General features: G+C 48.0%; 1 protein-coding gene across 1 annotated transcript; it reads right to left on the bottom strand.

The window, feature by feature from the left end:
* Nucleotides 1-7714: 7714 nt before the first annotated feature.
* Nucleotides 7715-33416, bottom strand: NAT8L (N-acetyltransferase 8 like). Its single transcript, XM_057432292.1, has 3 exons — nucleotides 32794-33416; nucleotides 31381-31545; nucleotides 7715-8192 (listed from the first exon to the last, which is right to left on the bottom strand). The coding sequence occupies exons 1-3, from the start codon at nucleotides 33125-33127 to the stop codon at nucleotides 7825-7827; spliced, it is 867 nt and encodes a 288-aa protein (XP_057288275.1). The 5' UTR covers nucleotides 33128-33416; the 3' UTR covers nucleotides 7715-7824.
* Between the last annotated feature and the right edge of the window lie 32874 nt (nucleotides 33417-66290).

The raw sequence follows: 66290 nt of genomic DNA, 5'->3' as shown, positions 1-66290 counted from the left end.
TCCATCCCCAAACTGGGACTAACGCTTCCCTGCCTCACAGGGATGCTGAAAAGTTGGTCAGAAACAGCCTCTTTGTGCAGGTTTAATGCACAAAGAGTGGGAACAACCCATCTGTGCTGGTTTTAACTAAAGGAAATGCACAGAGAAGAGACAAGGGGTTGTGTGGCTTGGGAACACCAGAAACCATGCATGCTAGCATCTCCACCATGAAAGCATCCTCAGCAATAAAGCCTGCTCTATTGCTTCATGTCCTTGGCAGCAGAAGGAAAGACACTGTGTGGTTTTATTTTGTCCTCTCTGCTCCAACGGGACATTTTCCTGGGGCTACCTCTGAGCTCAGGTGGGATTTTGGGTGGAAATGTTCAACTGGCAAATGGGAGGCAAGCGGTTAGGTTAGGCAGAGTCCCCTCACAGGGCAGAACCAGCACTGCAGCTCCAAGAACATCCACACCTCTGAACGTGTTAGCATTAGTCAGTGTGGAAATGTAGTCTAAGGACATACATGACCCACACACACATCCCCATTCATCAACGGATATAGGAATGAGCGGTGCTTGCCCATGCTGGAGCTGGAAAAGATGCAAACAGCACCTGCACCGTGGTGCCAGTAACTTGACAGCAATACAGTTTAGGAAAGAACTGACATAAGTTTTAGATTTTATTCATTCATACATTATTTACAGCAGTTGCTCTCATATTACAATTCTCTTTCATCTTTTCAGTTTTCACTTATAAAAAATTAACCAAATAAACCTTATATAACCAAATTTATCACAGCAGGTCTGGTTAATTTTCACAGTTACAGCGGCCATCAGGAACAGAACTTAAGTACCTACAAGTCATCCATCCGGAGCACCTCGCCTGGCCCGCCCAAGGACACCCTCTGTCCCTCAGGAGCTGGCTGGCTCCCGGGGCTCTGCCAATGGAAGATGGAGAGACCACGCTGCATCGGGATAACGCTTTGTAGGCTGGAACTCAAGTGCCTAAAGCACACCAAGGGCTAACTCGCTACAGGAACTGGGTTGTATCAATACGTATGCAAACAGCTTTGCACCAGAGCTGACTCTCCTTCCCTCTCTAAGCAAAGTGGATTCATTTATTCTATTTCCCGCTGTTGTGGAGCCCCACCAGTGCAGTAGCACAGCACACCGGGGCACGAGACTGCGGCAATGGGCATCCGCCTTCCTCTGTGCGACTCTGACAGCTCTTCCCTGTGTCTGTCTCTCCCACCAGGAACACAATTGCAATCACTCACGCTTTAGAGCTGTGGTGAAACACCTTCGCTGGGTAAGGCCCTACAGCACCAAGGAGCGATTCAGGTGGAGGGATCCTACATGGGCACGCTCTCTACCAAGGTGAAGTCAAAGACTGATGGCCTTTCCTAGTACTTAACCCTGCTCCCCAGGTGCAATAGCAGCACTGATGCCAGTGTGCTCCTAACAGTATCACCTTCCTAGGCTGTCTCCCTGTGCTCTTCCCCACGTGCTTGTTTGCTTTACAGTGGTAATTATTGCTGTTTTAAATATGTTATTTTATCTTTGAGGACTTGTAGCCACTTCCCGTTACAAAGTACAGTACATACTATGCCGAACATAGAAAACACAAGACTAATTTCACATCGGTCTTGTACAACGGTGAGGAGATGCAGAGTAAGAGGCTGCTCGGGGGAAATCCGAGTTCCTATTCAGGCATGAGTTTAGCCTGTAACACACGATCTAAACAGCCACTGCCTTGAACATGAGCAGTTCTGGTTAGCAATTTAGCTCCAGTTTGGGTTTTATTTCAGCTGACATTGGACATGTCCCACATTCACACCACACATCTCCTGACCACCACCAAAAAACAGCTTCCTTTTTCCTTTACCGCATTTGTCTCAATAAGACTTTTGCTTTAATCAAATAACACAAGCACACAAATTGCTTAAAGCTAAGGGCCCAGCACAATCATAAGTACAATTCACAAAGCAACGGGTGCCCTGTGAAACCTAATTACATGTTTATAAAAGCAAATATACAGATTACAGGTCAGAAGGACTAAGCTCTGGAGGAAAAGAAATGGAAAACAACGTTAGCTGTATGCTCATTATGCTTACATAGCAGTAGCTGCTTCTGCATTCAAACGCGTTATTCGTATATAAGTTTAACAGTTGCATTAGGTATTTGTATGCTCTTGGTCTCAGTAAGTCCACCTGCTACTATTTAGATGTTAAAAGTATATTCTCTCCCGCAGCTGACCATAGTGTGATCCAAAGACAGCACTGAACAGTTATTTAAACAGTGATCAACCCCCAAACGCTGACTTAGAGCTCACTGTTCTAAATGTCACTGTGCTGTAACTAAACTCTGTTGTTCAAATTATTCTCTTCTTGGATTTCCAAGGAAAGGTGCTCCAAAGGACCACTCAGGCAGCAGAGTTTTGGTGGGAGATAAACATAATCTCTGTGCATAGTCTCTATCACTGAGGGATGTAAGAGCACACCTCTTTTACTTGTGTGTTTGCTGTGTGGATCTATTTTGAGGGAGAAAAAGAAAATATAAAACAATCCTTTTGCATTTTAAAGCTTATTTAACAGTTTGCATCCCTTAGTTTAAGTTTTCTTTATGCGGTGTGGTATATTCCACCCCAATACTCCAGTTAGCACGGAATTAAAATGCCTTTATTAAGCTTTAAATAGAGTGCATACCGACAGCACCACACCAGTGCTAACGAAAGAGGCTCCCAGCACTCTGAAAATGAGATTGTTAATTCAGAGGTAACCGGACCCAGTTCCTGCCTTTGTGCGTTTGGCAGTTCGGAAATCCCTGCAGTCAGTCCCTATCCATTTGCACCTCAGCCAGCAAATCTGGCAAATTAAAAGGCAGCAGACCAGCTGTTCAGTGAGCAACAGGCAGCAAGGATCACGATGAGCCTCTGCAAAACCCCGGTTCCCTTGGGAATTCTGACCACAGGACTTTGTTCTCGCAGCTGACTGTAGCAAGAAAGGGTCCTGATCCCCACCAGGCACCCAGCACTTTCTGTTCCCGCAGCACTGGGACCCCAAGAGGCACATCCAAACCTCAACAGCCACTTGCTGACCTGCTGCTCCTACACAGGGATTACTGAATTCAGACTTCATGACCTCAAGTATTACCCTCATTTTCCATGGGTCGAATGCAGGGGGAAACGACAGTCCAGGTCCCAGCCCTGGGGACAGACGTCCCCAGTGTCATTTACTCCTGCTTTCATCGATGGGTGATGCCGAAACAGTCAAGATGCAGAGCTGGCCCTTTGCGTTGTAAGAATTCAGCTGCATTTTGCACGTAGCACAATGACTTGTGCCCTGTGAGCTGTGACACTGGGTTTGGGGTCCAACTACCTCTGCAGCATCAGGTCCTGCTTCTGTGCCCCACACCATCCCCCTGCACACTGCCAACCAGCTCAACCCTGCCAGACCCAGAGGGAACCAAGCATCCTTGCAGCCTCTTTATAACACAGCTGACTGTGCTGCCAGCTATCTCCTTCCACGATGGCCAGCTTGGAAAGCCCCACAGCCATCGCCATGCATCTCTCTCTTCGGCTTCCCTGGCTGCTCCTTGAGCTGTATGTGCTGCAGATGGGAGCAGATGGACCATGCAGGGGAGAGCCCAGCTCCTGATGCTCGGTCCTGTGCTGGTACAGCCTGCAGCACACTCAGAGAGGTAAAGGCTTGCTCGGAAATAGTCCCACAGAGAGCACAGGAACGGCAAGGTGAGGGCAAGGAACGGCTTTTGGCTGACGGCAATGCCCCAAACTCTTCTGCATCTCCCAGCAGAGATGATTTACAACCTCAATTTCTAAGCATCTTGCAAGTGCTGTCTGCTTCACGGAGGGAAAACATGGTCTGAATTTACAACAAACACCAGTTCAAGGTTTTCAAGTAAGATTGGAAATTACTTTCTCTGTTGGTTTGATTGCTCAGCATCATTGGCCTGGATCTGTTCAGGGGCCCAGCTTCCCACAGAGCTTATTGCTGAATATTGTATGTGCTTGAGATGCCAGTTTGCTCAGGATCTGATAACCCGTGAGCACAGCAAGGTGAAAACAGGCACCAGGCACAGCTGGGGGAGCTCCTTCACATCTCCAACACATCCCCTGCTTAAGTCTGAAGCAGTCTCACTATCCACCATATACCAACCAAGGTTAAAGCACAAGACATGCTCCGCTCTTCCCCGTGCTCCAGCAAGAAGTATCCTTGGAAGAAGAAACAGACAAAACAAATCCCACCTCACACTGATGTGAGTCTCTGTTGGAATTAAGACTCAACAACTGGCAACAGGATCTCAAAGAGTTTCTGGCAGTAGGCCCAGATCACAAGCTCAGGACCCACAACCATCTTGTGCTGCTCTGCACCAAACCGCTTGCTGAACTGGGATGGGAAGAATCAGGAGGTGATGCTCACGCCTGCAGGAAGTGCAATGGGACATCCTAAAAGAGGCAGAGCAGATGGATCTGCCAAAGGCAGTTCAACCTCAACCCATCACCTTGTGACCTGCACCATGGTCCAGGCAGCAGGGCAAGGCAGGCTGGACCCTGGCTGGCAGCAGGTGAGCCTGGCAAGGTCCAGAGCCCAGAGGCCATGCAGAGCATTGGCATCCTTTCTCCAGAGCGGAGCTCAAGCTATCGCATTTAGGGAAGCTTCCCAAGAATTCAAATTAAACAACAGTATTACTTGATGCATTTAAGCCCAACCTTGTCTAATTCTATTCAGAGCATTCTATTCTATAGAAAAGCAGCAACACCACCAGAGGTCCTGTACCCACCTTCCACTGCTGCACCACTGGCAGCTGCATGGGCTTCTCAATAAAACCCAGGGCTGGATCAATGGTGTTTCACCTGCCTGGGCTGGTGAAACATCTTCCAAGGCGAGCAAAGGCCATCTGATTTGGCAGCGATCCCTTTCCTGCAGGAACGAGCTGTCCCTGCTGGAGAGCTGGGAGCAACCAGCTGGGTGTTTTCCAAGCAGCCTGGTCACAAAGCAACCGGCAGAAGATTTAAGGGAATAAATTTGCTCGGGAGCTACTGGCCAAGTGGCAACGACTCAATCCTCATCGGTGCATCTCCGGCACCCGGCGTGCCCAGGGAGGAATGCAGACAGCATCCCAAAAGCTGCACCCTTCCAAAGCACCTCCTGCCCAGGCAACTCAACAGGGCATTACGATCAGGTACTGCAATATCAGTTAAGGTTTACAAGCATTAAAAAGGAAATACTGGTAACCTGATGGTAGTTCTGCATCTGTGGGATCTGGTGGGATTTATTCCAGGTTTGGCTTTTCTGACAGGATGTGGAGAGTTATTACAAAGGCACAGGTATCAAATAAAACCAGCAACATTCTTTTTAATTAAATACCCCAATAAAAAAACCAACACTCGATTTCGGCTTCACATATTCCTCCCTTAATAAGAGACATGGTTTTGTTTTTTTTTCCCCTCTGGAAAGGTTTTAGTGCAGTGATTCTATAGCAACAGAAAAATAAACTAAAAAAAGGCACAAACTGTTTTGTGGTTTGGTTTTTTTTTTGTCTTTTTTGTTGTTTTTTTTTTTTCTTTCAACTTTAACACTTTATATTTGTCTATTTGAACCTCGGGTAATAAATCACTGAACGCAGCAAGAAAATAGTCTGCCCATTTCTGTACACTATACAAAATCCCTACCAACAGTACATTATTTCAGCTTCAGGAGAAATGTACAGCATAGAAAGACTCTTAAAAATATAGTGCCCCATACAGAAATTTTGTTAATTAGTTAAACTCATGGTCTCTTGCTACAGTGCCCTTCACCATCCTCATTTCCCCCTTTATTGCTGGGACACACACTAGGACTCTGCCCCCCGGCTCCCTACAGGCTGGACCCAGTCAGAACCCAGCACTGAGCGTGCTACCGGGGTTGCCCCATCCCTGCTGCTCCCATTCAGCATCACCGGCCACGTCTCAGTGCTGGGAGAGCTTTTGGCTGGAGAGGAAGGGACGACTCTTGGGAGTGGGACACAGGCAGCATCCCACACGTGGGTCCATGCTGTCTGCCCCCCATTCACCCCACAGCTCCTCTCCTCTCACCCCTCACCGCCTCCCTTCTCTGGGGCTCTCCCACTGATGCTTCCATTGTGTTTGCAAGTGCAAGCGTGGTTAACACATGCTCTACCCTTTCGTCAAGTTTGTCATGATAGGTGGTGGGGTTCCCCCACCCCCCCCATAATACTTCATAAAATAGTAACTTTTTTTTTTCCCAGGAATTAAATTAAAGGGGTTTTCCCTTTAAATGTATTAACAGAGCTGAACCCCTCCACCCACCCCAAATTAAGTGCAGCCAGAAATGGTTTTCTGTATACTTCTGATACCACGCTTTAAAAGTTAAAACCTACCAACCTTCTTTTTCCCCAAGATGTAATTCATGCAAAGTTGCTATTTGTTTAAGTAAGTTATAAAAGTTGATATCTCAGGCTAGAAGAAGCTGTAGTCTTGGTTATTCTTTAGTTGGCAGGCACTGTACATACATACCGGGTACAGACACATGCCGAATCTGCTTTGCATTGCTTTTTGCATTGTACAATTCACAAATCTGACATCATTAAAGCAGTTAATTACCTCTGATGGAAGGCTGCAGTGAGGCCATCTACATTTATCAAACAAGCAGCTGGTTAAGATAGTAAGTATGCCCCCCCCCAACCCCCTAGCATCCCCCAAAATGCTATTATCTGTCACACGTTGCTTCTCTGAAGTGGTTAGATTTGGTGTGCACATTAATGTGCAAATGTGTTGCCATAGGAACTGCAGCCTCCATTACGCCTCAATGACACCATTCAGCAAAAGCCAAAACTAAAAATAACAACAACAATAACAAAAAAAAACACAAGGGAAAAAAGACCCCAACAACCCTTAAAAAGGAAACAGAAACAAACAAAAAACAACCCCCAAAAGGCAGCAAAGTCAAAGTCCAACGCACATGCGGAGCCTGGCCCAGGACTGCAGGTTACGCGTGGCTACGGAACAGCGCGGGAGATACTTAGGTTTGATCTTAACTTCACGCTATGGTACAATGGGGCTCAGAGTGAGTTCAGCCGGTCCCAGTCCGTGCTGGCTTAGGAAGGAGAAGGGGAGCGGGGGAATGGAGCGGAGTCGTGGTTACCGGATGCACCCAGGGTCTCTCGGGAATTTGGCAGAATGAGGCACATCCCAATAAAAGTGCAACACCAGTGCCGTGGTGGCAGTGCGATGGGTGAGTGCGTGCACGCGCTTTCCTCTTCATGCATTGGAGCAAGCGGGTTAGGGTAGAGGGGGGAAATCTGTCGTTTCCCCCCCCACACACACTTGTCTCTGAAATCTATTGACCAGTAACTAATGGTAAGACAAATGCATATTCTACTGACTGGTGCCCGAAATACTGAAAACTGCATTCAAGTAATATTTTCTGCACTACCATGAACGCGTGGCTATGTTATCTTACATTGGGAGGAGGAGACTATGTACACCAGAGCAGTGGTAACTGGCTCGCAGTTGAGTTTCTGTGCTTTCCGGAGGTACCTGGGGAGGAGAGGCCGCCGCTCCGCTCCACTCTGCCCCGCCGCGTCGCAGGACTCCCAGCACCACCACCTGCAGCATGCGAGGAAGGAGCGCTGCTCGGCCGGGCCATCGAGCTGCACGGAGCAAACCAAGAGATGACATGAGGGAAAACAAAGACTCAACCCAACAACCGGCAGAATCGGGTGGCGAGGAGGAGGAGGAGGAGGGTGGTTTATTATTTTGTGAAGGGGGAGAAGGAAGGAAAAAGAAAACGCATATTTTGTTGGTTTCGTTTGGTTGGGTGGGTTTCTATTCTTCCCGCAGCTGCAGGCGGTAGCGGTGGTAGCGGAGCTGGAAGAACATTCTCTCCAGTAAGGAGCGCGTCATGCCTGGCAGGGCGTAATGTTCAACAACACCCACATGCTTGAACCCCAAGGACTCGTAGAGCCTGTGGGCTGCCATCTTCACGGCCGTGGTTCCCAGCACAACGGAGGAGTAGTTGTTGAGCATGGCAAACTCCAGCACTTTGCGGCCCAGGGCCTTGGCGATCCCTTTGCCGCGGTAGTTGGAGTCGACGGACATACGGCGCAGCTCCACTGTGTTGTCCTCCTCGTTGCCCCGTGCTGCCACGATCCCCACCACGTTGCCGTCCAGAACGGCGACCCAGAAGCAGGAGCCTGCGGGAGATAAAGCAGCACATGTAGCCACTGGCTATCCAGGATGGGGAAGGCAGGTAAAGCACCCGTTGACAATCACAGTGATGGGAGGTGGGCTTGGGGTCAGAAATCACCCCTCTGCCACATGTGGGGACTAATGACCTCTCTATAGAAGAGCCAAACTTTCTTTTCCCTTGATGCTGTGAAGGGAATGTTGTTTTCCCAAAGAAAATGCACAGGGAAGTCACTACAAACCAAAACAAGGTTCCTAGGGACCAAGCTTTATGAAGTACAGATGGGCAGTGATCCTCAGCTTACAGTGGCACATGATGGGTAACTGATGATGAAAGGGCAGAGCACTAACAAGGGAAAACACCACGTACACACCCAGAAAGAGCACCTCCTGTGCAAGATCAGGCTCACCCACCCCATCTTCCCCCCACAGGTTGGGATGCTTGTGGTCAGGTCACCCTTGCTTTGCAGCTGCTACGCTTCTGCTGCAGACCAGGCAAGAGCATCTCAAGAGCTGGAAACATGGTGTTCAAGCAACTCAGACCAAAACCATGTAGGGTTTAACCAGCGAGCAAAACCAGCCTGCCCTTAATTGTGCCCCAGTACTGGTCAGCAGACACAATGCTCCAGGAACGTGGCTTAACCAAGAGGCTGCACTTTCTGTGTACAGGGTGGTCAGCACTGACACTCTGCCATGGGGCTGAAGGCTTGGTATAGAGCAAATGATGCATTCAAGCAGCCAAAGCAAAACCCAACCTAATCAAAGCCCAGCAACTTGAAGGGCATCCAGCTAGGCTCAAGGCAAGTACCCCAGGGTGCCAAGCACTCCAACCACAGCCCCAGTTATGAAGCTCAAATAAAACTGGACCTCACTGGAGAGAAGCACTGATGCCATTCTATCCCACTGCTTGTATTAGGCAAATGTTAAAGCCAATGCCACTGGAAACTGCTGTAACTGTGGAGTACTGCAGTAGCACTTGGCCCCACCAGCAAGTGAACTTAAATGAAATTCAAGTAGCGAACTACTCAGGTCTTAACTAAAGATCTTTACAGGAAGTCCTGTGAAGGAAAAGTGTCACCAATTGAACTGAAAAGACCAACGTCAGCATAGGGCAACTGCAACCTTAGCTTGGATATTGCTTAATTAACACCCAAGAAAGGCACTGTTCAATTACTGCAGCTAACAAGGGGCATGGACAGGTCTGTCACTGGGAAGGAAAGTGCTGACTGTCAGTGCTCAGGAGAAACATGGCTTCATCCAGAGGAAGAGGACCCCACCACAGGGAAAACCCTGGTACACCATGACCTTCCACAGGCATTGACCTTCTGTCCAGTGCTAAGGAGAAGGAAACCTGACTTGGGCTCTATCTTTAGCATCAACCCTGTCAACCTCCCCATGCATGGCATGGCACATGTCCATAAGGACTGGCACTGAACAGCCCAGGTGTGTGCTCAGGGGTGCACAGCACCGCTCGCCCTGCAAAATGAGGGGCAAGGGCATGAATAAGGCACCTCAGAGTCCTTTGTTACCGGAGGAGTGCAAAGCACAGGGTGGCAGGAGGTGCCTCCCCAGCTGCTGCCTGCAGGACAAACACCCCTCGCAGCTCAGTGAAGCCATCAGAAAGAGATGGCCGAGGTCTCCCACCCTTCCCCATGGCACAGCCCAGCTGCCGAGGAAAAGCCTGGCACAAAGGAAGCGCAGGGAACCAGCCCAGGTTCAACTCAGCCCACCAGGCTCGTCCCCACCTTCAGAGCAATGCGCAGCTCCAGCGACGCTCACTTCTGTTCCCACTGCAAGTCATCCCGCTGTCGCTATCTAGGTCAACAGCTAATTTTTGAAACCCCGGGACCCATCTTGACCCATTTATCAGGAGCAGTTGTCTCCTCCGCTGCCACAGTGACAGTGCAGCTTGTTCCCTGCAGTCACCTGCATCTCAAGACATCATTTATTCACACACAACCCCAGACGAAGACCTCAAAGAGCTGAAACCCAGCAGTCGCCTTCCCTGCGAATACAAATCACAGGGCTGAGAGCTCGCCTCTCGCTGCTCCAGAGCTGCTTTAAACTGCTCAATGTGTGGTGACCTCAGAGCAGCACTGCAGTGTCTGACGGGGCTATAAGGATGCTGGAGAGGGACTCTTCATCAGGGACTGTAGTGATAGGACAAGGGGTGATGGATTAAAACTTAAACAGGGGACATTTAGATTGGATATAAGGAAGAAGTTCTTTACTGGGCGAGTGGTGAGGCACTGGAATGGGTTGCCCAAAGAAGCACTAAATGCTCCATCCCTGGCAGTGTTCAAGGCTGGGCTGGACAGAGCCTTGGACAACATTATCTAGTGCAAGGCATCCCTGCCTACGGCAGGGGGTTGGAACTGGATGATCTTAAGGTCCTTTCCAACCTATCCCATTCTATGATTCTATGTGGGGGGATCTGCCCAACACAACCCCAGCCCATCCCCCTGGCTGCATGGCAAACACACTACAAAATAAGGGCCACAATGACCCTCACCCCTACATGCACAGCCACCAATTTCAGCTCCTGTGGGGTAGTACAAAAGGGGGTTCACATGTACCCCCGTGTTTGGGGATCAGAGGTGGGATGCTCCCCTGGGACACAGAATGCTGTGTCCATCACCCACCCAGTCAAGAGGCAGCTCCCAGAAGTGCCACAACATAGTCATCAACCGGTGTCACTGCCACCACATCCCTGTCACCCAGCCCTGTGCATGTCAGTGACTCCTGGAGCCGCTTCTCAGCAAGCCTGCCTTTGTGTTCCCCGAACCAGAGATGCCAACCCCGTCTCCTCTCAGCCTGAGGTTATGGAATTGCTTCTCTGAATGCTTCCTGTTTCTATTCCTGATTATTTCTTTCTTAGCAAGCGCCTCTCCTCTGTGCCTACCAAGCCCAAGAGGCTGCTAACACTCTCTCGGCAACGCTTCCCACAGTTGCAAAATGGCACGTTTCTAGTATTTTTGGGTCTTCTGCCTATGTAAAACCCAAACCAGGACGTGCCCACCATGGCAGAGCCCACAAGGTCCTTCTCATCCTTCCGACCACCCTCCAGGACACAGCCTGTGCCCTCACACCCATCCATCTCAGTGGGTACCAGCCTGGTTGCAAGCAGCATGACGGTAAACCCATACTCCTTGTTAGCTTTTACTTACAACTTTAAGGCTTAATTATAATGATTTTGAGTTCAATGTGAAAAGAAACTGTATCTGGCACATCTCCCAGTGTGTTGTGCACGAAAATGCTTATAATTAGCGGCAGACAGGACACATCTGCTCAAACAATGTGAGCTGTGCTTGGCTCTTGATTACACCAGCACCATCAATCCCCAAGACTTTCACTCTGCTGCCCACCTTGTGTTCGATCTGAGCATCACCAGCAGCCACATCCTTCAGCCTAATGAAGGCACCTCAAATTTCACAAGGTGACAAATAAGCCCAGGAGAAGCTTTCACCCATGGAATTGTCAATTCCCTCCTCTGGGGAGCTGCATCCCATCCGGATGGGGATTTGCTACCGAAAGCTGTTTTGGGCTCCTATCATGTGCTGCTTTGGGCTAAGACCCTCCTTCCTCTGGGAAAACCTTCCTGTTTCAGAGCAAGAACCCTGAAGGTCTTCAGCTTGCTTTTAACCAACATGTTTCAGCAATCCCAGCAGCTCCCCTCCATACCCAGCACTGCTTACTATGGAGAGGGGTGGAAGCATCCCGGGAAAGCTATGCCACACTGCCCCTCCTCAGGGGGGGGCATCTTCTTGACCGAGTGCACTGACTCAGGGCCTGTCTTGTTTGTGCACTCTCATACCTAAATTAACTTCATCTCACCTGTCAGCAGCAGCAGGAGCCTTGTTTGCAGCGCTATTAATAGCAGGGGCTGACGTTTTACTCTCTCACACCACTATCTGAAAATAATCACTGCAGCAAAGATAAACACAAACCCCAGCGGCCACAACTCTCCCTGCCCTTCACATGCTCATCTCGTGGCAGCGTCTCTGCCTTCACTTCCATCCACCTCCATCTTCTGGGGTCCCCTGTGAACTCATCGCTATGGCCATCCAAAGCCCTTCCAGCTCACTCCGAGGTCTGCTCTTCATGGACATCTTGCATTTAACTACAGCTGCCCCCTCAGTGCCACCCTGGAGTGCTGGAGGTACCCGCTGGAGGCATTAGCTGTTTCCAGCCAAACACCAAGCCTCTCTGCAGCACTGTCCCTTGCCTCTTGATCTAACCCTCCAGGCTGCCAAAAGGCAAAGGCAGAGGAGAAGCAGCCATGGGAAGCCCACTGCTGCCTTGCTTAGCCATCTCCACTCCCCCAGCCCACAGCCTCACCATGCAGAGCTTCAACTGCAGGAACTCAAGAGGTGAAAGACATAATAAAGGAAGAAATACTCTGCAATGAGGGAGTGAGAGACTGGCACAGGTTTCCCAAAGAGGCTGCGGGTGCCTCATCTCTGTCAGCGTTCAAGATCAGGTTGGATGGATGGGGTTTTGAGCAACCTGGTCTATTGAAAGATGTCTGTGTTCACGGCAGGGTGGCTGGAACTGGATGAGCTTTAAAGGGTCTCTTCCAACCCAAAACATTCTATGGGAAAAGTAATTGGAATGCACACGTCTATGGAAAAGGCACAAGATGTCTGTGATGCGGGTAACAAGGAAGATGATTTGGGGTTGTTCACACTTCACAGCAAGTCACAGCTTTCTCAGCTGATGGCACCCAGGGCCTGAAAGCACGCATGACGGCCATGCCTTTCTGCTCTATATTTAAGGCTGATTCCCAGCTTTTGAGGACCAAAAGAGAGCATCTTTCTAACCCACCCACCCCTCTCCTGCAGCACAGGCTGCCCTCAGGCTCCATACACCCTGATGTCTTCCCCAGAGCACTGGCGCCACGCTGGCTGCTCATCCTGCACCCAAAGCACCCACTGCTCCTGCCCAAGGCCATGCAGTTCCCTGCCTGTGCCTGCAGCCCTCCTCTCCTGCTCTTCTCCTCTGTCATGAGCTGCACAGCTCCCCCCACGCACCCGGCGGCGATGGTGGGTGAAACCAAATTCATTTATTTTTGCTGCAAATTCTTCTACACCCTTTGGTGAATAAAAGGCCGGTGGGTGGATGGGTGGAAAGATTGGAGCCAAAAGCAATAGCAGAGAGTACTGCTAGGAGAGAGGGGGGAAAATGAGACATCCGCCTTCCTCGGCAGCATGAGTCCTACGTGATTGACTACAGCAGGTTCCCACAGCTTCCTTAAGACCCTTGCCATCCAAGGAGCACTACCCCGACAAACCAGCAGTTAACAGCTGTGTGCTGCTCTGAAAAAGCAAAGCTCCGTGTGACAGGAGCTTTTAAAACCCACTGCTTGCTGGTAAATTCTGTTATTTCCGCAGCAGCAAGCAAAGCTCTGCCACCCCAAAACATCCTGAACTCACGTCTGGCTCCATCCTCCGTGGTTCCAGCACCCATGCACCAAGACAAGCCACGTGCAGCAGCAAGCGGACACAGTCCCCAGCCTAAAGGTGGCTGTGCCACAGCCGTGTATTGCTGATGCCATTTAAATCCCTACCCTTTAATGCCATGTGGGGTTTGGGGAGAAGAACTCAGCACTTGAGGCAAGTCTCCCTCCTCCTTCCCCTCCATCCTCAGTGAAATCCAGGGCAGCCCAGCCGAGTTACATCCACATCAAGGCAGAAAGGAAGCTTGTCTGGGAGAGCAGGGCTGCTGCGATGTGAGTGCTGCCAGCGGAAAGAGTCTGGGGCATAGATGTGACACTTGGCTGCCAACTGGCCACAGACACAGCTTGGGCACAGGGACCAACCAAGGTCAGGCAACAGTGACTGACTGCAGCTGCACAGCCAGCCAGGATAGGGAGGGGTTTATCTATGTGCTTATCAGGCACATTATTACCCTATTATCTCACCCTACCTCCATCCTTCCCATGTCTTGAGTTTCTCTCCCTTCCACCTTTCTAGTTTCCCCATGGCTTCAAGCAGGGCTGCATAACAGCTCCCACAACTTCTGCTAATAACTCTACACTTGACTTCAGTTAAAAGGCACTCCTGGAGGGCTCCTGGATAATAATTGCATTTCAGTGTAGTTTATGGCCAGGGAAACCAGGTGGGATGTGAGAGGCTCTGACTCCAACACTGCTGACACCCCTGAGCATCCCTCTACAACAGGCGAGGCCCAGGCGTGGGGTAACAAAACATGTCAGGGACACACAAGAATTACTCATGCATGAAATTGGAACTGCTGTGGGACCCCTTCCTTCCCATAAATAACTCCACACAACCTACCACCGCAGGATTCATTGCCCCGTTATAAACAATTCCCTGCTGGAAGAGCACAGGGCAGCACATCGATGTGCTGAGGGTGGGTGACAACTCTTGATTCATGGGGTATCTGGCAATGAGATCACCTACACAGCATGAAGAGATCAATGATTTGGTCCTGAGCAACCAGCTCAGCTACTCCTCATCTACCTTATTCTCCATTCTTGGTACCTTTCACCTTCATTTTGTTGTCACTGAGGGCTGAAGCTACTCACAACCACCTCTTAAGCTCAGGCAAAGCCTCCAGAGCTGCAATGAGGGGATCAGTGGGATGACAGCGACATCCAGCATTTGACCTGCAACAGGGCTACAGCACAGTTCCATGCACATTCACTACCAGAAACACCATGACCACAACTCACAACAGCAATGGGCCTGAAGCCACCCCAACAGACAGGAATTCAGAAGTGGCCTCTGCAGCTGATAAACCTGAGCATAAAATGAGACACGGGGGTACATAATAGCTGGCCTAAACATCTGTGCAAACCCAAAAGGACATTTGGATTCAGACTGGTCTGTGCCTAACATGCCAGCATTGATAAACCTGGAGCAGCAGTGCAACTGCAGAGGTGATGGTCCCACCAGGAGGTTTCACTGCAGCCCAGCTTTACCTTCAGCTGGGGATGGAAAGGGTGGTGGGGCTGCAGTTTAGAGTAACAGTATGAGAACTGACTTTGATCAGTGCCTGCTCCATGCTTCCTGATGGAGCTGGTCCATCCTCAAAAGCACTCAGCTACCTTATCATTGCATTTTGGGGTGCCGAGGCCCCTGGAAAACCCCTAGGATGAGGACAGCTAGCTATAGCATCCTTTCACTTTAATATTTTGCCTGCAGAAAACCAACACATTCTGCAGTAAATGAGCTTCAGGAAGCGGCCAGGTTTGGTCCTAAACAACATCTCCTGCTGTCACTGCTGGGGATGTAACATTTCCAATGTGTCATTCCTGATCTTAAAGCCTCCGCTTTAAACCTCACCCTGCTCCTCTGAAACACCTATATGACAGCTCCTTACTCCTCTAAAGCTTCAGGAGCACCTAGCCTGGGTGTCTGGATCAGGACAGGCTGTTAGCGGCAATACCCCACGTCAGCACTTCACGGGTTGGTTTTCCAAACAGGCTTTAGCCCTGTGGGGCCCACAATGTCACCACGTGTGACAGCACCAGGGGAGCTCCGCAAAGCCCTGGGAAGCGCCCAGCACATCTCAGGAACAGGCTTTTGATGAGACAGCTAAAAATCAGGCGATGCCGCAGATGGGGAAAGACAGCCCTTCCAGCACATTTCAGAGGGTGCTATATTAAGAAGTGCAACAGCAGGACTTGCATCCGGCTCTTTCTGCCGGCCGTGGTGCACCTTGAAAAGCAAAGGCTGCAATAAAGCCAGTGTATAATAACTGATCAAGAAAAAGCTGCAGAAGCAGTTAGGGGGGATTAGAAGTACCCTGCTTATCAGGGCTTATTTAGCCCAGTCCATCGCTCTGCTCTCCACTGTTGAAAAGAAGGACACACAACAAAGACAGGAGAGACAAAACCACTGATGTAGCGATTGGAGTCTACCTGCTGGGTCATCAAGAGGAAACGCAGTTTGAGGAACCAGGCATTGTCTGTGGTTTTGGCATGTGAGCCATTGTTATCGATAAGCAAAGAATTAAACAGCTTAAAGGAGCGGATAAAGACCAGAATATGTGACTTTGGCCTGGCATTGTCCTCAGGGCTCAGGGGGTGATAAGTGCAGCACAGCGGAGCTGGCTCAGCAGAACGGGCTGGTCTGCACAAATGGACAAAACCAGGAAAAAAGAGCATTATAAGTACTTTCAGAGCAGATGTTCCCTTTGCATCCAGAATCCGCACTAAGCCCGCAAGTGCGGAGTCAGACCTTAACCACACCAACGCTTTAGAGTTTAGACTGATGTTTAGATGGGAGTTTAAAGGAAAAAAGACAAAGCCCTCCTGCCAGCTTTGCTAGCCTCTGTGCTCCCAGCAACTGCTCTGAAAGACTGATGTGACAACTAGCTGCTCACTAGTTGAATCAGCATACAAGATTAATTGTGTTGCTGGCTGTGTTTAAGCCAGCTCCTTCCAAGGACATTGTTAAGGCTCAGTCTCCATTACCTAGGCCAATCTTTCACTATATGGCTTTAGTGATTTCAGAAAGGTACTGAATTTACATTACAGCACCTTCCACTTCCAAGCACTGGAAAAAACTGGAAAACCTACCATTATTGGATGTTTTAGAGTTCATTATTTGCTGGCTGACTTCTACTTCATACGCATTAGTGTAAGAAGGCACTGAGCAATAATCATCAAATGACTCCCTTTTAGCTTAGCAGTTGGCCTAGCCATAAATCATACAGGGAAACCAGATAGAATCGATCTCATTTTCACCATCCATCACTACTTGTCTGGTCTAAATTTAGCCAAGGCTCCCTTTAGTTCAAGGGAAATGCCTGTATCTACACAGGTACTGCCCCAAATGCTTCACAGCAAAGACAGAAACTAACTTTACATTTACTTAAGGTTAAATAATAAATGCAATTCTCAACTTTACAAGGACTTCCAAGGAGATTTATGCTGCTCTAAATGAGGTCAACAACCTTTAGATGAGTCACCCTTTCGGAGAGCCCCTCTTCTGTAAGTGACCACATCAAAAGCCTACACAGCTCACTGCAAACAACTGCTTTTAGCCAGGAATAAGGTAGGAAAGATGAATCACACCCAAAATGTAGGTTCAAACTTAATGTATGGCATAACAACACATTAGGACAGAATAACTCTTATGTGTGCAATCTCTTTAAATCAGAGCCATAAAAAAGGCCGAGAAGTGCTTTCCCCTACGTTACAGCCAGGGCACCTACCTATACTGAAAAGGGAGAGACTAGAAACATTTGTATATTTAAACATGACAGACAAATAAACCCTGACAAACAACAAGAGAAGAAAACCCCACAACAAAGCACACCCCAAAACAGGACTACGTTGCTTACATTACTTTTAGGACATCAAGGACAGCAGTGCTGGGAACAGGAATGCCTGTCAGGTAACCAGCATATAACCCCAACTCATGGGATGGTGCTCCCCAGGTGCTGGTACAGATGCTGACTGCTTCTGCAAAACCACCCAAATCTATGTCTGTAAAGTAGGGAAGTGAGTGAAAAGGGCAAGGCACAACATACAATTGTAGGTCATGTAGAGGATGCATGTATTCAGCTAAAATATCCTGTACAGCATGCTTCAGTGCTTCTGAACATGGGGTCTTTCCACCCTTAGCACATTCTCTCTGCCCTCAGAAGCCTCTGAATGAGGATTGCTACCACAGCAGTCAATGAGCAACAATGATGAGCAACAATGAACAGTATTTATGGTGCAGAAACACTGACCAGGAAAGCCACAGACCCCAGGGCAGCTCCTCTGTGTTCCTTACTGGGCCATGCCAGGAACTGGGGGACAGGGACTGCATTTCACCAAACACTGCATGGCAAAGAGAAGCTACCATAGGTGTCTCCTAGCACCAATAAATACAACTCTGCTGTGCTCAAAGCCTTTCTTTCTGCAGATGACTTGGGTTTCACAAGAATCCTACCTTGTTGCTAACACAGTGAACTAACCCTCCCCAACCTCTAACCTTCCATTGTATGAATAATCTACAGCAGAGAAACAGCAGTCACAAAGAGTTACATTTTCCCTGAAATCACAGTGAAGAATTCACTATTTAATATGGAAGGAAGACAACAGAAAAGGTTCAGGCATGTATTTGGTACAAACTACAGGCTGAAGTCAAATGTACATGGCTTGATCACCTCAAGTCTATTGCAAGCCATAAAAAAATCCTATTTCTAGCACATTCAGCAACTTGAAAGGGTGCTGCACACATACCCTTCCCAGAGCTCAGGCACCCAACAAGGATGTCAGTTGTAATCAGCTGGGACCAACCCACCCCATCATATCACAGCATGTGAATAGTCACCATCTGCCACACCAAGATAAGTCCCCAAAATCCATTGTAAGAGCAAGGGTGGCACTGAAGCACAGCTCAATCACACTTCTCACTGGGACCAATCCTGTCTGACCTGTTAGTATGAGCCATCCAAGCAGAGGGCCAAACCCATTCCCCTAACCTCTGGGTGAGGAATAGATGACTAAACAGGGGATCTGAAATGATAATAAAGCTGGTAAGGAGGATCAGGCTTGGGTCAAGCAACCAAACTCACAGCCTCCTTGCCCTGCTGCCATCGAGGCAGCACAGCATTCCTGCAGACACATCCTGGCATGGAAGGTGATGGGAAAAATAAAAGCAATTTCCACCTGCAGCATGCCAAGAAACAAAGCCTTTTCCTTGGAAAGGGGGTTTCCCATGCACTTCTGACATCCGTGGCTAGAGGTAGTGACAGGACGAAGGCTTCGTTTTATAGCAAATGCAACCCCAAACCCATATAAATAAGTGAATAAATAACTAGCAAAACTCTCTGGAAGCAAGCCTTCCAAGTATTTCCTGAGTGCTTTTAACCCCTCAAATACTCCTTCAAACACTAGAGGTCTTCCTCCATCAGTAACTTTAACCCTACACAACACCAACCAGCCCATCCTCTTCTAGAAGAGCAGGGAAGGAGGCACTCATTTGATCACACAGGCCCAGACCCTGAAGAGCCTCACTGCACTGCTGTGGGGCTGAACCAGACCCACTGACAGCTGCAGGCACCTTCCCACATCTCCAACCCAACCCTCAACCAACGGATACAGTGCGTGGTGATTCCAATGGTCCAGTAGAATCAGGGGGTACCACTATGTTCCCATCCCACCGTGCTGTCCACCTCCCTATGGCCATCCCACCACAGGCTCCCACTGTAAGCTAACACCTTTCCTCTACAAAGCCTCAGTACTTACACCCAGCACACTGCAGTCCCAGCACGACGTCCTGCGCAGTGTGAGCCTCCATCACCACACATCAACCTTTAACTCTCAGCAAACCCATGGTAATGCCTCATGTAAAGCCAGAGCACCACCATGGTATAGAAAAACACACACCTGGATGCTCACTGTTGTTAAAGCCAACGTGTTTCTTTATCCCTCCTCTAGTGCAGGAAGGCCAATGTGCCTTGGGTGTGATTCTACTGAACTACACAGCTCCAGACTGAAACTAGCGCTTTAATGTGGCAGTGTAAGAAAAGTCTAGATGCACAAATGTATGTCAGGCTGGGCACAGACAATGGACCTGGTGTAGATGATGCATTAACAGAAAATGAGAATAACATCTACATAAATCTCCACATTAAATTAAAAATTAAAGAAGAAAAGATAACCCTTTGCCCTGTGTCCAGACTACCATGGCCCCGACATCCCACAAAAGCCTGATTTGTTTATTCCCACATCTCCTTTGATGACCGTCTATCACCACCTTAAGCCTCCACATCCACATGAGTGGGGCTCCTTAGAGCCCCAGCCCCAAAACCAGACACAAGAGCCAGGGATTTAGAAGAGGTCTGCAAAATAAATCAGTGAGTAGGTAAAGGGCTGTTTCTCATTCCATTGGAAGACACGTGGGAAATGAATGAGGCTTGCTCAGAGCCAGTGAAAGCAGACACTTCCATGCTTATTCACCACGCATCTGTGCAAAGGGGATCAACTTACAAACACGAACAGCACCTAGAGCAACCAGCCAGGGGAGATGCAAACCTGGGTAGAAGTGCAGTATTTTCAGGAACCATTGGATCTTCCTCACTACAAAGACAACACTAAACAACGCTAAACCCCCAAAACCGATGCTAAAACAGGGCAGAATGAGTAAACTAAAAGCAGGTTCACAGCTGCAACTCCTCCTTCTGATGCACCAGTTTTCCCTAAACCATCCTAAATTCCCCTTGCAGGAAGCTGGGAGCACACACAGCAAACGCAAGGTTTACTCCATCACTGCATGCCCTATCTATGTCACAGGTCTCCTGTAAAGGCCAAAAGAGCACTTGCACCCGTAACTGAAGGATGCCCCTGTGCTGAACTCCCAACAAAAGACAAAGGATTTAAGCCCACGATTAAGTTAAAGCAAATGCTCCAGTGAATCTTTAAGCCAAACTGTCCCAGAGTTCAGTCTGTGTCAATGCAGTGTGCGTGTGTGTGGGTGCTGTTTGGGTTTGGGGGGGGATTCTTTCGTTATTTTTTAATTTAACTTAAATCCTCTTTAGCTGCTTGAGTTATCCATGAAAAACATTCCCACTCCAAGAATCCCTGCAGACACTTTGATGCTTTTCAGACTGCTGATGGCTCGACAAAACCCCCCCCGTAAAACCTGACCATGGCTTATTCCCAAATGAAAATCTGCCCAAGAGGCACATCTTGATGCTATCCCCTAAACATCTGCAGGATCTGAAATCACACCAGACGTGTATTTTCACAGCCATTAAGTGAATCTAATTGACTTCACAGGCAGCAAAAGACTGAAAAGGTGTTTTACAAATACCCCTTTTACACAGTTTGGAGTTTTAAAGCATCTCTCATCAGCATCCCTTTCATCCAGTAACTCCCTTCCTCGCTTCCTCTCTTGAACAAATCCCACCACCAGCGACGTAATTCCAATAATGAGGACTTCACCAAGATGCTCGCTGCTGTTGAGCAGACAGCAGCCATGTATCTGCCATGCTTTTGCTGCTCTGTCTCTAGCCAACCATCATCCAAAATTGCTTACAAATGGCAGGTGCTCCAAACCAGGGTATTTGCAAAAGCTTCTCTTTGCAGTTCCACTATTTAACATTATTTTAAATTGAAAGAACTACAGATTTAGGTCTTCCCTGGATTCCCACGAGAAGTGTTACACAGTGCTTCTGATGCTGTTATCTAGTTCCAAGGAGAATGAACAGATTTGGCACCTCCAAAAAAAGAACAAAAAGCCCTGATCTCAGCAAATGAAATGTGGGGGTTTTTTGCTGTACTGACTGCAGCAATGATTTTATGTATCCTATTAAAATGGGAAGAATGGGGCTTGTAATAAAAAATCATAGCTGAAAAGATCAAATAGCTGTACATGTAGGGGCGACGTGGGTCAGATGCTCTAAGGAAGGTGTAAGAAATGCGGTTGTCTTTGGCATTTGCCTTTGGGCAGAATGTTCCTTCCCCACCACCACCGACACGTGGGTTTGTGCACTGCACTGACGCACTCTCTTCAGCTCAGCAGACACAATATCCTCGTGCTGCTGCCTTCTATTTATTTTCTCATCTTTGTTATTCCGAGTACTCTACCAAAAAGAAAATATTGTGCTCTATTCCATTGTGCTCCCCATGCGCAATATCTGAATGGCAAACTGAGAAAATGAAAGTACTTACACAATGAGATTAAGCAAAGCAACAGGGACTTAAAGCGTAACAGGAGGAAGGGGAAGATCAGAGAGATACAAAGAGGGATGCTGGGTGTGGGACCATCACTGCTGGGAAATGCCAGAAGTGATGAATGGAGCAAGAACCAGACCAAACCCACCAGAGAATTCAACACAGGAATGGACAAGAGAGCCGAGCAGAATTCAGAGGATAAAAACCAGCATATATTGCTGTTTGACACAAAACTGGACAAGTGAGATAGAGAACTGCTGTAGCAGGGGAGGAAAGAGGGGGATAAAATGGGAAAGAAAGAACTCAAGGAACTACTATTGACCCCAAATAGATGTTATTATCTGATAGCTGTTTAAATGAGTGTTGTCTGGGAGGTGCACTGAGAAGCCATTCACAGCCAGACAGCTGGTCCATCAACCCCCATTTCAATTAGCAGCTTTAGCACAGAGACCAAGAGCTGCAACCGTACAAAGCAAACAAACTTGCACCTCGGTTTCCAAGTCAGGATTCAAGCACATTGGCAAGAGACGGTGGGAGCAGCTTGTATAGCAATTACTAGTGATCGAGGATAAATCTGGGCAAATAGCTTAAAAATGCAGGTTTTGTCAACTCAAAACAATTTACACATTAGTCCTGAATTCACCAATATCTTCTGCTGGGAAAGATGATGGAGAGGGAAGCCAGGCTGGCACTAATCCTGCACACGGCACAGCATCCCCCCGAGGATGTTCCATCCAAGGGGTTGGAACTGGATGATCTTAAGGTCCTTTCCAACCCAAATCATCCTATGATTTTCTGCCAGCACACAGCTTGGTCCTACCCAGATGGCAGGGGACATCCTATCAAGGCTCTACCGTAATCAGTTATCTTAAATAAATACTTGGGTCTGAGCTTTGCTTCTTGAGGAAGCCTGTAACAGAACCAACAGCTTTGTTTCAGGCTAAAAAAGTATTACATTCACCACTACACAGAGGTTTTTGCTTCTTCATGGTGAAAACACACAGAATGAGCAGTAAATCAACTTAATTTGGATTAAAACCATCTTCCCTTTCATTTTCCAGTTCCTGAACTGAAAAATCCTTTTCTCATAAAACCCTGCATTTTTCAGTTCTGCCACTTGGATAAATCCTAGAAGCAGTGACCAATATTAGCTGTAAGTTATCATTTCAAGCAGCACGTGTTAATGTGCCACTAATGCCTTGCATTCTTCTATCAGCATTTACACTGTTGCAAATCCAATTTTAAATAGTAATATTTCACGTAGGCACTTAAAAATATTCCTGTTATATGTATTTCTGGGTACCTATTTTGAAAAGCCTCCTTTCACTCGCAGGAATCCCACTTTTAACGCAGAATCACGGCTTGGCACTAAAACCATGGGAGTGCTGGGTCTACATTTTAGAGTTAGACTGTAAGAAACAGTTTTCACTTCTTGAAAGAAGCACTTGTCAAACAGTTACAGAAGACAACAAATGATACCCTAGGTGCTTGCATAAAAAGTTCATTGATTGCTGGGGTCCAACGGGTCAATAGATGACTTGAACAAATGGCTCAAAGCCATCTGTAACAGATACCTCAGCTTGTACCTGGCTCCAACCAGGCCACTATGAACTAATTGTTGATGCACCCTTAGTAAAAAGCATGAGGCTTCTTGGTGATTCCAAAAAGCCAAAAGCTAAATAACTAAACAACCAACCTTATTATTTGGGTTAGAATAGTAGATTTGTAAATGTAAACTAGGTACGGCACCCTGCTCTCTTTGGGTTGCCTTAAAGACCGCTTTCATTAACCACCTTACAGGAAAAAGAAAACATTCCTCAGCTTCCTACAAGGGGGAAAATATGAAAGGAAAAGAAAAACCCTAAAAATACACTTTGGACTTCCTGTTTCGCTAATGCAGAAAGCTACAAAGACCTGTGCATCCCTTAGCTGCTCACAGAGCCGGATACCAGCAACACACACTAAGTCTCTTTTTGCTTTAGTCTGGAAGGAGCAGCATCAAGCATGTGATGATTTATAACAGATCCCCAGCACTGCATGACCAGAATAAAAGCATGTGCTCTGAAATACACCAGTAAATGACACTGAGAGCCTCCAGAGCCCACACAGGGCTTGCAGCCACCTCAAGCCCCACCAGCCATTCCCACCCCAGGTAATTAAATATAACCTGCCTGGATAAGGATTTAAGCCTACAAAAGTCATTTCAGAAACCCACCCTGAAATGTGGACACATTTGGAACGGCTGCTCTTGAAAATCAGGCTGTGCATTCAGGGTTTTACCTAAAAGCTGCTTTTGCAGTATATTTAGAGGTCTTAAGGTAGAGAGCGATGACTAATGATGATTTCTAAAGTATTAAGACCCCTGGTTGTGCACCCCGGGAGGAACCAACCTGACCACAGACACTCTAAAATAATCCTAAGAGGCTAAACATAATACTAAATATAATAATGTGCTTGGAAGTAAGATTTTTCAGTTCATGTTCCCACATCCAAAACTGAAGCACCAAGAGGGGCTCAAAGCCTTGTACTTTTAAAACCCCTACTACAAGCCACATACCTGACATGGAGCCTAAATTTAGGCAATTATGAAAACCTTAAGCAGGCTTCTCATCTTGGCCATTCCTAAGAAAGAGAAAAAAGGAAGAGGAGCCACTGAAAACCCTTTAGAAGAGTAATCAATTTGCACTTAAACTTGTGGAGAAGATGCTTTTTAGTCGTAAGCAATTGCACACAACCACGCCAGGAAACACCCAACACAGAGAAAACATTCAAAAGGATACTCAAAGCCAGAAAAAAAACCCAGAGCATCTGATGTTCCAGCCCCCTTCATGTTCATATGGCTTGTGTTTGCTTGTCTGGGGAAGTTAACTGTGCCTGTAACACTCCTGATGTTCAATTTACACAACTTATTACTTCTTGTATTGAAGATTAATGAACAGCACTTGCATGTACTGGGGTTTTTAAACACCTGCAGGCAGAGCTTATGTTCAGAAGCATCAAACCCACCCAGATGGATACAACTCAAATGCTGCTGCTTTAACTGACAGTCATGTCAATTAGGGACTACCTTTGGAGAGGATTTTTCAACGTGTGCAGAAAAAATAAGTATTGCTCTGCAAAACTTACTATAAAATCTATTTTCATCTAATTTTGACATGGGACCAAGCCAGCACTCGTGGGAGACCTATTTTTGTCTTGCGCACGTTGAGGAATGGGTTTGTGCATATGTTCCTACTCCAGTGATAAATACACAGGAGGGGGGAAGGCTGCAGTGGCTTACCCATGAACACACTCATACCATATGCATGGATGACATAGCCCTGCATCCACAGGCTGCTCTGCTCATCAGACAACTGCAGCTTTCCCACGTGCCGGCCCTTGCCTGACAGCACCACTGCTCTACCCTGCACTGCCTGAGCCCCAGAAGTGGAAAAAACACTGAATAATAAAGAGTTTGTGGGGCAGAAGGACCCTGCAAGCACTCAGTGAGGTTGAGCAGAGCTGACCCGCATGGCTCAGCACTACTGGCACTTCTTACCCAAGGAGTGGTAAATGCTCCATCCCTGACAGTGCTCAAGGCCAGGTCAGACAGAGCCTTGGGTGACATGGTTTAGGGTGAGGTGTCCCTACCCATGGCAGGGGGGTGGAACTGGATGATCTTAAGGTCCTTTCCAACCCAAACCATTCTATGATTCTATAGGGGACCTCAGCTGTATCCCCTCCAGATCTACCCAGTGCTTATCCACAAGGGTACAGCGTTGGGCAGCCTCCAGCTCACCCATGCTGCTGGCCCTGGGGAGAGCCCTCGCTCAGCTCTGGGAACATGAGGTGAAGCATAGGAGCCATGGTGTGTTCTGGTGCTGACCCTGGCAGGGCTGTGCCATGCTCACTGTGCCCTTGCTAAGCACTTGCAGGATGGGGCTGCCTCCAGATGCAAAAAGCCAAGGCTCCTCTGCAGCAAACCGAGGCAGTCAGGAGTGATGGAGCGCATGCTGTATCAGAGGAGGTGGGTTTTGGGAGAGGCAACCTAACTTTAAAGACATTTTACATGATTCAAATAAAACCAATAAAAACTAATGCTGGACAAAGCATATCCCTAACATTTGGAAGCATGAGCTGTTTTTCCTATTGCTCCCCAACAAAATGCACTGGAGATGAGAAATGCCAAACCAGGCAGCAAGTAGTCAAAACTCAAAAGCAACACTGGTAAGTGCAGTACCCCCACTGTTCCCCTCAAATACTTTCTGACATAATACCTCCCACTGTAAGTATACCAATGGTCTCTAATCCTAACCCTGCAGGATCTCATCCCTTGAAGCACCTTCATTGAATTGCAGAGAGACGCCAGCACCTGAACTGCTCAAGGGAGAGACCCTGCACTGCCTGAGGACAAGACCTGACCTCAGTTCTCAGGGGTGTGGAGCAGAGCTGGGAGACACCGAGGTGGAGATAAGGACACAGCCCTTCCCCTGGGCTTTCTGGCTCCAACTTCTCACCACCCTACACCGTGCATGAGGAGAGGCATGCACGAAAACCATGATACACGAGGGCGAGCGCAGGGGTTTGGCAGATACATGAGGTCAGGGCACTGCATAAGCCAGCAAGAAATGCCGAAGATAGGGATGCTTCGGATTCCAGCTGCCTCTGGGCACCGCGAGTGTGGCTGGGGTCTCCAAAAACACATTCCTGTACTGGGAAGCAGCAGCCCTGAGCCCTCTCCCGGCCTCAGGTAACCAAGCCCTTTCTTTGCTGCTCTATTCTTTCCAAACAATGTTATCACTCGGCAGCGGCGCTCCTGCTTATCTGGCAGCTTGAGCATTACCCAGAATGTGGAGAAACTGGGTTCCGTGGTGGGGAGAAACCCCCCCCTAGGCTTGCAAAGAGTCTGGGCATGTCAGAGGAACCACAGCTCCCATGCTGAGGATCTCTTCCCATGGTGGCCCCTGTATTTTCCCTGCACCCCAAACCTCACTGCTGTGCATCCCACAGCCTCCAGTGCCTGGCACTCAGTGAACAGGGTTAGATGGAAACTAAGTTCAGCTCCTCTGGGGTCAAACCTGCTGCAAACGGCCTGATCCAAAAGCACAATTAAAACCAGATAAAGGTCTCACTGAAGGCGAGGTACACCTCAAAAAGAGCAAGGGGCAAACAGGGTATCACCTCCTCACAACCCAGCTCTGGCCCCACCTCAACTGGTATCCTTCTGGCAGAAGGATGTGATCCCAAAACCTCTGCCAAGAAGGGCAGGACATCCCTCCTTCGGGCTCAGCTGAGGAATGTGCCATCCCAGGAGCAGCAGGAATTGAACCTTCATGAGCCATCCCCCCATAGCCACCTCCCAGTGACATGGGTTAGTGGTGGACTTGGCAGTGCTGGGGTAACAGTTGGACTTGATGATCTTAAAGGTCTTTTCCATTCATAGCTGATGCTACAATGCCTTAGGGCCCCATCACCCAGGGAGGTTGGGATCTCAGCCCAGGCTCTTCATCCACACCCTCATGTACCAGGGGACAAAAAGTAGCAGGATAGGGAGGCTCTGCTCAGCCCTGGATGGAGGCAGGAGAGCAGAGGCGCAGGCACTGCTGAAAACCACAGCTCTCAGCGTGCTGTGGTTAATGTGACCTGACACCTCCTGCAGCAGACACTTGGGCTTCATCTGCTGCATTATCCAAGGCAGATGCCCTCAAGACTCCACCAGGTCCTGCAGCCACAGCGCTCCAGGTTGCCCAGCTGCGTTGCCTGTCGCTCCTGCCCTGCGGCACTGAGCATGGCAATGCAATCACTCAGCTAATCTCCAGTGCCCAAAACCATGGGGAAAGGCCAGCTCCCACTACCACGAGCACAGCACATGTGCACACCCCTCAGCAGACCCTGCTGGGACAGCTGGCAGCAGAGATAACACTGCAAACCACAAAGAAAGACCTGCTGGCTCATCAGCTAAAGCCCCGTCTCTGCTCATTGCAGAGAGCATCAGGTTTGCATCGGAGGGAAGGAGTCCTGGTTTCCATCACCCTCCAGCAGAGACCTCAGCCTCACAAGAATCTCTCCAACACACCACCAGCCACTGCAGTACATATATATATACAACACATCTAACAGGGACAGAAGCTTGAAGAGACACTGTGGAATTGATTAGTCGTCAAATTCATCAGACCATAAAAGAAGCTCCAGCTGTGCTCCTCTTATTTGCGTAGAGAAATGCAAGAGGCAGTGCTCTATTTAAAATTAATTCCTTCTTTTTTCCTCTGTTTACTAGAGCCCAAGTTATTCTGGTTGACAATTAAGCCCATTATCCACATCCTTTCTTTTCCTCCACCCCATGCCTAAAAAGGAAAATTCCTGTAAGTGCTATTTTAAATGGAAAAACGCAAGTTTACAAAGAGCTCAGGGAGGTGTTTGAACCATTCAACCTCCTGGTTTAAGATGCCAGCACAGGACTCAACACAAGCAATACCTTTCAAAAGTCACCCCTGCTGCATACAAGCTCAGAATCAAGTGCTGGCCTAAATGTTCTGCCAGATCCTTGGCTTAGGTGTAGGAGGGCAAGAGAAAACAAAGGCACAGATTTTGGCTGGTGTGTTTGTGCAGAACCACTGTCAGCACATAGTTCGCAGTTCATACAAAGCCCAGTGGAGGAAATTTAAAACAATAACTTGGAAGCCAGAGGAGCAGAAAACTGCAGAAACACTGTAATATGAAGTAACTCATGGGACTGTTCAACACTCGTCATTAAGCTGGGTGCTTGCAGTATCCCATTGCAAATCAGGTCTTTTTGGTTTGGTTTTGAAGCTGAGCCACAATTTTAGCAGGTGCTTTGGCAAAACCACCACGAATGATCCTTTCTAATACTTAAAGTGTTCCCTCACTGTAGATGCCTGCTTTGCCAGGGGCTATTTGTTATAGATGCTCTGTACAATGGTACCCAGCCCGGGGTACCACAGGGAGCCCACTGCAAACAGGTTTTCATACCCAGGTACCACAGACGCTAAGAGCAAAACCGCAGCAAAGCCACAACCACCGTCAAGATCTGAGACCTTAAAACCTCATCCCAGTTTTAGCTTTGTGTTCATCACCCTAAGAAACAAGAATTCATAAACCACCCCAAAAAAACTCCCTTCCTCTATTCTCCATGTTGGAAAAACAACATTCAAGCAGGTAAAGAAGGATTCTCCAGAAGGAGCAAAAAGTTGCCTGCTGTGCTCCCAGCCAAAGCCAGGCTGGGATGCAGTTACATCAGGCTAGATTTTAACTCATCTAGTCAAGCTCTGACCACCTCTAGCCTCTCTGGGCCCCTGTTCCCACACCAAATTACCCTCGCTGTGGCCATTTCTTCTCTAACACCTCATTGAGAAAGCTCTCACTAATATCTGAGCTGGAGCATTACACAGGACAAGGAGCCCTTCTCATTCCCACTGCACGCATTTCTGCCTGTGTGCTAATTTGTAAACTAGACAAATAAAGACAAACTTGGGGCTGGAAGTTGTTTTATTGTCATTTTTCTGTCCTTTGGGCAGGATGGGCAGTGCCGATATGGCACATCACTGCCTGTCTCCATACACTCAGGCAGACAATGCAAGTCAGACAGCCTCTGAAGCACGCAGAACTCCAGGCTGTTCCAAGATAACTGCATTTATACTACTGTCTTACAGGGAAGAAACCAGCAACTGTATTTTGGGAGGAAGCAAGAGCAAAACACTGGCTTCATGCCTTGTGCACAGCTACACCAAATAGCACCACACAGCTTTACGGCACATGGACAGACATCACTGGCAGTACCAGTTCCGACCCACAGACATCCTTCTCTTCCCCAAAGCCTCTTTGGTCTTTATCTAATTACAACTCCAGCCAACCTGCTTAACACCAAGAACCTTAAACAAGCACCACCAACCCCATAAATCTGTGTTTTATGGCATGGAAGAAGCCTAATTACACACAGTTAAATTCTGTCAAAAATTAAAGCCCACATGTTTGCTCTAAAATTGAAATCAGCCCTTTTAGGTACCAAATAAAAGCAATGTTAACATTTCAAAGACATGCTGGCAACACCACTGAACCAGATTACATTACTGACCCTAAACAAATTGAGGGCATTGCTCTTCTTCCGAGACCCTTTATTATATATATATATATATATATATATATATATAGTGTTTTAAATAGAAGCACTTTGATCCATGCCCTGAATCGTGACCGCACAAGTCCCAAGCACTAATCAGCTCAAACACCTAGTGTACACGTTCTTGTTCCACTGGAGTCCCCTGCTACATTATCCAGCATAATACACTGTTGAACCTCAGAGGCTTGGAAATGTTTTGCTTAGGAGACCTTTCATCTTTGCAACACCACCTTCAACGGAGGCTTTTAAATACAAGTCACACATCAATTTTTCCAAGAACAAGTGCTGTAAATGAAACACAACCCATGTGTAAGATGGGACGAGACCTCTACAAGATATGCACTATGATGGGAAATGAAATCTAAAGCAAGCACATCTAGTCTTCAGGGATTTTCATTAGAGGAGGAGCACTGTAGAAGTGAAGGGAAGTTTGTGGCTATGGTATTGCTTCCCAAGAATCCTCTAGAAGTGCTCAGGACGAGGTTAGTCGCACACAGGGAACAGCAATGACACAGTGAAAACATGGTTACATGGAAAAATGACAGAGTAGGTACCCCGAGAAGATGGAACTAACCAGGATACTGGCATTGCCTTGCTCTCCCAGCTCACTGCTTGTGCTACATGATCACCAAACCTCAAACCCCAAGCGACTGCCCAGTCATCCCCTTGCTCTTGTCCTCAACCTGGATGTGTGCCTACAAGAAGGGAAACAGCACCTGACAAGTTCTAAAGGGCCTTTTTCTTTTTTAAATCATCATGTAAGAGGTCTTTTACAGCTGAACAGCCAAATATTATCAGTGGATACTATACTTTTAATTACACGCATAAATCTAATAAACGGGTGAACGTGTATTATATCAAACCCAGGCAGCATCCCTTTACATACCTGATCTGTGCCTCTTCCAGAACACTTGCATTAAGACATGCTCTTCTTGCATAACACAGGGAAATGGGCGCAATAACTAAAACAGGTTCCTCTATGTGTTTGGGCTAAAAGGCGTTTCATCATCCCCTCCTCCCACTCTCAGAGCTAATACCAAGTGCAAGAAGCAAAGAAATACCAAGCACAAGAAGTAAAGGCTGGGTTGGACCTGGGCTGCAGTAAATAAACCACATCACCCAGCCCCAGCATCCCCCAGCACCTACATCCTGGTCCCCACAGACAGGCTGTGGGACCCCGGAGCACTGCGCTCCAGGATGGATGGAGGCTGCCTTGGATGACTAGACATCTTTGAAGGGAGAAGGGGAAAAACCAACCCCCAAAACCTAAACCAAAAGCAGAGGTATCTGTGTGCCTGATTTGGCTAAAGAGCTGCATTCTGGCGACTTTTGAGCTTGCTCAGTGCTGCTGACAGGAGGAAAAGGCACCAGCAGCACGGAGCAGCCATGTTCCCGGAGGAGCAGGGCTGGGAGCAGGCTCCCTCTGGGAATTCGTACTCACCTGGTGGTTTCATGTAATATTGCTCAATATCGGACATGTCTGTATGCAGCGCACAATCGAGATAGTGCAGGATAACTTTTCTACTGAAGTAGTACCTCATGCCCATCAGAAAGATGGGCAAGCAGCAGGTCAGCAGGAAGGACTTGGTCACAACAAAGCATATTACTATGGAGATAAGGAAGAGAAATAAACGATACCTGTCAGAAAAGAGAATGTAGTGTTGATTTCGGAATACAAACTCATTACACAAAATAAATTAAAAACCAAAAAGTAAACAAGCACAGACAAAACATACATTTGCAGTACACACACAGTTCAGGCTCTCGAGATTATCATGTTAAGGGACACACCAAGATAACCCCAGAGAAGTTTATGGGGTGTCTGGAGCGAGCCGGTGGGGAGGATGCTGCCATAGCACGGCAAATCCCACCAAGCCTCCCCAGTGAGACAATGGTGGGGACACCAGGGACCCCCCAAGCCCCGCTCTGCTCTCCCCGGCCGGGATGGAAAAGCCACTCTGCGGGCACGCCGCTCCGCAGCCATGTGTGTGTCACTGCGGCAGTACTATTTCCATCGCACCGCCTCGATGCCGGCGTGCTGTCGAAGACCCGAGGGGCTTCTGCGGATGCCCACGAGATGGCAGCTCCCCCCGGCACGGCCCCTGCCCCCAGAGCCCCCCTGCACCCCAACTGCTTGTTCTGGCGGGGGGACTCCCTCCAGCACAGGGCCCTGCCGTCCCCCCAGGCTGAAGCACGAGAGTGCAACCTGCCTGTAACCACCAAGGGCAGGAGAAACCAGCCCAAAGCTTGCTCTGGGAGGCGGCGTGGGGGGGGCACATCATTGCTAATTATTAGCACGGGGCGCAGTTATTTGCGGGGTGGGGGTCACCTTGCAGGTGCTGTTCTGAGGATGCAGCTCTGGGAGCTGACCCCCCCCCCCCCCTCGACTCGGCCCCGCTGCAAGGGTCACCCCCTCATCACACTGTGGGGGGCTCCGCCGGCGGGCACCGCCGTCTCCAGGCAACACCGGAAAGCGGCGCCCCCTCGCCTCCGCTCCCCTCCACCGCACCCCTCCTCGCATCCCACCCGCCGTTCTCCAGGCCTGGAATGACTGGAAGGACGGCTCTACCCTCGGCCCCGCGCAACTTACGCGGCGACTTCCCCGCTTCCCAAACCCCGCGTAGGGTCGCGCATCCCCAGCGGCGCAGCCACCCCCCCCCCGCCGCAGCGCTGCGGTTCCGCGGCCGCCCCGCACGATGCTGCGGCGCTCCCCAGGCCGCTCCGCCGCAGAGCCCAGGGCTGCGGGTCCGTGTCCCACCCCCCCCGGCTCCTCCCGTCCCTCCGATCACATTGTGCAGACCCCGGAGGGGTAAAACCCCTTGGCCCCCTTCCCCAAAAGGGATGAGGTACTCACCGGCCAGCAGTCCGTAGAGCAGCTGGGTGAGGGGCTGCTGCTTCAGCCCCCTGAACGCCGTGTTGGGGATCCGCTCCATGATCCCCTCGTAAAATATGCGGCGCACCACCTCCTGCTCGGAGGGATGGAATTCACGGATATAGACATTGTCGCGCTTGGGATCCTCTTTTGGGGAGCTGAGGGTTGGCGGAGGGGTGGAAGGGGAGCCCGCCAAAGAGGGCCACATTTGGGAGGAAGAAACAATGATCGTGTCTTTTTTAGATCCCGGGATTGATTCATGATCTTCCGCCACAATCTTGGTCTCACAAACCATCTTGGGAGACAGACAATGCATGCAAACCGGCCGCGCGGAGGGGGCGGAGGAGAAAAACGGGAAGGGGGGGATAGCAAAAAATTAACTAAAACCAATTAAATTACCAAATAAAAAGGAAAAGGGGAGGGGGAGGGAGCGGGCGCGGAGCAGGACGGAGACCCGCCGGGCAGCGGCTGCGCGGGGCGCGGAGCGGCGCGGCCGGGCGGGACGGGAGAAAGGAACTCCGCTGCATTTTGGAGAGACATTTATAGTGCGGGGGGGGCCGAGGGTCCCCGGGGTCCTAGCGCCCCCCGCATTGGCTGCCCGGGGTCGACATGTGATCGGGGGGGGCGGGACGCGGCCCCTCCCCTTCCCCGTCTCCATCCCCATCCCTTATCTCTATCGCCATCCCCGCACCGCCCCTTGCAAATTACTACGGCGCGGGGGGCGGCAGCGCGGCTGCCCGTCCCCACCGGTGTGTGCCTGTGTCTATGTATTTATATCCAGCGCAAGCACCATGCACCCGGCAGCTTCTGGAACAGTCGGTGCGGGTGCGCAGCGCTGCGCGGGGCGCGGAGCCGCGGGTTGGGGGGGGTACCGGGCATCCCTTGCACCGCACCGCGTCCCGGCGGGCTGCGGCGGGGGCTGCTCCGTGGTGAGTCATTCATCGCGGGGTGCCAAATGGCACTCCGGACCCCGGAATACTGCGGGATGCGGGGGGCAGCCCAAAGAAATCCCCCTCCCCATGCACCAGCTCCCCCCGGTCTGTAACTTTTCCTTCTGTGCCTACGGCGCTGCGCGGGGCGGAGAGAAGAGCCGGGGTTCGGGGGGGGATGCGCAAGGAGGAGGAAGGACGGGCTCCTCCTCTTCGCAGGACCCGAAAAGCTTCGGCCTCTCCCGGTTGGAACCGGCCGGCATCTGCCCGAGGCATGCGCTGTGCGCGGCCGGTGCAGGGACGGGGCGGAGGCGCGGGGAGCCGGACCCCTTCTTGCGAGCTGCGTCCCCCGGGAGCTTCATCTGCGCGCCCCTCAGGCGGCAGCCGCCGCTGTGGGGTGCGGCTGTGCGACCCCCTCAGCTTCTCCTGTGCACCCCTGAACGGTTCAGCTGCGCCTGCGCGGTGCACACCCCCCCCCCCCCCCCCGAAAGTTTGTTCCGTGTCTCTTCGCCCTGCAAGGTGCACCGGGGCATCCCCTTTTCCAAGAGGCACCCTTGTATCCACTCCTGTTTGAGTTGTATCCCTGCAGCGATATAACTGCACCCCGTTATAAGCGCCATTCCTGCACCCCGTTATAAGCGCCATTCCTGCACCCCGTTATAAGCTCCATTCCTGCACCCCGTTATAAGCGCCATTCCTGCACCCCGTTATAAGCTCCATTCCTGCACCCCGTTATAAGCGCCATTCCTGCACCCCGTTATAAGCGCCATTCCTGCACCCCGTTATAAGCTCCATTCCTGCACCCCGTTATAAGCGCCATTCCTGCACCCCGTTATAAGCTCCATTCCTGCACCCCGTTATAAGCGCCATTCCTGCACCCCGTTATAAGCTCCATTCATTCCTGCACCCCGTTATAAGCGCCATTCCTGCACCCCGTTATAAGCTCCATTCCTGCACCCCGTTATAAGCGCCATTCCTGCACCCCGTTATAAGCTCCATTCCTGCACCCCGTTATAAGCGCCATTCCTGCACCCCGTTATAAGCTCCATTCCTGCACCCCCTGGGAAGTGCACCGATCCATCAGGAGTGCAGCCGTGCCCCTGACACCGTGCGGGACCTGCTGCCTCTGGAGCTCATGGGGTTTTTGGTCCTTGGGAAGATGCACTCACTGGCTGGGTCTTACTCCGAGCTAAAACTTGATTTCACTGTGGTGATTTCATTGTGGTTTCATTGCTTCACTCTTCTACTAGAGAAATTGTTCAGGAATAAGAGGGATGGGAGAGGAGGAAGGATTAGGTAAGGGCTTGGAAGCCTTCCCACCCAGAGGAGTGGTGCCAGCACCCCGCGCATCGCTGTCCCTGGGGAACAGCTCTTCCCCCGGTGGCGGTGGGACCTGCTGGTGGTCAGACGCTGCAGCTCTGCCAGGCTGCTCAGACGGGCACGCACGAACGGCCTCGCCAGCAGCAGGCTCAAGCGCCCGCAGAGTTCGTATTTCTAACGAGCATCGTCTGCAACTGCAGCCAGAGCAACCCCCAGCTCCCACTGGCTGAACTGGAGAGCAGAATGTAGGGTTATAAAGCCTTGCTGCTCAGTAGGTGGGTTGGCCAAAAAGAGTATCTCTGGCTCGACAGGGGAGCCTGCCAGGGGAAGGAGATGGGAAGAGGTGAAGCGTACAGCATCCCTTCATCCCCCTGTCACGTATCACCTCAGCAAGGATCAGTTGGACTCCTGTGGCTGGGAGAGACCTAGCATCCCCACATTCACCAGCACAAAGGCAAAGCCTGTGGATGGGGGAAGGACAAAAAAAAATAAATCAGGGCAGTGTTTGCCTTTGAATTCTGAAAGCTTTGGGCCAAAGATAGGAGGTTGCTGTTTCAAAAGTATAATTAAAAAATGCCTAGTTTCCATATGCCTGGGTTAAGCAGGCATTTATTTTTGTTTGATCCTTTCTAGTCAGATGTGTTGCTTACTTATGAAATGAGCTACAGTAATAAGATCAACCCATTCCTTAAAAAAAAAAAAGAAAAGCCAGCCCCACTGTGGTTTATATAACAGCCAGGGGAGCTCCCAGTTCCAGTCTCAGGCCATGGACCTGAGCATTTGCAGATGAGCTATCTTTAGAAAGGCACTAAATACTTGTTTACTATTTATGCTGCTGCATTTGAGCATCTTATGAACAGTAATTAATATTGCCTGTTCCCCCAAGATAAGGGGGTACTGTCATCCCTGGCCACCGAGAGGGGGCCGAGGCCCAGAGGAGAGCAGTGATTTGTGCACTATCATGCAGTAGCTCAAAGAAGACACAGGCACCGGACCAGATTTCCCAAGTCCTTCCTTGCTGTCTGAAAGCCAAACTTTGCCCTTCCTATTGCAAAGCCAAGATTCCATGTCTCTCTGTAAAGGGGTTTGAAGAGGAGGCACTGGGGGTGCTGCACAGTTGGAGGAGGGATGGAGGAGGAGCAGGCAGCTGTGACTGACCGAAGCAAATGTCAGTGAAAACGAAGGACCTCACCGAAATCAATTGCAAAAGCCGGTCAGGTTCGCAGACAGCAGATTTGGGGCCCTGGAATGAAAAGGATATTGTTAACAGCAGCTTGCTGGCAAGGCAACTGCTCTGCCAGGAGCTTTCAGTCATTAAGAACACAGTTGTCATCCCAAGTCACTGAGGATTTTGCTCTTGGGTTTACTCTTATTCCTCCAGGACCTAAGGGTAAATCTCCCACATGCCATGACCGACTGCTGAACCTCATGGATAGAACTAACTTAATTAAGATGGACAGTTCAGAGTTCGAATGTCATGCCAGCCCTCGGTGCTCAGTGTAAAGAAGGAGCTTGTATAAATGTTTGATCCATTGCTACAGCTGGGAAAAAGCCCTGTGATAACCAGGGCAGATTGTGTGGCTCTGGGGGCTGAGGACGTTTGAGTCTGCTTCAGGCTGACTTTGCTGTGGATTAGCACATCAAAACGGTAAGCCTTGGAAATATCACTATTTAACTTCACCAAAGTGCAGCTCTTATCTTGGGTCAGAGGGAGTCACTCCCTTTACAGGTTATAGGAAGCACCCAGCAAACGCACAACAGAATTACCACTGTGAGAAGCTCATACCTGTTGTCGGTCTGAAATGTTAGGGTTTCTGTCCAACCCTGGGCTTTGAATGACTTGAAACATCTTCTTCCAACTAGATTTTGCTGTAACTCTTGAAGTAATGAGATCTGTGTAACTGCAAATGAAGCAATTTGGGATGAGCAGTTACTCTTGCAGAGCATCCTCACACCTGAGGAGTGAGGAAATGCCAAGACAGGTCCCCTGCAAACCTCCCTGACCCACTGCTCAGTGTCTGCTGGGCAAGGAAAGAGGTGCTGCTGGCTCTATCTTTCTTCTGCAAAAGCCACAAGCAGCCACAATCCTTTGCTCATCAGGGACTGTATCAATCAACCTCAGCAATTATCTGGTTGACAGCAAAAGCTGCCCCAGGTTATATTAATGCTGTGATTCCAGAACAGCTCATCCCAGCAGGATGAGACTGTCTGGCAGTGGTGGCTCCCACCCTGTCCTTAGCAATGTCTCCATCAGCGAGCAGGGAAAGAAGGTATCCATATTTAAAGCTCTTCTCAGCTACCTCCAGGTTCTCCTCCAACCTGGACCTTGGTTGTTCCAAGTGTTTTTTCCACACTTTTGACCTGGGATGCCCAGAGTGGGCTGAGCTCCCGCGGCACTACCGGTTGTTCAGCTGCAGGAGCCATCCTCCCTCTTTTTGGGCTGGGAAGAAAGTAAAAGCCTCTCTGTCTACTGCAGATGTGCGTATGAATGTGAGGCATTTGCCTAATAAATATCTCCCTAAAGGGGGATTAATTAGCATCCCAAGATTTGCTCTCATTGCATTCCCTCTGACAGCATCTTTGCAGCAGCTTCTCTTTGGGGCACTTATTCCTGCTGAGAGCCTGTTGCTGGCCACTTTCCTGAGGCACAGACCCCAGGGCACTGGATTCACTGATACTCTCAGGAGCCATCACAGCGGCACCAGTGCCATGCGAGTGTTTGGCAGTAACCACACTTGCATCCCGGTTTCCCCAGTCCTGCCACGCACCGTGACCCATTGCAGTGGCGATGCAGGATCCATCCTTCCCTAGCTGTCTCTGTGCCATGAATAGTAAGTCACATAAAACCTGATGTGCTGAATTATCTCCAACCTGTGAAACTCCATGAAGTGGCAACCAGGGGTCAGGTGGGATCTGCTGACAGGCATAGACCTGGTGTCTGAGCTGGCTGCACTCTGCTCCAGGCACAGCAAAGGGGAGAAACATGGAGCCTCCCAACCCAATGTGGACCTCTGAAATAGATCGGATGAATCATGTGCTAAAAGCAGTTGGGTTTGTCTATAAAGGGTGTGTGGGGTGACTAGCTCAGCTGTGGAAGACTCCCCAGGGGATAACTGAAGATGAATCTCTTCCCACAACTCTTTTTGGGTTGAAAGAATTTTGTGGGTTGTGAATAAAATACAAATGTTTCCCAAACAGTGTGGTTTCATCCTCTCCCGAACGGGGATTTTGGGAACTTACGTTTAATGTACAGTAACATCCATGGTGATGAAACCCCACTCTAGATCACAGCAACATTAAAATCTGAGCTATGCAGCAAGTATTTGGAGATTTATCTAGAGCATCTTTCAAACAAGGAGAGGTTGGTGCAGAGTTGTAAAGGAGGGACCAGGACTATGCGTGGCCTGAGAGCTTGTATGCACGTGGGAATAACACAGAGGGTGTGAGCCAGGAAATGCTCATTTCTTGGGGGTTTTAGTGCAGGACTTTGCACTTTCTTTGTAAATTAGCGACACTGCTTTGGAAAAATACCTGTCTCCACAGTCAGTTCCTTCTCCTGCTGCAAATAACCTCCAGCCACCTAAATTTTGGCTACCTGCTTGGGTCAGCAGGGCAACGCTACTACGAAATCTGCTGCGTCATGAACAGCTCTGTCAATGTGTATCCATCTTTGCTAAGGAAGAAGAGAAGAACATGAGGTTAATGACTGTACTTTTGACCAACAGCTCTTTTGCTGGCATTTTTAACAGCAACTGTTGTAACTGATGATCAGCAAGGTTTGGCTGCAGCCCTATGCTCTTCTAAGGCAGCTGCTGGGGCTTGGGTGAGTAGCATCTCACCTCTCTACAAGGCAGGCACTGCAGCTTGATAGCAGGCAGGAGGGAAGGAGCTTGAAAAGGACCCAGGGGAGATAAAAAGAGGAAAATAGGCAGAAAATTACAGCAGAAAAGAGATGAGGACATTCTGCGGCGAGGAGAGGGAAATCAGATGTCAAACCAACCACAGGTGGAAAAACCTCAGAATACAACTGACAAATACCCTGGCCCAAGATGAGCTCTGCAATGATAAAGCAGGCTAAGATGTGAAAAGATTATTTGGGGGTTTTGGGGCTACATTTGGGAGTTAGTTCTGCTGCTAAGCAAAGGAAAGTCCCATTTTCTGCTTGGCCTGCAAGACTGCGCTGTAACTGCTTGCAAGGGCCAGCCAGTGCCCCAGACTCCAGCAGAAATGTGCCTGTGGCCTCAGGAGAGGCAATGTATATCGTCATCTCATCCCCTGTACGGGCTGCCCTCATGTCAGAGCTGATTTTACACTGGTTTTTCCAGCACCTGATCCACGCTGGGATTTTCCTTTCCTTGTATAATGCCTTTCAGCAAGGAGCTCAGGCAAATTTTCAGGTATTTCCAGTTTTCCTGCTCAGTGATGCCTCCAGGCTCTGATGCTGCAGGGAGTGGGCCCCAGGTCCCCTTCCCTTTGCACACTGGGTTGGGGGATGCTCTATCTGGGTGGTGCAGAGACATGGGCTCTTCCTGGAAAAGCAAAACCCATGGCAGGGGAATCTGCTTGATCCCCACTTCATTGTCTGGGGGGGCCTCAAGTTCTTAAAATCACTCTTCCCATCACTCCTCCACAGAGCCATCACTGAGCCCAGCATCCTCCTTGAGGCCAGTTGGGCATTGGGAAAGGTGCTGGGCATCAGGAAAGGTGTTGAGGATTATCAGCTGGGGTCTTAAAAGGGGTTTTGGGGGAGCTGGGGGCAGTCCCCATTTTCCTGGGGTAGACGAAGCTGTCAGCCTGGAATCTGCTGTGACTCCTGCATCAGGTTTCAATGTGCATGCTGCTTCAGCCTTGCTGGAAACGTGGCAAGTGCACTGTATTTCTTCTTCATAAAGCAAACATGGTGGGGTTCATATTTTTAGGAAAGCCATCTGCATTTTCTATCTGCATTTTCTATCATTGCCACGTGAAAAAGCCCATCATTTAGTATCTCCTTGCTCTTCCAAGCTGCAATGCTTATGAAAAACAGCAATGCTTCTCCTTTCCTGCACCTGACCATCATTTTCCCTAAACCATTCTTGTGCCTCCTTCCTCCCCAGCCCATCCTCATGCACCAGGAAAACATCCCGTACCTCTGGTCCCATTCTGCTCCTGTTTTGCCTGTGCTGCCTTTTCCTCCCTCTCAAGCACCCAGCTGAATTTCAGTTGTCTTTTGCCCAACCTTAGATGAAGGCTATTTCGGGGGTGGTTTGTGGATGTGTAACATGGCAGCAGGTTTCCAAAGCTCACTTAATAAAAAGACATGTTATGGTTGTGTTTGACCAAGCAGGCAGCAAGGCTCTGACTGCTATTGCTTACTTTAGCTCTGCTTCCTGCTCTCCCTTCATGGTAAGGTCCACCACTGTCTCCTGGAGCTCCCAGGCAGAGTAGGATGGTGTATATGGTGTGGTCATAGGAAAGGAGAGACACAGGGGTATGTCCCAGGTGAGACCTTCAGCCCTAAAACATCTAAAGCACGGTAGTGGGGTACGCTGTGCCATATCTCCTTTAAAACTGAAGTCCTAACAACTCATGGAGTTTAAAAGATCCAGTGGCATTTCCACGGTGGTGAAGCTGCTGTATTCATTGCATTGGGAGAATTCACAAAAGGCGTGGTGATATCCAATGGCATCACAGCCCGGAGTAATGAGCACAGCCTGGCACCCTACAGAGGCCAGGGCAGGGAAGAAGCCATCCTGCAGTCATGACTGGGTAAAACTGGGATGAAACACAACTGATCTGAGCCACCCTTGAGCCCCTGCTGTGATCCTGCATCCTCAGTGCCGGCGTTATTGTACCTGTCTGTCCGTCAAGCTGGGAAAGGGGGTGAGCACCCTCCCGGAATGAAAACCTCTGTGCAAACACACGCTCATGACATCATCCTGTGGCTCACAGCCATGTCTAAACTTGGTCAAAAACAAAGTCAGGGCAACTGATGCAGCAGGGACCAGAGAAGCAACAATGGGGATACCGGTAAGAGGTGCAGGACCAGAGCTGCAGGAGCTGGATGACAGCAAGTGTCTTCAGAAAGCAGGAACCTGCAACTCTGGCAAAACCAGCCTTATTGTAACAACCCCAGCATCACCCTGTCTGTGATCCCAGGAAGAGGATGGAGGTTTGCACATCCTGAAGGCAGGAGCTTCATACGGGACTGGACTGAGGGTGAATTCACCTCAAACTTGGGAGAGCTGCAATAAACTCCTTGAGAAAGAGAGTGAGGGGATGTCCTGCTGCGCCGTTTTGGCTGTAGGAGATGCCTCCTGGGTGGAGAGGATCCAGACGAGCTAATCTGGTACTCGTGTCTTGTTGGATTCTTGCCCCACTATGGAGCCCGGGGGTGCTCAGAGGGGAGCAGAGCTGCCCCATGGGGTCTGGGGGTGACTCGGGAATGCGAGTGGGGTTTATCCCGCTCTGTGCAGCGCTGCACAGTGAACGCGAGAAAGCAAACGCACGCAGACCTCCAGTGGTCCTCCCGAGTACTACACCGCGTTGTCACTGCCCCCCCCGGCGGCAGGGACCTCGCCTGGGGCTCCTCTTCTCCTCCTCCGCTGCAGATGGGTGAGCAAGAGGTCCTGTACAAAGTGAGGGGTCCTGTAGGAAAGAGAAGGGGAATGGAAGAGATCCTCTTCTCCTTCCTGCTGCAGGGTGAGCTGGGGTGAGGCTGCAGGCTGAGCAGGAGGACAGCCGGCACATTGCCTGCTCAGCATCCCATGGCCCTGCTGAGCTGCCTCTCCTGGGCTCGCTCTGGCTTTTGGGGTCCAGGGGCTGCAGCTTGCATAGGAGGGTGCTCATAGCCACAGGTCCTTGGGGCAGAGAAGCCTGCACAGCCCTAATGTGGGTCTGGGCACTCAGCTCGGCTGCTTACACCCCCTGGGTGTTACAATGCAGAGCCTGAGTGCGGGTGACACACAGGGATTTAATTTCCCTAACTTGGCCATACACTTTCTTACAATGAGGCAATGCTCAATGGAAAACATAGTGAAGGGCCAGAAAGGGATTATTACCGTGCACCTCTGGGACAAGCACCACACATAACCTACTGCCTGCAGGAAACAGCATGGTATGGAAACTCTACATCCCCTCCCATACCTGTCTGAGACACAACAGAGGTTTGCTATGCAATCCTCTCTCCTGGTGTTCTCATACAGAGGGACGCAAGGCTTGAAGTCATCAGCTTCATGTGATCTCACCAAAACCCTTCTAACAACCAGCACTTCTTCACGTGCCTCTATTGTAAATACCTCCATAAGGAATGGTTACTCATTTACAAGGTAGTGCTCTACGTGCCAGTCTGCTGCTCCTGGGGGGGGGGGGGGGGGGGGGGGGGAAAAACATAGCAAAATAAACCCCTAGGTTTTGGTGATTATTTCCCAGGTTTAACAATGACCAGGAATTAGGCTTGATGGAGTTTTCTCTTTTGTGACCCCTTTTACCACATGGGAAAGGTGTTTTTCCTTAGCAGAGTTTCTTAGCCCCAGTCTCCTGCATTACATGGCTTCTTTTCACTGCCCCAGTATCCATCAACTTTGTGCCATGCCCTCTGCAAGAGGCAGAATCATCTTAAAACTCAGGACAAATGTTTTAGGGCCCAACTCCCAAGGAGGTATCATGTGTGGCTTCAACAAACAGGTTTTAGATGAGGAAAACCAAGAGCCTGCAGAAAAGGAAGACCAGAGGATTTGAATTCAAGGCTTAGCATCTAGTTTCAGCACGTCCGAGTGAGGACTGAAGCCTGGTAAGAAAAACCTCCTTCCTGCTGTCCCCCATCCATCCACTGGTGCTCCCTGGGGAGTTGCTGCCAACTGCTTCCAAAAGCAGTTCCTGCACTAGCAGCAGCACTTGGCCTGGCAGGAATTGCTTTGCCAGATGACCAGCTGCTTGTCACTGCCACAGTGCTGGGGGCCTGAATCAGCAGCGCTGAGCCCAGTGCTTCCTGCTTCCCATCCCATCCCACAACCGCTTGGCTCCTGCTGTGTCCCCCAGTGTAGGCTGGGGTGCTCAACCTAGTGGGAAAGCTTTTTGGGGACCACAGGCTCCCTCACTGATGCTCACCTCCTGCTGCTCCCTGACTAATCCATGCCATTTCCAGTACATCTCCAGAAAATAGCTCACTCCCCCTGATGCAACTGGCTTTCCACAGCAGGGATTGAATTCAGCAATTTACCAGAGGGATTCTGATTCTTATTTTAGGCTCCTATTTTAGCCTTCTTTTTCTTTCTGAATTTGTTAAGTTAATCCGTTTTACAGCTCTGGGAGTGAGGTGCTGCCAGTGCAGCACCACAGTTCCTGCAGACTTGCAGGCTTTACCAGCACTGCTCCCTGCAAGCTGCTTTCCTCACCTTGTCCCCATGTGTCTCCTTTAATATGGACAATAAAAGATGTCTGAGCTAAGCAGCTGTTTTTTCCTTTTCATCACTTGCAGACATGATCACCTCTTCAACAACAGAAGGGAACACAGTGAAGGTGCTGAGGCGCTGGCACAGGGTGCCCAGAGAAGCTGTGGCTGCCCCATCCCTGGCAGTGTTCAAGGCCAGGTTGGATGGGGCTTGGAGCAACCTGGTCTAGTGGAAGGTGTCCCTGCCTATGGCAGGGAGGTGGAACTGGGTGAGCTTTAAGGTCCCTTCCAACCCGGACCAGTCTGGGATTCCATGATAAGGTGAAAAGGCAAATCTGGGGGTTTGGCATGCCTGGTCCAGGGTGGCAGCACTGGTGTTGCTGGGTCTGGGACTGAAGACTGCAGAATCCTAATACAAATCAAAACTGGGTTATATCCATTACTTTGCAATCTGCTCCATCTCCACAGCCCTCATTGCAAATGGCCCTTGCCAGGATCAGGTTTTGCAGTGAGATCTGCCTTGTATCTGCCATGTGCAGAAACCTGGTCTCCATAAAATCTGTGTGTAACATCTGCGAATCCTCTCAGTTTCAGTGGACGGGAAGAGGATGATATGCTGCGGTCATGCGAGTCTCCTTTCAGTTGCTTCAGTACATCAACACGCTGGTACAGCCAACCCGGGAGACATCTGTTATTCCTGCAATGCCGACTATGCATCTTCTTGACTCATTTTCTATTAGATCCAGCTGTTCTGGCTGATACGGTAGTGACCTTTTCAGCTGGTTCAGCACTTGGCTACCAGGAGGTGATTGGATGTGACTTTGACATAGGCTTGATGCTTAACATCTATTCTGCTGTGGTGAGGAGGGATTTCACCCACCTGTTTTGAGAAGGAGCACCTTGGAAGATCAACTGGCCCTTGCTCACCAACAGGAGGTCAATTTGCAGGCTTCAGAAAGCATCAATAAATCAGACTGGTCCTGAAGCCCCAGTTAACTGTGTAATCTGGAAAGCAGAGCTCAGCTGCTTGCCCTCTGTGCTCTTGGGAACCAGAGGTTCATGTCACAGCAGGTCCAGGGCCTGACTTCAGCTTTGTTAGGCAGGAGGAGATGCCATAGTGATGCATGTGCTAAAAATACCTATTTAATATCATATAGCAGCCCTGCTCCCTGGGAAAACATGCCCAGGGCTTGGAGAAGAGGAAAGGACATAAAGGCAGGGTTGAGGTCTGACCAGTACTGCATATAGCTGCAATACAGGAGATGGGAAATAAGCAGAGCCCAAAACGCTGGGATTCCATATTTCACAGAGTGGCTTGTTTCTGTGGGCAATGACTTTTCAAAGTATCTTTATATTTTAGTTTTGCCCATCTGTTTGCCCATGCCCAGCCCCTAAAACAGACTCTATGGTTGAGATTTCTGAGAAATCTGAGGCCAGATTTCTTTCACCAAGTGAGGAACAAGTATTCCCAAACTATTCCCAGTCAGTTAGTCTCATCTGTCATTAAAAACCTTTGGATATGGGGAGTCTGCAGCTTTCTTCTGTAACTTTATCTCCAGTTTTATTACCTGGTATTTGAATCTCCTTTTAGTTACTCCTCACATCTAACCTGAGTCACTTTTGCTGGATACTACTCTTGTCTTCCTTCCACGAGCTGAGGGACGATGACTGACCACCTCCTGCTTTAGAGCAACATTTTACATGTTGGAAGATTATTATCTTATGGCATTTTAGCCTCCTTTTGTAGACTAAACAAGGCTATTTGCCATTTCCTTCAACTTCAGCCACAACCCTGTTATATTCTTCCAGCCTTTTGGACTTAATTTAGAGCATAAGGCTTGGCTGGTGTGCCTAGGTAAGCCTGCGAGCAAAAAGTCCCTCTCTTCATCACTGCAGTTGTGCCAGCAAATTCATCAAAGCAGATGAGGCTACATCCATTATGTGGCCTTTTATTGGTGCTGCTTGTGGTCGCATCACCGCAGGGAAGCTGAGTCAGTAGAGGCCTTCTGCAGGAGTTTTCTAGCTCAGATTCCACTGAAACTCAGAGGTTTGTCTCTTTGTTGCAGCCATGGTGGTTTGCAGCACGTTTCTGTCTCATTTCCCAGTGGCATTGCCACTGCCTGACTTCTCCAGGAGGCTTCCCAGGAGAGGACACAACCTGCACCTTTGGTTCTGAGCTTCCTTGTGCTTTTGGATGCTTCTGGTGCCGTGGACAGTGTAGAAAGTGGAGCTGAATGTGTCCCGCAAGGCTCTTGTTTTGTCTTTGCTTGGTGCAAAAGTCTGCGCAATGCTTCTGGTGCAAGGCAGGCTTGTAGTTCATTTTGCTTTGTGCACCCTCACTGGGACCCCTCTATGCTACAGCAGGTCTCTGAGGGATACCATGGTCTGTTCCAGTCCTGCCTGGATCCCCTCCTCCTGCATGAAAAACAGTACGTGTAGGTAGGGAGAAGATGGAAAACTGTTCTCATTGGGCTTTCCCTACAGGTCTCCTTTCCTCTCCATAGGTGGGAACTTATGTGACTGGTGTGCCATCATAGAAGACCACCTGGGCTAGACATTCTGCACCAGGAGGGAAAGGGAGAAGTAGAGAAGGATGAAAGGCAAGAGAGCAGCCAGACAGAACATCCATACTGTGATGAGGTTTGGTTGGGTCTGCATTGAAGCCTCTCCCAGTGCTGAGGACAAGTTTTGCAAACCTCTCTTCTGCTTTCAGAAATCCCCTGCTCAAGTCAGAGGCCTCAAAGAGAGCTCTGTATCTGCACAGGGGCCTCACTGATGTGTGGAAGCCATAAGGATGTTTGTAGGCTGGAGGACACACTGGGAACAGCATGCTTAGCTAGTTTTGCTATCTCAGTGGGACTGATTGTGGAGAACAGCTGGTTCAGCCAGGAGAGAAGCGTGATAGTGAGATGCCAGATGAGTAAGACTAAACAGAGCAGCCCTGATTTGCCTCTGCCTCCCAGCAGATCAAACCCAAAATGACCCCAAGCAGGTTGCCCAGGTCAGAGGCTAATGAGAGCCAGTGCCTTCACTTTAAAAAAGGCACTTGACCCCACAGGAAAGGACCTGTTCAAAGGATCCAGCACCCTGGCTGGTTTGTGCCCATCCCTGATGCTCAGTGACTCCCAGGAATTCTGGCTGTATCACTAAGAGTGCTCAGTTTGCCTACCAGAGGCAATCCCTGTTGTAAATCCCGGGTGTAAATCCTGCTGTAAATCGTGCTGGGTACAGGTTCTACAGCTTCCTGCGGGAAATTTCCTCCACCTTCTCATGGGATGCTCTGGGGCTGCTGGTGCTTCTCACCCTAATGCACTTTGCAGCCTCTGTCTCTCCTCCTGAGCCAGCCTTGGCTCACTGCACGGGGAAGAGCAAGCTGTCAGCCTCCTGCCACAGCTTTGGGGCTGAGGTGATAAGTGCTGGGGCCTTGCAAGAGCTTTGGGCTGAATATAGAGTTCTTACATGAAGTGTCTTGTTTAATTATGGTGCTTAAGGTCAGGAGAATGACGAGATGCACCCACCAGACCTGACTGCTTCAGCAGTGGGGGGAAGCTCCGTAGGAGCTCCACAGTAGCATTCAGGCAGAGAAGAGTCTTCTCTTTAAGCAGGTGAGGACAGTGCAGTGTTGTTGCTTCAACAGAGGCAGGAGAGACCATTTCACAGCCTGTCTGGTGTCCAGCTACTCTGTACCGGCAGGAATCTGCCCCTGTCTCTCTGTCACAGCCATTAGTCCCACGCATATGGTCCAGTGCCCCACACTATGGTGCTATTGGCCTCTGCATGAGCAGCTGAACAGGGCATGCAATGGCTCTGCTTTGCAAAACCAGAAGCAGACCCAGACCCTGGTACAGATAGGCAATGCCCAGCAGGGACACTTGCATCCAGACTGCAAGATGTCATTGCTGGGGACTCGAGCAACTTTGACTTGTTGACTGTTAATACTACTGTTTGGGTTAAACAGCCAGTTGTGCAGCTGGGGTTGGGGTAGCCCTTGTTTTAAATGTACACACTTACAGCCTTCCCTGCAAAGCAATGTCTGGCCCCAAAGGGCATGCAGCCACAGCTGGGCAGAGCACAGTTTTCTTCCCTGCTGAAGGTTGTCAGGGTATCAAAGAGAAGAATAATAAATCTGTCACGAGTTGCAATGAAAACCCACAATCACAGTAGCATTTTTCAAGCTGTAAACCTGAAATAAAGACTCCAGTGAGTGCAACTGAAACGTTTCCCTTCCATCTCAAGCATGCAGCGATTGCCCGGCACCCTGCTCCAGTTGCAAAACAATATGTGGTCAGCGCTGTCAAGCATGGTTCAAATAAATGCTTCTCCAAGTTGCAAAATGACTCAAATCCAACTTTTCCCAGCAGAGCACATTGTTTTCAGCTCATCTGATAAACCTTTAATTTCCCCATGAATCTCGTTAGCCCAGCAGCGATCCAATAAACCCCAAGCTGTAGCTGGGCTCTGCCATTTCTATGAGCGCTAGAGGAATAAATGTGGCATGTGGAGTGATTTACTCAAGTTCACTTGTGTTTCCCAGTTGTGGTTGCAGTTCCCCTGCAGCTCCGATGCTCTCCAGGAATCTCCTTGCTTCTCTCCCTACTGCTGTGCTCCCGAAAGGGCTGTCTGGGTCTCTGCTGTCTGTGCCTACCCACACCTTATCAACCTGTCACTGTGATGAGCGTGGAAAACAGAGCCAGGAGCGGAGCTAAGGCATGTGTATGTCAGCCCATCTGCCTGCACAGCAGCGTCAGGTCAACACCTCCATCAGCCTGCTCTGATTGTGGCGATGAGAGGAGGAGGTATCAGAGGAGGACACTAAGGATGCTGTAAGTGCTGGCACAGAGGAGTTTGGAGCTAGTATCACTTAGAATTCCTCCCTTATATCTACCTGAACTTTCCATATTTAAGTTTAAACCCATCACCCCTTGTCCTACTGCTACTAGCTTACAATTTTATTTCATAAAGACGTATTTCAGAGGGGAGATTTCACCTCTGTGCATGAGGAAATATCTGGTCAGGGGACAAGATGAAGGTGTTCATTTTGTTATTAGCCATCTGAAAGGAACACAGGTTTCTGATGAGCTCTGAGACATGCAGAGCTTCTCCTGGCCCAAGATGTGAAGTCAAGCATGAGATGGAATCAATTCCTGGGATGAGATAATATTTAGCATTATTGAACAGAGAACAGGGGGAGAAGCAGGGAGGGAGCTGTGCATGGCAATCAGGCTTTGCATCCTGCCAGAGTCATGGAGACAGTCCCACAGGGGGAGTCTCTCGGGTAGAGAGGCACGGTGATCAACCAAAGGCAGCTGGAGAGCATTGATCCCAACCTGATCCCTGCAAGGGGAGAAACAAAGGTATTCCAGCTGCTCCTTCAGTCCCTAGTTGCCATTGAGGACATATTCAACAACTCAAGTTATGCTGCTTGCAGGGTATCATCGTCCTTAAGAAAAAAGCCACATGGAGCTGAGATACCAGCAGTACCTTAGAGTTCCTCCTGGATGCTAAACTCTTTAGGGATGACAAATTCCCTGGACTACTCGCATATGATGAATCTCTAAGTCACTTCTCTGGGGTTTCTCCACCCACAGGGGGAACACGAAGCTCTTGTGCAGCCTTGTGAGACCCTGGCATGTCTGTGGGATCCTCTCCAGAACATCAGTAGGTGTCAGCTCTTCCACATGGCCTTCAGCCTGTGTGTTTCTCATGCAGACAGGGGCAGCTTTGATCAATGATGTCTGCAAAGCTCCTCATGGTTTTCTCTGTTTGTTGGGGGAGTGGGTGGCAGCCTCAAGGGTTAACAGCCACTGCCAGCTGTGGCTCCAGAGCAGGGACAGAGAGGGCCCGGCACCCAGCCAGGAGATAATGCTGTTTGAGCACGGCTGGCAAAGGCTTCAAACCCCTCAGCTAATTTCGGATGTTCTGCTTGTGGCATAAAGAACTTCATTCCCATCTAGGAAAAAGAGCTTCCCTGGAACTGGAGAGGGAAGGGACTGTTTGTTTATTAATATAACATCATCAAGAGTGGCCTTTAATTTCCACACATCTATCTTTTCAGAAAGCCTTGTCTGAGGTGGCTTCCCTCATATGACACTTTTCTTCTAAGGAGCCCTGGGGTGCTGCAGAATAGGTTATCACAAAGCCCTTATCATGTAATGTGGGATGACCACGCTGCTTTGATGACCACTCTGACCAGTTTGAGAGATTAAAAAATGCAGAGTATTAAAAGCAGAGAGAAAATCTGGGGCAAACTCCTGCTTACTTTCCATGCTCCAAGCAGGACAAGAGATTTCTTCACTTTGCCACACTTGCATATGACTTCTTACCTACAATAGAAATGGCTATATCTATGTATTGATATATCTATATATCCATATATTTATCTCTATGTATATATCTCTATATCCCTATATCTCTATATCTATAATACATACAACCTTTTATTTAAGCTAACTAGAGTTTTAGCTGGGTCAGACGTTGGACCCAGCACATCAGGAATAGAGTATCCTGCCAGGCTGCAAGGCCCAGAACAGGTAACAAGAGTGTGCTCATCACCAACCGGAGATGCCATTTGCTGGAGTGCTCCCGGATTTAGGAGCTGCAGGGGAGCTCCTCAACATGAGGAGAGCCACCCAGGCCTCCTTGGTGCTCCCTTATGGAGATACCATCTCTTCTATTGCTAAAGAAGACCAAACATGGAAACCGATCTATGTAGGGAGGCTGGATTTCCTCTGCACAAGCCTGGGCAGTGAAGAGCAGCTCTGTTCCCCTGACAGGAGTGGAGACCTTTTAACAATGAGGGGTTTCCCCAGAGGATGGTGCTGACAGATGCCAGCAATGAGATCATGGAAGAGGCAGCAGCATCGGGTGACTGGATCACAGCTTCTCTGTCCTGGACGTGTGTCTAACCCAGAGCCTGTTCCTTGCAACGCATTGGCTCTGCTGCCCATTGACAACATGAGATTCATGTGGCCTGGTGACAGCACTTGGCAAGGCTGAAACAGTGTCCTCTAGTCCTTGCCATGATCTGTCACCTGCCTTCTCCAGTGACAGTCATTGTGATGATCAAGGCTGCTGTACGCTATTTAGGAAGCTTGGGACAGTGATTGCGCCCTCTCTGTTGTCAGCTATAAGGTGAAGTGTTATTCCCAGCTGCCTGGTTGCACAGGGAAAGCGGTATCTGGTGGGGCGGATATCACCATCAGTGCCATGCTTCTTCTGGGGAAGCTATAGGAAGGCACTATGGTTCCCCTGCTTTGCTCTCTCTAGAAGTAAATGTATGACCATGCCTTACAGACTGGCCCTGCCTTAGATCCTGTAAATGCAGTGTCACCTCTGGCTCTGGGTTTTTTTTACCCTAATCCCCCCTATGTCTGAAACCACCATGTCACCAGACAAGGCTCAGAACAGCCCTGCAGGATGGAGCTGAGGGCTCCTTGCTGACCAAAGCCTTTAAAGCACTGTTGGTTTTAGAGGTGGACAGTGCTTCATGCAGGGAAGAGGGCGGTGAGGGTCCTGCCATACAGGGGAAACTGCTGCTGGACACTGGTGAAGGAGGTTTGAGTGCCGCTGGGTCTGACAGCAGTCCCTAGCGTCTGGCATCATGTCATCCCTGTTCTAGTGTCACCTACATGTAACTCTGTGAAACTTGGGCTTAGGACACATCTTCCTCCACAGCAGTTAAAAAGACCTCAGATCTACGTGAAAAAGCTTGCTTTTTCTCAGCACAGAAGAAATAAGGAATGCCATGTAGCACCCTACTGTGCTGCAGGCTTCCCTCAGGGCTCAGGGGACGTGCAACTGAAGATCAGGGCTCCACTAGGGTTAAGAAACACCAAGAAATTCTCAGCATCAAAGCTGATGATTTGAGGGGAACAGCAGAAAGGGAACACAATCTCTGTGCTGAAGGTAGCAAATCCAGGCACCAAAAATGCAGTGACATTCACAGCGACATAGCAAACCTCTGTCACAGACAGAAGTCTCCTCAGTTCCCTATTTTGCCCTGACACTGCTCATTATGGCTGCAAAAGCCGGCAGGAGCATAGGGATGTGCCCTCCAGACCCTCCATGCTGGGGTCACGCAGTAGCTGATGTTAGTGCCACAACCAAGGATCCCCATGGCTTCCCAGGAGCCTCCACCCAACAGATGTTCCTGTGCACAGCGGATACGTCAGGATTTGAGGACATCTGCTTGCCTGGTAAGGATAGCTGCCCCAGTGGGGCTGCCTGACATCCATAAACTGTGGACAAGTGTGCTACAGCCTACAGATGTCATCACAGCGGAGACAGAGCACGTCCCCAGAAACCCGGGGAGCTGCTGCCCTTCCCTTGGTGGTGATGGTTTGTGACCATATAGCAAGTGCTTTCTGTCATTGCCTCCAATACATCTCCCTTACAAATCCATCTCACCTTAACAGACCTACTGCAGAAATTGGGAGTTTTTCCTTCTGGTTATAAATGCTGTTGGGATATGAGCTGCATGGGTTCACAAGTTTGGCTCCAACTTTGACATCGCATCAAGACTTACGTACAGCTGTGAAGGCAATGAGCAGAGTGGATGGGGAAAGAAACCAAGAATGGGGAAAAAGAGGTGTTTGTTTTTAAAAGAGGAGAAGAAAGCAAAAAAAAGAAAAAAAAAAAAGAAGGAAGAAAGAAAATTAAGAAATGTGAAAAAATTAGTGAAGGAAGATGAAAGAGCTAGGAATGAAAGAGGGAGATGCATTTATTGCACAGCAGGTGCTTGCCCACACCAGTCCAACATCCAGCCAGCTCCCTTAGTCCTCGCAGAGAGAAAGCAGGAATCCCTCTAAGTACAAATCATGTATGTGCAAATAAAACCCACAGCAAACTGAATCACCCTGAGGAGAAAGACAGGAGATTAAATGACAAACCGATTGGATTGAGGAATGGAAGTTTCAGCAGATGGCCGTTTCTCCAGGGATGATGGCCCTGTCAAACCCTCCTCTTCCCCTTTTCCATGAACCAGCCTCATCCCTGCTCTGCTGGGAAGGCTGTGCTAGTCATTTCAGCCAGTTGTGCAGGCATGCAAAGGACCTACTTCTGACCATGTGTTAAAAACAGCATTTGCCTGCTGCATTCTGTATGGGAACACCATGCCTGGGTTTCTTTGGATCCCCAGCTTCTGAGTACGTTGCTATTAACATGGTCAGGGACCTCCTGCACTTCTAGACAAGGAGGATGAGGTATCTGGGCTCATTTAGTCTGGCAAAAGGGAGTTAAGGGAGAAACTAACAGTTGCTTACAACTCCTTGATGGACAATGATGAACGTAACAGAGCCAAACTCTTTCCAGGAGCCCAGGGCAGTGTAAGAGAGAGCAATGGCCAGTCTGCAGTGTGGGAAGGACAGCGGGGGAAGCATAATTTCATGAGGAACATATTGCAGCACTGAAACAGGTTGTACAGAGGATGCTCAGCCTCTGTCTCCAGAGGTTATCAGAATTTGGCTAGCAAAGCCACATCTGACCTAGTCTAGAGTTGTTAGTAGTCTGGCTTTGAGCAGGAGGCTGCACTAGAGGCCTTCAGAGGTACCTTCCATCCACTGTGTCTATGATTCTGGGGCTGTTGCCACTCAGTTTCATCATTTATGCTTGAAAGTTTGGTTCAGTCTTACTGTGCAAAGTGCCCAAAATGATGGTGTTTGCACTTAGCAAACTGCAGCATTTCACTCTTTCAGAAGACATCCTTAGACTGCACCAGGTGGGACTTCTGGCAGCTTATTGAATCTGATTCACCTTTGGTTGCTAGAAAACATTTTTACTCATCAAAACTATCCAATTTATGTATTCTGGAGACAGCCAGGAGCATAAATTGGATCTGAGGTTGAGCATTGTGCAGTTGGGCTAGATTTAATTTTAATTTAAGGGTTGTTTTCCTTTCGTTAATAAAATATTCAGCCTTTAATGCCACATAGTCAAACAACAGTTGGAGAGCAGAATAACTGGTGGCTCCAAGTCTGCAAGAACATTAGGAAACCCATAACATTTATCAGGTGCTGAAAGCTAACACATGATGTGTTACATCTGTGATTTAAAATGCTCTTGATATATAATCCCTGAGACACCAGAGCATCAAGGTTGGATAAAGTTTCTCTGTAACGTACTTAAGAAAGTTAAATTAAAACAGTTGAGGTGAGTGAGTTTAATAAAAATTATTTCATATGAAAGCAATTTACTTCTGACTCATAAGAATCTTCCCCTTTTGTTAGTCCCAAAATTAAATAGAGGAAAAGCTGTGTTTTTATGGAACAGAAGAGCAGCTCTTTTTTCACTTTGGATGCTCTCAAGCTGAGCTGAGCAAAATCTGATTTACTCAGATTTAAGTCTAAGTCATTCGCTTCCTGCAGGGATCCCACAGCAGTGTTCTATTTTTTCAGGTGCAGAAAATACTTTTTTTAAACTTTATTTTCTGTGATTATTCACTCTGCTGACATTTAAGGAAATGATGTGCCGTTTCCCTATTGTGTATAAAACCTTCCCCTTTCCAGCAGATATTACCTACTTTTTTCCTAATCCTCCACCAGCCACGGGAGTGCTGCACTACACAAGGTTTCATACCTTGGTGGTCAATGCTTTTTGGCTACAAGAAGGTGGGGTGTGCAGTTGAGTTTCCAATCTTTCAGTTTTTTTCTTCAGATTAACACTTTTGATCCTATTAGAAAAGTTCAAACCCAACAGAAGCAGAACAACTGGCTTATATGGCCATTAGGAAACTTCCTGGAGCAAGTCCTACCAAAACCACAGTATTTTGGGAACCTGATAGACTGACGGATGCCCTGGTCAGCAGCAGTACTTCAGAAAGGCAAGGCAGCTGGTAAACCAATGTAACTAAATGCCAGGGTTTAACGAAAAGCTGTCAAACCTCAGCAAAAGGTGAAGAAAGGAGGTCACATTGTAGAAGGCGCTTTCCTGTGCTCTGGTAGTAACAGATTTGCTCTTCTTCAGGGTCTCTGCCTGGCAGGAACGTGACATTGATTTGAACATCTCTCCCCCTTTTCAAACAGTTGTGCTATCCATTGTTGTCAGGTCTGTTGTTTTGGCAACTTTTAATGGTATTTACACAATATCACTGTTGCTTTCACTCCTGAACAAGAGCTTTGAGGTGAAACCATCACCCTCAGTAAAGCCTTGGCTCTCGCCCAAGAAGCAGGTTTATGGTGTTTGCTTCCGAAGGAGGCAAAGTGGTTAACCAAGACATTTCCAAGAACTGGCTGCTTTCCTGAGCACTGCTGCAAGGGTTAAAGCTGTCTGAATGCAGCTGCCTCAGGAGGGATGGCTGTGTTTGTACAACTGCCATCTATCCGGGTTGGAGGTGTTCCTTTGTAAGCTGCTAACTCTTGTTTATGAGCTGGGAATTGATTTCTTGGCACTGGTGTTTCTTGAGACTCTTCACTAGAAATAGCAGATCCCTCCAGAGGCTTTTGGTGTCCCTAAGGATTACAGGTAGGGACTGAAATATGCTGTTATCTTTCTCCTTAGCTTTTTAGTACTTCTGGGAATTCTGGGATTCCATGTGAGAGCCAGAGATTTCAGTCCATGCTCTGCAACTCCTGCTTTATTCATCGTATGATGTTCGATGTAGAACAAAACTGTATATTTATTTATTCCCAGAGTACTTTGTATGTAACTAATATATAGCTGTATTTTAGCTAGCAGTAGATATATAGAGTAAAGTGGCCAATGATGAAATTCCCATTGCCTGCCCCAAGGACCCAAAATGCTCCTGTCCAGATGCACTTACAATTGCTGTATTTTCTTTACGTAATAGAGGGTGCTGGAACATGTATGTCCAAGCCCGCAGGAGCATGGATGCAGGATGCAAGAGCAGCAAAGAGTGTGGGCTGCAAGGGAAAAAGGAAATGGTCATGGTACTCACAGGCAAAGGGAGACATACGAGGATTCACTTACTGCCTGTGCTCTCCTGTCTGCTGGTTTTATGGTGGTAACAACACCAAGTGAGAACAGAAGTCCAGGCAGGATGATGTTAATATAGGTAAAATGGGAAAGCAAAAGCCAGAGGCACTAGTTAGGTATGCCCTCAGAGATATTGAATTCATCCAGCTCACTCTGAAGTGAAGGCATTATAGATCTGAGGGTCTTCAGCACTTTTTAAGAGGCATCTTGCAAGGTGAAGCTTCAAAAGGCCCAGACACAGTCAAGAGGACAAACATGCAGGAAGGGAAGCCTGTTCAGGGGTTGCTAAGAACAGCACACTGATGTGATCAGGCTTAGCTCATGGGGGGGAGGTTGGGACCTTTCATCTGGGACCTGCTTCTGTGGAAGCAAAGAAGTGACAACAGTAAATGGGACATTGTTAATGGAGAATTGGCATAGTGACAATAAAGGAGACGTGCTAAAGTGGTGAAATAGGGTTGAGGAGGGGGCTCTGTGTGAGTATGCAGAACTGCAAAGGCTAGCTACTGCAGACGGAAGTGTCTGAGCAGAGCAAAGGGCCTGGTTTTGGCCAGCCCCACTCAGTCACCCACTGAGGCTGAACAATGAGAAGTGCCCTGCAGCATCCGAGAGCTTGCTGCCCTGTCTTTGCAGGGGGACTGGGAGGGAGGGCAAAGTGCCATTAAGTGCCAAGTGTTGATAAGACTGTATTAGAGCATATGCAAGGAAACTGGAGTTGGAAGGGACCTCTGGAGGCCTCTTGCCCAACCTCATGCTGCAAGCTGTCTACTGCTGACTCTAGATGTTGGAGATAACCCACATGCCCAATTCCAGCTGTCTATCCAGCATGGCCCAGGTCTCCCATAGCTCCTGTGTGGTACCTACTACCTACATAGCCATGCCGTAATGCAGACAATCACATACTCATGGTCCACGTTCAAGGAACTGAATTGTTCCTGTCAGACTGGAAATGCAATTGTCATGAGAGGATACCTGCAAGTCAGTCTCCAAGGCTGGGGGTCTGGAGCAGTCACTTGAGTTTACATAAAGACCTAGTGACCAAAATAAGTCCATAACATAAAATACAGTCTGAAGTGGCTCTCCCCTGCTCCCTCCCGAAATGTGGTGAAACAGCAAACAGCCAGTCCACCCCAAGAAAAGCAGGTTAACATAAACCACACATCACTTCTGCAACTGGAAGCCATTTGGGCAAGAAAACACAAAACTGATGACAGATGTGCCAACCACCAAACTCCCTGTGAGCAATAATCTTCCTCCTCTCATGCTCTCGCATTTTTTGGCTCGAATCCTTGAAAGGGTTAAGGAAACCGCAGAGCAGGGAGGATTCCAACAGCTCTCAAAAGGCTTTTGATAAAGTCTGGCACAAGAGGCTATTGAGAAACTTGGCAATCCAGGGGTGAAAGGTAAAGTCCTGTCACGGATTAAAAACTGGGGAAGAGATAAGGAGCAAAGACTGGGAACAAATGGCCGATTCTGAGCATGGAAAAACATTAATTGTGGGTAGCTGCAAGGAGAGGATTGTAGACTAGTGCTGTGATTTCTTACTGCTGGCCAGCCAGGAGGTAAAATGTGCTGTTGGCTCAAAGTGTTTGGGATAGCCAAGACTAGGGAGATTTAACACAAACCCAAAGAAAATCCATCTTAAGAGTCCAGTTCTGCCAGGAATTACTGTCACTCAGCATGGCTTAGGAGGCATGAAGAGAGTAAAAAGGCAAGTTGGCATGGGAAGCAAAGACTTCACAGAGACAGGCAAATACAGGCTAATGCTGAGAAGACAGAACAAATACTTATTAGCCCATTGTCATGGGCAGCATAATTAATGAACCAGAATGAAAGAGCGAAAAAAGGGAAAAGGAAAGACCTGAGGGCACTGCATGGCACTGCACTTTGATTAACTACAACATCACCCATATAATCTGGTGCACACCAACCAACAGGAGAGAGGCAAGACTGAGACCTTTAAGTGGATATGAACAGCCTACACAGTTGTACATAAATTACAAGAGCTCTCCGTCCTCTTGCTCCCTTCTACAAGAGTAATCACTGCCTGCACTCAGAAGAGGCATTAATGCAGTTATAGTTTTCTTCTTCAGGAAATTTTGCTCATTGGAGGAGAGTTTTGTAGAGATCATTGCTTGTTCTGGTATTGGATAAAAATGACAACAAACTCAATTTTACATCCTGCCCAGGGATCTAAGAGCACTTGATATATATTAGCAGCTAAAATTTCATGGCTGCCCTCATATCATAGCTAATAAACCTTATTGTCTCCATTTGACATGGAGCATCACTGCAGTACTACAGTCAGTATTAACCTTGGAGGTGAGTTACTTTACTTACTTGAACATACCTGTTTAGTGTGGAATGACACATCCACAAGTGGCTCTCTCTTCATCTCCCAACAGAGGAGATCTTGGCTAATACTTGAGTCTATCTTTTAAAAGGTCAGAGCCTTGCTGTTGCGTCCCTCCTATAGTGATTAATGCCAGAGACAGAAATAGTCCCCAAAATTCCTGACTCCCACTGTCATATTCAAGTACAAGAGTCCGTAAGTGTCCTTGAAGATGCCAAAGGGAGCTTGTTCTTCAGGCAAATTCTTGCAATGTCTTGGCCAGGTGAGAAAACATTATCTCAAGTATAGAACCATCCTTGGTAGGATGGAAAAAGGATGTGGAAATGAATATGCCCTGGTTAAATCCATGAGATGTAAAGGGAAATTAAATATTCAGGAGTTGTTTGTTGCAGTGAAAGGTGAAGAGAATTTCAACCTACGTTTTGCCTACATGTGATCCCTTTAGGATTCACTGTTAACACAGTGCTGTAGCAGGAGTTCATGGTATTTCTTCTGCCGTTCCTTCAATTTTGTTTTTCCTCACTTGTGATTCTTCTGAAAGGGTACACAGAAAGAGAATAGAACAAAATGGACACGGCAATCAAGAAACAGATTGTGTCTTTCCTACAGAGGGCTCATCTCTGGCTGCCACAAAATTGTTTGGAAAGGTCACGGATTCCCTTGGTGGCAGCACTGCAAGTTAATTACGTACACAGAGTCAGGTAGTTAGGTGAATGCAAAGAGACATAATTGAGAGTTCCCTTGTGGTAAGAGATCTCAGACAAACTGCCTGTTGGATCTGATGGATTTTCCTGTGTATCAAAATCTTCTAGCAGTTTGATTATGCAAGCTACAGAAATTTGATAGAGATGATACTTAGTCATGTAGGATCAATATGGAGTTCTGAAGTTTATTGTCAGAGGATCTAGGCTTGCGTTCTGACAGACATATCGGGAACCTTTCTGTCATTCCTGTATCACAAGTGAATGGTAAAAATGTTCTCTGCAAATGGCTAAGACTTGCCCTGAAGTGGAGAGATGAATTACCTAGGTTGTGTTCAACTAACAACCAGAGGTTCTACTTTATTGTCAACATCAGCAAGAAGAGTTTTTCTTAAGCATGGTCTAACTCTGTTCTCTCTGAGGACAATTGGAAAACTCTTGAATCAAAGGAGAATTAAGTCAACCTAATTTTTTGGTTAACTTAACCTAACCTTAATTAAGTTAATGTAGGTTAACCTAACCTACCGTACCAGAACATAAGGCTGCTGATTAAGTCCTCCTCTTCCTCCCCTGCCTTCACCCACTCTCCAACATGTTCATATAAAAGAGCTGAATAATTAATTAGAGACTGGAGTCCACGTGGGCATCCTGATGAGCAGGATCAGCATACATAAAACACTCTGGTGAACTGAGGAATCCAAAGGTGCAGCCGGAAAAGTTCAAACGTGAGCTGAATTTGAATGGACATCCCCAGACACCAGCTGTCTCATTCCTATCAGAAAGAATTCAAGTGGCACATTTAGTAACTTGCTAACTAATGAGCTAGGGATGAGCAGCTAATGCATGAGCTCATCCCATCTAATTCCAGGCACTGAACCGTGGTCCCAAGTTAGGAGTCTCACTCCTTGGCTCCCTTTGTGGTCAAAGGAGAGGTAGACGCTGCTTCATGTAATGGAATAATCAAAAGGATGAGGGGCAGAGAGCAACCACAACCCAGGCAGGGAAATCAATCACCCAGGACAAGGTTGACAAAAAAGAGAGGTCCTGTTAACAGCCCAGTGACCACTGGACATGGCAAGGTAATGAACTACGTCTGAGGTCCTCCCAGGAATCATTGCTATAGTTACAATGCTTCCATCAAGTAGGAAAAAAAAATGGTATGCTTAGGAAAAGCATTTATTTACAATTATAAAGTCACATTTTGCTTCCAAACAACATTCTCAATAGCTTCTAAAATGTCAGTTTTAACTTCTGCGTTGGCAAATAGTTTTAGATTTCTTGAAAATGCTTCTTTTGCTCAGTATTTGCACCTCGGCCTTGTATGAGTCTCTGACAGGTAGCACCTTATTATACCTTAGCTGACAAAACAATTACTAGTAACATGCAAACAGTGGTAGAAATACTGAATATCTTATATCTTAATATCTTCCCTAAGGTATTATTGTTTACTTGTTCTCCATATGCTCTGTGTACATTTCAAAGTCAGTTTTCAGCTAAACAACTACATCCATGTGAGGATGTGAGCTCTGTGTGATGGGCTCACTCTGTGTATACCACCCTGTGTAGAGCCTCCTTGGCAAATGATAGCCAGAAGACCCTGGATCTGGCACAAATAAGTCTTCCAGCACATTGTGGGGAATCTGCAACTCAAATCTACCTTGGTACATCCACAGAAGAGCACTCTTAGGGATACTGACCTTCCTGACACTCTTGCTCTAAAAAGATTTGTATGTCTAAGGTATGGACTGCATTATGTTCTGGAGGTGTTTAATTTCCTGTTGAATAAATATGAAAAAGGAAAAGACTATTTTAGACAGAACTGACCTCTCCTCATAGGTCTTACAAAGTGCTAAGCTCAACTGATTGCCAAGGGAAATTCAATACTAGATGGATTGGATTTGCCCTCCCAGGCCAAGTGTCTAAAATCAGATTGAGGCAGTGCCTACATTAGGCAGTGATCAATTGTTGCCATTCAAGGGGAGAGGATAATACGAGAGACAGTGAAGTACACGCATACAGAGTTGATGACCCTAGCAGTAAACTGCACAAATTCACCTCGGTGCATGAAACATCCAGGGAAATAATTCCAACAAGAATAATGCAAAAACCATTCTGAATCACACCACAAATAGTGTTTACAGGGATCTGTTGCTGCAGAAACAGAGACAAAATGAGCCTCCTTTCTCAATAAAGTTAGATCTTGGTAGGGCCATTTTGCACAGTGAACCCATTAATCAGCCCAGGCACCACATCAGACAAATGATTTTTCTCCTGTGAGGAGCTGTCAGCACACTGCAATGATGGAACCAGCTAAGTATGTATGGAACTAACTGGGAAAGAAAATGGTACCTGACCAGAATATATTTTCCGCTCAATAACGCCTGTCTGAATTTAGCTTCTCCAGTAATGCCAAACCTTAAGAAGCCTGGAAAATACATTAGGAGGAAGAATAAGTATGTTGCAAATTGAAATAGTCAACACTCCTTTGTGAGTGGCAGCGAAACCCATAGCATCTTACCTTTCATCAGTCGTGCCACCAGTCCATCAGACTTCAGAATGGTTTCTGGAAACCTCTCCAATTATTGCTCCATCTTGATTTCTTGTTCTTGGGTAGACTTGGAACACAAAACATCAGCCAACGTGGGTACAATTCTCAATGAGGGTGTAGGCCATGACATGGCATAGAATCACAGAATCATAGATGGTTTGGGTTGGAAAGGACCTTAAGATCATGTAGTTTCAACCCCTCTGCCATGGCATAAGGGCTCCTATGCTTGTACTAAAGGATAGACTCAGTATGAATGTATGGGTGATGATTATCCATAATTTAATCACCCAAATGGCTTGGGAAGTCATTAGCTTTCCGTAGCTAGTCACTTGAACCCCCTTTTTCTAAGAAGGAATTACTTCTCTAGACTATTTTTAGAGAAAGTCATTTTATGGTACTCATTTAACACCCCTAAAACTTGTCTCAATGTGACATTTGAACAATTTATATTGATGAAAGCACCCATAATTGCCATTTGACAAGATGAAGTTGCTGCTTTGGTTTCCTAACACCATTCAGCTCTGTTCCACAGGCCCTGTAGTATGACCCTGTCATTACACTTTTTGTTCTTTGATTTAGTGATTCCAATTCTTAGGAGCTTATCAGAAGTTCCATAGAATGTGGTGCTTATCTTAAAGATCTTGCTCGCAGGGCAACTGATTACATAAGAAAGTCACATTTTATTTAAAAGAAGAAGTTTCTAATCCTCCAGGTCACAAAGCAAATTTAAACCACAGATCTGGAACATCCCAGTGAGCTGCAAGCCAGGAGATAAATTCAAAGAGTGTTTCTTTCTGCATCTCATTATGCTGAAGTCAGTCTTGAAATGGTAGAATCTTGTAAAAATCTCATAAAATGGCAATTAGGGGTGATTTCCTCCATAGGAATTGGTCAGCGTCACACTGAGAGCAGCTTTAGAGGAGTCTGATCCATGATTTCAGAACACTTGAAATTGGCACTGCTGTATCTTGTAATCTGTAGCCATGAACATGTCAGTGCTTGTGTCTCTCTACTCAATTATTGTACATTTTATGCAACAGGATGAAATCTTTAGTCTGTGTTTACATTTATGCTCCTCCCAGCCAGCCTTCTAAATCATCCATACAGATATTGCACAGACAATGCAATTCCACTGGAGTTTTAAAACGCCATCATGTTGATTCCCTCTTTACAGGGGAATCCTGATGGGCACACCCTGATGTGCCCTGGGTGTTCTGCATTGGTTCAAAGGCGTTCCTAGTATTTTATATTTTGTACCTTTGTTGTTGGATTCCTCTCTGTGGAATCCAAATCTATTATCATATCTGCATCCATTATGACTATTCTGTGAATCTGTGGCTTTGGTGGAAGGCATCACACCATATTTAGGGTGCAGTAGATTTTTATCCAACAACTACAGAACAGATATTGATAGAAGACAAGAGAGAACCTCTGTGCAGTGCATAGACCATAAGACCTCAGTTCCTGTTTTCCTTTGCAGACCAAACTCACAGTCTCTCCAAAGGTGTTTGTCTAAATGCACTCTTTGTCACCTGTGTGGAGCTCTTTGCAAGTCCCAGAGCTTTCCCGGGGAAGTGCCACTGTTGGAAAACCCAGGGCTCTGGCAGAATGAGGCCATTTTTCACGTCTGTGCTGGTGCTGGTTCACAGACTGGGGTGTGCTCAGGGCCAGACAAAGCTCCAATACAAGGGGGAGCCAGGCTTGGAGTCTGCATTTTAACCAGCCTTCATGCTTCACAGGAGACCTACTCAGCAGCGAAGGAGGTGAAAGGATGTGAAAAGCTGGGTCAGACAAGATGTGTACCTGTAAAATGGGAGTACAAAGTAGGAGAGTTGCTTCCTCAGCATCTTCATAGGATGGTGTTCAGTCCTCCTCTGCCAAGCAGAGAAGTGAGCAGCTGATGGGCAAACAGCACTGTCCTGCCAAGGCACTTCAGGTCACCCATTGAAAGGCACAGGGCTGCGTGTTCACCTCTGAAGGAAGCCAAGCAATGCTGGTGGGGACTGCTCAGCTAATTCCACCTGAGGTGTCCCCTGAACGAGGTCCCCAAAGCTAAACTTAGCTCTAGAAGGTGCAAAAAATGCCTAGTTCCACGTTGGGTGTCTCTGACCCATACAGGGACCTTGGGCTGCTCCTGGAATAATAGACCAGAGAAAGCAGAATATATGAGAAATGTTCCCATTTCATTTCTCATTCTATGGAGGGAAATGTTCTTATTTGAAATCTGATTGTGGTTTGAGCTATATGGACCCCATAACTATGTGAAGCTTCTCACAAACTGAAAATTCCAGGAAAATAGCACTTCAGAAACAATGCGATGGCATGCTTGAAAAGGAAACGTACTCCTTGGACCTTGAGGCTGCCTGGAAGGTCTGACATCTGACAGGTTTATGTTTCCAAATGCTGATGAAGATTCACTTTTAACATGCACACCAGATCCTTTTTCAGCGATGCTTGTTTGTGTGCAATCACAATTCCCTCTTTTTCCAAGATCACAGAGAGTAGATGCAACAGAGAGTGCAATATTTTTGATGAATACACTAGTTTAAATTGAGGCTGAAGTAACCCTGTGACAAGCACCACAGAGTGAAGAAGTCGTAAGTGTTTTAAAATGAAAGTCCCAATTCATCAGGAACACTCATCAGAGGGATTATTTCCATGCATGAAGCTTGGCATTCATGGAAGTACCTTTTTGGATCTGGCCAGGGAAAAGTATTGATTTTGAAGAGTTTTCCATTAATCACACCGAAAGATTAAACTCTTGGCTTTGGGGGGAATCACATAAGCAAGCAAAGTATTTTGATTCTCTATAAGCTATTGCAGTGGTCCCAAAGGTCAGCTGCTTCTGATTGACTCCTGGAGTAAATGCTTCGCTGCCATTAGATGTCTGTGAGACAGGAGATGGCATGCTATAAATACTGCATGACCGTGACCACAGCAGGGTGATGTTCATTCCTAAATTGGATCAAGCGAATGCTGATATGTGAGGTATGCTCTCTGCTCTCCTTGCCTGCCCCGTCTCCCACTACCCCTGCTCCGCTCCTTCTGATTGCATCTTACCATGTCTTATACCCCTTAATGCCTGGGTATTTTTAGAATCATCATCATGTTGGAGGCATGGTGATAATCATATATGTATAGATAAAATATGTGAAACCATCTAGGTTGATAGTATGCCATCTTCTGTGGACATTTATAACCTGGTTGGAAAGGCTCCCTAAGGGAGTAACGTACGTTACTAATTAGTCCTGTTGCTAATAATAGTAATCTTCTGGTTTAAAGTGTTGGTTTCTTTAACCTGGAGCAGGTGAGAACCACCGGGGGTCCATGACATGGGGCTCATAAAGCAGCTTGAGGTGTGCACTGAAAATGTAAGTTGGAATGTGAGTCACCTGTGCATCCAGACTAATGCGCACTTTGTATGTGGGTTACTTCTCTATGGGAGCAGTACGCACGCACACATTCAGTCATTTCTGCACCTCACTCTGAAACCTGGGAGCCATGTGTGCCTGGGAAGAGTTGGACACTGTTGTCTGGAGAGCTTCCAACACACTTTGAATATTACTCACAGGAAATTATTTACCATGGCATTGGAGTAATTTGGGTTGAAAACCAGCAAATGTCTAGCAACAACTGAGAAAATGTAGGACAAGAGGAAAAAAAATAGTTATCGAGACAAAATTGCAGGTAATATTTTAAAGTATATTCTTCCTCGAGTATGACACCATTGATGTGAGCAGTTATCTTATAATTGGGATCCTGAGTGCTACACGGTACCCTAGACCTTCTTTGACATACAAAATACCCTGGACATGGAGTGCAAGCTGCCAATATCCCAAGCTATGACTCTGTGTCTGCAACTGACAGCTCTCAGATTTCTTCCTAAAGTCTCTCTGACTGTTTTGGCCATTCTTAAAATGAACGCAAAAACTTTTGCTGCTTTTTCTATCAGTTTCTGTAGCTTAAACCTCTGTTATCATTCTCATTCACTCACATACCTAAAAAATGCCAAATTCCCTGCTTTTACTGCCAATCTGGAGCCAAATTCCTGTAATCGTATAACACAACATAATTCAATGACAGATGAATTGTTGTAGGGGGTGACTGCCAAAAGAAGTATTGCTTTGCCCATTACAAAAAGAGCTTAACCACTTCTTCCACCTGACTTAAACAAATATTATATCTCTCACAATAATGCTTCACTCTACTATCACCAAAATAAGAAGTTATTATAGCCTTAATCAACCAAACGATCTCACCTTGCTAATTGTAAAGTTCTTCTACTAGTTTCTATATTAAGTATGAAGAAGAAGAAAAAATAGGACAAACATTAATTTCTAATGAGTTAGAGAAGAAACAGAATGTCCTTGGGAGCAGCTTCTCAGCTTATATCCCTATGAAATAGTAGGGAGACTGAATAAGGAAAAGTGAGGTCATGATGGTTATTAAGGTAGGACATGGCATCAGACAAGGCCTAGATGGATGAAGTAAACACAGACCATGGCTTTGTGGAAGCAGGATGGAAAATTCAGAGAAATCAGGATTGATGTCTTCAGGGCTAGACTTGGGTTTGCTGCTTTGGTGAAGGCGTTTGAACTCGCTCATGTGGTGTCCATAAATCATGGGAAATCTGCCTCATGGGACTACTTCATAGTAGTCAGACTGTAATTTAAGCTCTATGAATGAGAGGACTAAAGAGCCAAAGAACAAAGCCCTTGGTGGTTTGGTGCTAATACCAACAGATGTGTGCGCTGCGGAGGAAATGTCCATGGATGTTGTGTGAGGGCACTTCTGGTGACAGGAAAATGTAGAACTGAACTTTGTTTCTCTGTGCTGTGGTTACAGGGACAGGCCTCTAACCTTGTGGTCAATCACTCATTTCCTGCCTATTTTGGACCCAGGGCACTGGATTGTGAGCCTGGGAAACCCAGCATGGTTCCCTCTGTAGAACCTCAGCTCTTCACCCACCAGAAGATAAACTGGCATAAGTTCAATAACATGCAAATGAGGACAAATATTGTGTAGATACAGTGGCAAATAGCTTATATTTTAAAACCATAATTCCATATTGCCTGTAGGTTTGATCTCTGAGGACAACAGAGGCTGTTTATGGATAGTTTGAAGAAAGCAGATTTAGCTACCTTTTCATTTACATGGTGGACAAGCAGAACCAGTATCACAGACTTTCAGGGGCTGGTTGGAGAACTGTAAGTATGTGGTTTATAAGTACAATCCTAGTCTCAGCACAGGAGGAACACGGCTGGTGACATCACAAGTTGGACCTCCTAGATAACTCCCTATGAGAAGTATCACTGCTTCAGACTCCACA

The sequence above is a fragment of the Pezoporus wallicus genome, unplaced genomic scaffold (assembly GCF_028554395.1).
Source record: "Pezoporus wallicus isolate ANWC-B61680 ecotype Strahan unplaced genomic scaffold, APGP_CSIRO_Pwel_v1 contig_8490, whole genome shotgun sequence".
NCBI classification, from domain to species: Eukaryota; Metazoa; Chordata; class Aves; order Psittaciformes; family Psittacidae; genus Pezoporus; species Pezoporus wallicus.
Note: the sequence above shows the minus strand (reverse complement) of the source record. Positions and strands in the feature narration are given on the sequence as shown.

Bases quoted from the DNA above. Each gene is read 5' to 3' on its own strand.
- NAT8L (XM_057432292.1), bottom strand. From the start codon at position 33,127: ATGCATTGTCTGTCTCCCAAGATGGTTTGTGAGACCAAGATTGTGGCG. The intron at 31,546-32,793 runs GTGAGTACCTCA...TTATCTCCATAG, and splicing joins GCTCTACGGACTGCTGGCCG to TAATATGCTTTGTTGTGACC. The intron at 8,193-31,380 runs GTGAGTACGAAT...TATCTCCCGCAG, and splicing joins ATATTACATGAAACCACCAG to GCTCCTGCTTCTGGGTCGCC.